The sequence below is a fragment of the Gossypium arboreum genome, chromosome 11, assembly GCF_025698485.1.
Source record: "Gossypium arboreum isolate Shixiya-1 chromosome 11, ASM2569848v2, whole genome shotgun sequence".
Taxonomy (NCBI): Eukaryota; Viridiplantae; Streptophyta; class Magnoliopsida; order Malvales; family Malvaceae; genus Gossypium; species Gossypium arboreum.
The window spans coordinates 2,577,318-2,628,192 of NC_069080.1; the positions used below are offsets into that span (position 1 = coordinate 2,577,318).

Sequence of the window (50,875 nt, forward strand, 5' to 3'; positions counted from 1 at the left end):
TAAAATATTTAACAAAATAATTAATTTATTTTTAATCTAATATATATAAATTAATTTACTCAACTTTTAATAAAATGGACAAAATACTATTATTAGAGAGGATTCTTTTATCATCCCGACGCTTAGTTTATTGGGTAAAATTATTTATTTTCATGTTCACCAGATGAATTCGAATCACAAAAATTATCGATTAGTATGCGTGCATAATAGTAATTTTTATGAAAACTAAGTCAAGTGAGTGGGGCCAAGCCCGTGAAATTTTCAGACAAGCAAATCTCTCTGCACTCAATGCCTTGTCTAACTAATTTAAGCACTATATTTCAGACACGAACACCCCCTCCTCTACTATTAGTCTACTCAAATTCTCTGCTGCCTAGCTTAGTTCATTCTCAAAAACTTTGCTTAATTTCATAGTAAGACATAAATTTGCTTTTTAGGGTACAATTAATTTTCCATCAATGGTTCTTCCATTAAGCTTTTCCTTTTGGGTTTTCCCAGATTTTCATCAGCTGATACAGCCATGGCATTTAGCAGCAAAGTCCATAACTTTCTGCTCTAATTGCTAGTTTTTTTTTTTTTTTTTGAATCAATTAAATAATTTCCTTTAAATTCTAAAACCTCTGGCAGCAGATAAAATGGAAGGAGCATTATTGCCACCAGGTTTTCGGTTCCATCCCACAGATGAAGAGTTGGTAGGGTATTACCTGAAAAGAAAAAATGAAGGGCTTGAAATTGAACTTGAAGTCATCCCCGTCCTCGATTTGTACAAGTTTGATCCTTGGGAGTTGCCAGGTACTTTTTCTTTATGTTTTTTTTTTTTGTTCTTTTTTAAACCTTCGTAATCGAAATTTGAAGAAATATAGCATTAAAAAAGTTGGTTCTCTTGAAGATTATTAAGTTTCATGTTCATGTTTGTGTTTGTATTGGGTAGTTTTGGCTTTTTTGGTTAATATAACTTTTAGTTGCTGAAATTAAAAATTATGTTCACTTTGGTATATAATCTTGGAAATAAGTTTATTTTGATCTTTAAACTTGGATTCCATTAAACTTTTACATTTCCCAAGTTTAGCGATCAAAATGGACTTAGTTACCAAATTCAGGTACCAAAGTGAATATAATTGTCAACTTCAGGGACTACAAGTTATATTAACCTCTTTTTTATCAGAACAGTTCTTTATTTTCCAATGAAACAAATTTTGCAAATAAAGAAAAATAGCACTGAGTCGACCAATTGAATCCTCTGATTTGTCTTCTCGTGTTTCACTTTCATTTTCACAAGTTTGATGGAAAATCTAAAAAAAAAAAATGAATTGCTTTTGCAGAGAAGTCTTTCCTTCCGAAACGAGATATGGAGTGGTTCTTTTTTTGTCCAAGGGATCGAAAGTACCCGAATGGCTCGAGAACGAATCGAGCCACCAAAGCTGGCTATTGGAAAGCAACAGGTAAAGACAGGAAAGTGGTGTGTCAACCTGCCGTGACCGGCTATCGTAAGACCCTGGTTTTCTACCGAGGGCGTGCACCTTTAGGTGATCGAACCGATTGGGCTATGCACGAGTACCGGCTGTCCGATGAGCCTTCTCTTGGATCAAGTGCTTTCGCCTTGTGCCGTGTTGTGAAAAGGAATGATGGAAAGCCAAAGGAAATGAGTATAGGAAGCAGTTCAACAAATGTGGAGCTTACTTCCATCACAAGGAACTGTAACGAGCCTTTAAGCACCATTTCGTGCCAAACAAGTTACCCTAACAACGAGACTCGTTATTCCGTCGATACCGATCCTGCCAGCTTTTGGGCCTCACCTGATGTAGTTTTTGATTCTTCAAAGGTGTACATATAACTTGTCCTGAAGAAAAATGGAACTTGAAGATTCAAGTTTCTTTATGTTTTGCCTAACCATTTGTACATGGACTTAATTGCAGGATTATCCACAAACACGTGAAACAGCAGCTCAGTACTTCCCACAGTATGGGTTCCCAAGCTTAAACCAAAGTCCGTACTCGAATTTCGGGGAAAGCGAGCATTTTGATGATCTCGGTCGTATAGGATGCATGTCGCCTTATTCGGGACATGCAAATGACATTCTATGGCAATGAAGGCTATATATTATGGACAGACTGGTTCATTCAACTCACTGGTATATACCATTAATGAATAAAAATACCTAGTTTGTTTAATTTTTATTAGGAGGGATCTCTAAGAAGATTCTTTTTCTTAATGGTGGTTTTCGGTTTGTGTTTGAACCAAATAAACTTGAAAATAAATATTTTATATTGATTTATCTTAACTGCTAAAATGACAGGGTCCATAGCTCAGTGGTAGAGCATTTGACTGCAGATCAAGTTGTCACCGGTTTGAATCCGGTTGGGCCCTTCTCTCATGGATCACGAAGCCCACTGGAATAAAACTATCTACCATTATTTCTATTTTATAAGACATGTAGTATAAAATTTCCAATCAGATTGGAGCTTCTTCTAAGCCAAAGCTCAATTGAGTCACATTTATACCAATAAAATCATTTCACAACAATTTTTGTCAAATTAAAATTGCAAAATAGCCACCAAATAAAACCTAACGCAGTTGGGTAATGAGTTTTGTGTGGGGGTGATATTTTTTATTAGGATAAATATTAAAATATATTTTATCATTTATAAATTTGATAATCTATCGTTCTTGTACACACATGATATTTATTTGTATCTTTTGAATTGGACCCTACTTGTAATGTTGTTTCTGTTTTATTGAAATTAATTGAGATTACTTATGAAATAATTGTTAGGTTATTCGCCCTGCAAGGAAACAATGAATAAAAGGGTGTTATGCTTAAATTAATTAGGATTCTTTAATGAAAGTACGATATTTCCAAGTAAAAAAGAATGCAAAAGAATAATTATGGAAATTTTAGGACTTTTTTTTTGAATTACATCATTTCCTCCTAGTTGTGATTACTGTAAAAATAACAGTGTCGATAAAATTAGATATTGTAGCGATATTACAGTGTGTAAGATAATAAAAAAACAAACTAATACACCGTACTAAAGATAAACGCCTATCCAAAAGAACCCTTAAAAGTCCAAAACCTGTTATAATTGACTAATGAATTTTTCTTTCTACCAATAACTACAAACCTAACATGACGATAGCTAATCAAATATTAACTACTATTTTGGTATAACAAGTTCCATGAAATAATTTTCAGTTTCACTTACTAAGTTATGCAAGACAAATAAAATGTTAAAATATGTTATAAGTCTTTATACTTTTTGAAAACTTAAAATTTAGTCTCTATATTTTTATTTTTAAAATTTAATCTCTCTATTTTTAAATTTTAAAATTTAGATCCAACTGTTAATATCATTAAATTTATTTTGTTAAATTTAAATTTATTACAACATCATATTTTTAATTATATGACTATAAAGTAAATTTTTTTATTTTAAAATGTGACATTAATAATTAAATTAAATTCTAAATTTATAAAGAATTGAGTGAATTATGCATATTTTAAACCAAAGTAAAATTCATCTTTTACCGGTGACTATTGCAAAATTACTCGTTCTAGCTACTTTTCTAAATGTTTGAAAAGACACAAATGTCCCTCTGACCTGACCCTTGTTTCCTTCCAAGTCCAACAGCGAACAATACTAAAGTTCTTTAAATTTTTTTTTTCCTTTTTGAAAATTATCTTCTTCACCGAGACTTTGATCACCAAACCAAAAATCGAACACGAAATTCCTCTTTTTCCCCAGATCTGGACCCGTCGCCGGTCTTAGCAACCTCCGATCCAATCATTTCACCTATTGATTTCAATTCATTAAACTTGTGACGCGACCCACTGGATCGAAGATGCCGGTGGCCGCTTCTGCCATCTACTTCTTGAATCTTCGCGGCGATGTCCTCATCAATCGTCTCTACCGAGATGATGTCGGGTAATGATCTACGTTCTTCTTTTCAGTTCAAGGCCAGCTACTATTAATTTTTATAAATGCAATTAGTTTCGCTGAGGGTGAATCCAGGTTTCTCCGAATAGCTAGGTTTTTTTTATTCCCCCTTCGTGAAATAATGAAGCTTCGCTGAAATTTGTTATTTGTATAATTTTTTTCATTTAGGGGAAATATGGTGGATGCCTTCCGGATGCACATTATGCAAACAAAAGAACTCGGAACTTGTCCCGTGAGACAGATTGGAGGTTGCTCTTTCTTTTACATGAGAATCAGCAACGTATACATCGTAATTGTTGTCAGCAGTAATGCTAATGTAGCTTGTGCTTTCAAGTTCGTCGTTGAGGTAGTCATTTCTAGTTCTTTATGTTTAATTTACTAAGGTTTGCCTCATATTCCACTAGAAAAAAAAATATGTGCAATTCTTTTTCTGTCCTAATTGATGCTTGCGTTTCTGCTCCTTTTCTGCAGGCTGTTGCCTTGTTTAAATCATATTTTGGTGGCGCTTTTGATGAAGATGCTATTCGTAATAATTTTGTTCTGATTTATGAATTGTTGGATGGTATGTATTCAGTGACAGTTGAATATTTATCCTTCAATGTGCATTTTCTTACTTGGTTTGTAGCATGTTTAGACACTGTTTCTTTTGGCTTGAATGATGATGTTCTATTGTAGTGCTTTATTTTGCATTTGCTGGTTAGCTATTATTCTTGACTCTTGGTGTCATGGATTGTTATAAGAATATTATTATTAGTTGTAGCTGCAGAAATTATGAATATTGCTTTTAGACTCTTGCCGGTTAAAAAAAAAAAACAACAGAAAATTAAAAAACAAGGCATTTGATTCCTCCATTATCATTGCAGAGATCATGGACTTTGGTTACCCACAAAATCTTTCTCCTGAAATTTTAAAGCTTTACATTACTCAGGAAGGAGTTCGGTCCCCATTTTCATCCAAGGCAAGTTGTATTTTGCGTATTACAAATTGTTTTATTTGAGGATTGATGTGTGTAGGCAATGCTCAAACAGCATATGTAGGTTTAATTTGTGCTTTTATTTTTATGTAAAGTTGCATTGTAATTAACCATTTTCAATTACCATTTGGAATAAATCATTAGCCTTCAGATAAGCCTGTTCCAAATGCAACTTTACAAGTCACTGGTGCTGTTGGCTGGCGAAGAGAGGGACTTGTTTATAAAAAGAATGAGGTTATCTTTCTTCTGGGTTCTGTCAAATACCTTTCTGTATTGAATGTTGCTGTTTGATGGTATTAAAATTTGTTTGTTTCAGGTGTTTCTGGACATTGTGGAAAGTGTAAACCTACTAATGTCTTCAAAAGGTTGGTGCTGGTTGTGGAAATTGTTTCTGTTGATGTATGCTTTGTATAACATAAACCATTTGGTGATTGCAGGCAGTGTTTTGCGTTGTGATGTTACGGGAAAGATTCTTATGAAGTGCTTCCTTTCCGGAATGCCTGATCTGAAATTGGGCTTGAATGATAAAATTGGGCTTGAGAAAGAATCACAACTTAAATCCCGTCCTTCTAAAAGGTGGCTTCTAATTTCCTGCACTCTATTATTCTCTGCCTTCTTCATATATCATCCTCTTGGTTACTTTCTTGTCATTGGTGCAGTTTTTATGATTGAATTTTGATTCTTCACGTAACTTTCTAAAGGGTTTCATATTAAACTGCCTGATTTGTAAACTTTTATACACTCTGGTTATATGTACTGCTCTCATTGCCATGAAGTCAACTTTTGACTCTAGCATGCAAGTTGAGCTCTATAATTCCTATCTCTTACAAGGCTACTTATTGCAGTGGCAAGACAATTGAGCTGGACGATGTTACTTTCCATCAGTGTGTAAATCTTACAAGATTCAACTCAGAAAAGACTGTTAGTTTTGTACCACCTGATGGTGAATTTGAACTAATGAAGTAAGCTTAGAAATCTTCTCCCTTATTTATCGAGTTTCAAGTTCATGGTAGATGCCTTGAACCTAGAAATCTGGATATATATTTTGAAAGTGAATTCCTAATGTTGATAATGGTCTCAGTTTTTTATGTTTCAACAGTACATAATTCTTTTATAAATGCTTGATTAATGTTCTTCTTGACTTGATGTTTGATGATTGCATAGGTACCGAATCACTGAGGGAGTTAATCTTCCTTTCCGGGTATTGCCAACAATCAAGGAGCTTGGTCGAACACGAATGGAAGTAAATGTTAAGGTTTGTAATCATATATACTGGAATTGGCCATATTTGAAAGCTGATGGATCTGAAATTGGCTTATTTATATTAATATCTCAGGTTAAAAGTGTCTTTGGAGCAAAGATGTTTGCTCTTGGAGTTGTCATAAAAATTCCTGTTCCAAAACAGACAGCGAAAACAAGTTTCCAAGTAACATCAGGTCGAGCAAAGTACCAAGCTGCTATTGATTGCTTGGTTTGGAAGTAAGTGTATTTATTTGTTAATATATATGTATCTTCTTTATTCCATTTTTATGTTGAAACTCTGGCTGCCAGCTTTTCTTCTCACATAAAGTGGACCAGCCAAAATGGTTCCTTTGTGGTGCAGCCTTAACTGCATCCATCTGGTTGTCGGTAGTTTTCACTCTACTTATGCTTTATCTCTAGGTTGACTTCTGCAATTGCTCAGTGTTATATTTATCTAATGTTTTAGGATAAGAAAATTCCCTGGACAAACAGAACCAACCTTGAGCGCAGAAGTGGAGTTAATTTCCACGATGGCAGAAAAGAAGTCATGGACAAGGCCTCCAATTCAGATGGAATTTCAGGTGCCCAAATTGATTACCATTTTACTGCTTAAATATGTTGAATTATTTTGCTCTGTTTATCTTTTCTAAGGTATAGAAAACGTATTGCTATTCTTGAATTGTTCTTCAAGTTTCATTATATTACTTTAGATTTCCGTACTTGCCCTCTTAAGGATTGTTGAACTGCCGTGTATGCTAGATGAACAGAAAATTTGAAATTTGATGGGGGTGGGGGGGACTTGGAATATTGGATGATCAATGGATATAAAAGGAATAGTCATGGTCCTATTTTGTTAATTACATTTCATGAAAATGAGAAACAACATCAGTTTTGGGTGACTAAAACAGGGGATATATTTGCATTTTCAGACAAGTGAAATACATATATGTAACTTATTTGCAATTTCCTCTCAGGTTCCAATGTTTACAGCCTCCGGTTTACGTGTCCGGTTTCTTAAGGTAAGCATATTTATATATTCTGACAAGTGATTCCTTCAGGTGAAAGTTGCTGTATTGACTTAATAATTATTTTGCAGGTCTGGGAAAAGAGTGGGTATAACACAGTTGAATGGGTTCGCTATATTACAAAGGCTGGTTCATATGAGATCAGGTGCTAGAAAACATGGGATCGCTACTCCGAGATTGTATGAGAGAATGCGAATATTAACAAGCACGAGTTTGGATTTCCTTCCTTAAGGATGCAGCTACCGTTATACTTTCATGAATTATTAGGCATTTTGTTTTCCCCTTCATAGTGGAGTTTTTGTTAATATGATTACGTGAGTATTTGGTGGGTTATTTTCTATTGTAAAGGCTAGCCCTTTTTTCACAAAGCTGTATTATTTGTTTGCAAATTGCATATTGTCGCACGTTTTGTTGTAACGGTTACATGGTCGGTTTTAAAACAAGTATGAATGGGACAGCTGAAATCTGGAAGTTTGCATTTTGGAATGAATTGGGTTGATCTGATTCTGATATGGAATTGGGTTGGGTGAACTGGTCAGGTTATCAATTTGTCGGTTTGATTAAATAAATCATTAAAAGGTTTATACAAATATCAGAAATCCAGTTTAACTATCTTGTTCAACCTCTTCATACTGATTATCGAGTCATCATTGAAGAGAACATTATTTCTTTGTCTTATTTAAGGTGATAGAGTAGCGAATTCTAGAACAAGGTTTAACCTTACCTTGGGTGCTGGTTTCTATCCTTTACAAGCTTGCAATCTGTTAAAAAATAGAACAGGCAGCCAAACAAACGCCGGCACAATCTATTAGAAATTAGGTGGAGGTTCCAAGTGCCTTATTATGGTCCACTAAACAAGAGAGTGCTTGCTTGCATGTCGAGAATGTAACTTGCAGAGTCATAAAATCAATGGAGTGTCCCCCCATTCAATCGCCACATGCAAAACAAAACATGGAAACCGCGTCTGAAGCACAATCTTATTCCACCAAAATATACTTGGCCGGCTCCTAACACATGTTTCAAGCTTATCTCAATATAATTTTGATTTGCAAGATTCAATATTATGTTTATTAAATATCACGTAATGAAGCAAAGCTGAATCGGATATGATGTAATTTTTAGTTTTCAATCTTAATAATTTATGTCATTTGTGTTTTTATACCAAGATAATCTAACAAATTAAGATTATAGTAAATAGAATTTCACCTAAATTTTTTGTTAATTTTACTTGTAGCCATGAACCTTATTGAGGCCTGGCTATATGATGGATGATGAACTACCACATTTAATTAATTAATAATTGACCATTCCATTACCTTAATTTCCCGACCAAACATTCTTGATACCTAAAAAAACACAAATAAAATAGATTTATCTACCTTTTCCTTTGCTTTGCTTATAAATATGCCTTCCATCTTTCCATCTCTCAATTCCATAATTTTCCTAGACATTCATCTTCAAAATTCTGACTTGTTATTTCATGGATTGCTTAGTGTTGCCTATCTCCTTATTGCGAAAATGCGGCACCGCATCACAGCTAGGTTACCAGCGTCTACCGGAGGACATACGTGACGAGTTGGACCAGAAAGTGACAGTGGTGGTAGGGAAAGAGAAGAACGAGTTCCTGATCGACCCTTTCATGTTAGAGGAGAATCCATTCCGGGTTTTGATAGACGTAATGAAGGAAGAATACGGTAGCGAAGTAATAATGGATGCAAAAGGAGAGAAGAAAAGGGTGAATTTGGTGGAACTGGATGTGATCTTGTTTGAACACATGCTTTGGTTGATGAACAATGATTGTTGTTGTTCATTGCTTCAGCTTAATAATGTCAAGGACATTATCGATTTCTATGTTGAAGATGATTAAGAGTGCAAAAGAGTTAGCTTTAAGGTACATTGTTTTCAATCACTAGTTTATGCTTAAATGATGAATCCCTTAGATGCTGTATGTATGTATGTAGTGAATTACACCATGTTTCTAACTTGATTTCAGATTCTCCAATTCACCAAAGAATTAATACATATTGATATCAATATGAACCATTTTTTGTGCACTATTACGAGTTTATATAGATTTTTTTTAAAGAAAATTCACATATATATTTATGGTTTAATTTTTAGTTTTTTATAAACAATTTTTATTTTGTTAATATATTTTAGGTTGTTGACTTGTTAAGTTGAATGGAGATGTGAATTCGACAAATTTTGTTGCGGGTTATATGGCCAAAGAAAGTCTATTGAATGAGGAAAAATTTGTATTTTCTTGAACAACATTTTCATCACATCATTCACTTGTTAAAAGACGAATATTGGAAGTGTTGTTTTTTCAATAATTTTAGTTTGATTTGGGTTTTTAACCCTCTTTTGTCAAATTTACTATTAATACATATGAATTCTTATCATAAATTTTTATTTTGATGCTCGAATGATCAATTCAGATATTAATCAAATCGAACAACCATTAATGAAGTTAATAAAAATTTAAAATACTTAATTGTTAACCAAATAGAAACATTGATCAAAGTTTTAAAATACTTAATTGTTAATTAAATAGAATTTAACTTTTGCAAAAATAATTGAGCTCATCAAACTAATTTTGGTTAATTTGGTAAGTTTTCTATTTACCCAAACTAAAATGACTTTCTTGGGGTTTCTAAGTTTGTTTTTGCTATTTTATGTTTTATTTAAACTTTTAATATTTTTCTTTGTACCACTTCCATATACAATTTGAATTTATGCTTCATTTGGCTTATGTATTATATATTTGATATTTACTTGCTAGTGGTTTCGGTAATTTAATTAATTAATCTCTTTCATAACCAAATTTCAAAAATCTCCGCATATTTATATTTTTTAGACTTATCAAAATGAAAATAAAAATGTCTTTAAAATAATATTTTTTATATAAAATAAAATAAAAAGTATTCGATTATTAGATGTTAAGCAGCACCTCTCTTTTTTCGCCGTGGCCGTCCTCATGTCGGTTGTCATTCGGCCTTCTTGTACTCTACCTTTTCCCATTTCGTTTTTTTTTTTTTTCGCAGAATAATGTCCAGCCTTTTTTCCCTCTCATTCTTCGTCCTTTTCCTAACAATCTGAGTCTTTTGTCTGTCATCTTGTAGAGGTCCTCTTCCCGCTCGCGACTCTTGGCCTTGTGTCCCTCGTTTCTCATCCGGTTGCCTCCACTCTCTGTCTTCTTGGCGCGGCCTTCACCATGGATCTCCGTTGAATGGAGCTCGTTGGAACCCGAATCTCTCTGGACTAGATCTTTGCGACTGGTGGTTGTAGCTATTTTTGGTAGCGAAATCCTCTTTTGCCGGGCTCCTTTTATGGGCTGCCACAGCATGTGATGCCTTTGGCCTCCCTTCAAAGGCATCACATGCTGTTGAAAGCTGCATCCGCTTTGCCGGTGACTTCCAACATTACCAAATATTATTCTCCTTCTATATTATATCGGATCAAATAACAATTTAATTATTTCTATTATAAATTTCAACTTTTTATACCATTAAAAATTAACATATTTAACAGGATTAATTTTTAATAATAATAAATTTATCTATCTTTTAAATAAATGACTTTTATTACAATAACCAGTACAGTACTTTTACACATGTTACGAAATATGGCGGGACAACAAGTCCTTAATTAGAACGATTGGATAGATATGCTTTGAATGGATACCTTTGGATTATTTTATGAAGATACAATACGTGAATGATAACTGCTACATGAATTTAATTAAGTCGATAAAGGAAAAGCTTCTGCAATAATAATATAATGAAATTTGCAATATAATATATATATACAACTTTGCAATGTTATATGTTGGGATGAAATTAGAAATTATTTTTAAGGGATGAAATTGAATTATAACTTTTACTATAATAAAATATAATTTTACTATTTTAATAGTCTATATTTTAATATTTTTAAAAGATTAAATCAAAGTTTTATATTTTAAGAGAAATTAAAGTGTAATTTTATTTTACTAATTTAAAATTTTAAAATTTTAAAAATTTAAATAAAAAATTTCTATTTTAAGAGATCGAAATCCTTGTACTTTTAATTGTACTTTTAATGAGAGAATAAAATTCAAATTTTGAAAACAACATTAAAAAAGTCAATCATAAACTTCAAATATAAACCGTGAAAAGCATAAAAAAAATTCAACTAATACAGCTCCCTGCTTTATAATTTATACAAATTGGTCCAAGTTCCATCAATACACGGCATTGGCAAACGTTAGACAATTCCAACTAAAAAAGGTTTAGAAAAGTTACCCTTAAATGGAAATAAATAATTAAAATAAAATCACAAAAAAAAAAAAGGAAATTGGTTTTCGTGTAGAACTGATGAATCGAAAGGCCACTTTCTTTGATTTACGGAATGTTATATTATTTTTTATAATAAAATTATTCAAACATTATATTATTTATTCAGTTATTTGATTAAAATGTAAAATTTTATTACCACAAAAAACACTATTCATGAAATTTTATATTTTACAATAAAATTAGAAAAAAACATATATCTCTTAAAATTTTATTTATTTTGTAAAAAACTAGCTGTACTTTCTTAATTTAAATATGAATAAAAGTTAAGATTGTTATATTATTTAAGAAAAATATGGTAATAAATTATCAAATCTTAGCGATATTAAAATTTTGTAATATTCTGAATTAAAGATAAAATTTTAGAAAATATAACATTTTGCAAACCAAACCTTCTATTATTACTATTCCACAGTCGAAGGCTTTAGTTCCGACCCAAAGATTCATTGCACGTGCTTCTTTGATCCCTATATTCTCTCATCAATCTCTCACCCACCCCCTAAAACACCCTTCAAAATTGTAGGCGGCTTTTTGTAGGCTGCTCTGCCACTTTCTGGTAAAATTTTGCTCTCTTCTTTTTTTGGTTCATAAGTTGAACTTTTGCAGAAACATCTTTTGAATCTTATTGATGCTTTTTTTTTTTTTCTTTTAAATCAGATTTGATCAGTCTTGGGTTGTGACTTTAGTCATTTCATCAACGTTTTCCAAGGTAAGATTCCTAGTTCTCGTCGAATATTACATCCATTTTAGTTTTTCTGAGATCATGTTCTAATATTTCATGTATGTATTTTGTCTGAACTCTAAACTGTCAAAAATTTCATTTTTTTTCAAGTTCCCATTTTGAGTAACCGTCTATTGCAAAAGGATTAAAACTTTGGGATTTCAGCAGAGTCCCTAAGATCTTGCTTCAACAGGTTGTCCTGTTTAAGAATGATTACAACCTTTGTCAAATCTAAACTCCAATGTGTGTGTGTGTTTGCAACAAATTTAAAGGGCTCACTTTAAAGTTTTTAAGAATTGAGATTTGATTATATGTGCTAGTTTGCTACCTTAATCTGTTCTTCAGCTGCTAATTTATTCATTTGCCTTTTGTCTTTCATTTCATTTAAATTTCGTCTATAAATAATACCAGTTCTGCTTTGTCTTTATATCTGCCAATGAGAACCAAAACATGTATTGTTCTATAAGTGACTGGTCACAATTACAGTGGAAAGGTTTGCAAGTAAGTGATTGGCTGTAGGTGCTTTCCACCTTAGATATGTTAGTGGATCTGTTCCTTTTATGTTGTACTTGTTCTTTAGTACAAAAAACCAATATGGAGATTAGTGGAAAGCATGGTTGGTAATTGAATATTATATCCATATATGACAAAACATGTTATCTTTTATGTTTCAAAAGCTTGCGTGTTGGTCCCTAAGATAAGTTTATTTTAGTTGCAGATGATGTCCCTAACATAACTAAGCATTCATCTCTAAAAATGAATTGATAACGAGAAACGGTTTTATCGAAAATTATTGCCTTTGATTCTTGTTATTGCAAACTATCTTAAGGTTATCGTGTTCCACTTAATGGCACTTTGGTGAATTAATTGTTTTACTCCGTGTGCAGATGGGAGATGTAGCTAAGGACCTAACATCAGGAACGATTGGAGGAGCGGCACAGTTGATAGTCGGACACCCTTTTGATACCATCAAGGTTAAGCTTCAAAGTCAGCCTGCTCCACTACCGGGGCAACCACCTAAGTATCCTGGTGCTATGGATGCTGTCAAACAAACTTTAGCTGCTGAAGGCCCAAGGGGTTTGTATAAAGGTATGGGGGCACCACTTGCTACTGTGGCGGCCTTCAATGCTGTTCTGTTTACGGTGAGAGGGCAAATGGAAGCGCTGTTGAGATCGGAACCTGGTGCCACTCTTACAGTCGGCCAGCAGGTGATTTGTGGGGCTGGAGCTGGAGTTGCTGTTTCATTCTTAGCTTGCCCCACTGAGTTGATCAAATGCAGGTCGGTATCATGGCTTTTCGTTTTCTATTTACCTATCGGTTTATAATAGTTATAGCATCCTACAAAGTGTTCTTATGATGCAAGCAGATTGCAAGCGCAGAGTGTATTGGCGGATTCTGCCTCGGCTGGTGTGTTGGTGAAGTATGGAGGGCCAATGGATGTAGCCAGGCATGTTCTGAAGTCAGAAGGTGGCATAAGGGGTCTGTTCAAGGGAATGGTTCCCACCTTAGCTCGTGAGGTTCCCGGGAATGCTGTCGTATTTGGCGTCTACGAAGCACTAAAGCAATACATGGCAGGTGGGCCAGACACTTCTAAACTAGGAAGAGGCTCTTTCATCGTCGCCGGAGGCTTGGCTGGTGCTGCATTCTGGCTCACTGTCTACCCAACCGATGTCATCAAGAGTGTGATCCAAGTGGATGATTACAAAAACCCCAAATACACCGGCTCCATAAATGCATTCAGGAGGATATTTGCTTCAGAGGGTTTGAAAGGCCTTTACAAAGGGTTCGGCCCTGCCATGGCACGAAGCGTTCCCGCAAATGCAGCATGCTTCTTGGCTTACGAAGTGACAAGGTCGAGTTTGGGCTAAATCCATGGCCAATACTAACAAGTCAATGAGAAAAATTACAGTTGAAATAAGGTTAGATCTCAAATATTGCAGCCAAATTTCTCACGAGGTATGCATACAAGTTTGCCATTTACAGTGAACTATGATGTTCGATTCAAATTTTCGGCAATACGATGACTCCAATTCTTGGAGATCGCTGTAAACTCCCATTGATTGACTGGAAGAAAACCACATTCTTTCATCAATTACCCATTTTTACATTTACTCCTCGCTGAATTATTTTACATTTTTCTTCAAAAGCATTTCATTTGCAGATGATTTCATTGCTGCAATTAAGGACCAACACAGCCTTGCCTAGATTGCAATTAAGGACCAACACAGCCTAGCCTAGATAAAAAAGCAATGGGTCTAATTCCAATTCATAAATGTTTGAAACTGGACCCAATCCAAAACGTTTGACCCAGTTTCATTTTGGGTCAGACATGTAGCATAAAATGGACTTAATCATCTTAAAAGTATTAGGAAAGCCCTCTACTGAAAAAATGATAAATTAATTATCATATATTTCGAAATTAGTCAATTAATTTTTTCCTTGTTAAATAGTGACCTGGAAGATGCTGAAAATTATTTTTATGGGTAAATAATAAAATGGTCACTTAATTATGGTTTTTGTTCTATTTTTATCACTCAATTATTAATTTTTTTATTTAGTCACTAAAGGTTTTAAAATTAAATATTTTAGTCCTTTGAATTGATATGGCCTTTTTTTTATTAGTTTGGTAATAAAATTAGCTCTCTAATGTTTACATATTTTATCAATTTGATCCTAAATATAAAAAGTCAACAAATTTAGCCATCAATGTTTACAAAATTTGTCATTTTAGTTCTAATTCTAGGAAATTAATAAATTTGGCCCTCAATATTTTCAAAACCTATCAATTCAGTCCTCACTCAAAAAATTAAAAAATATTTTTAAAAAAATTCATTTTTATCCCTTTATAACCCATTGGCAAACACATGTGAGATGTTAAAATAAGAAAAAGAGTACTTTCTTACAAATCACTTGCAATAATTTTTTTTACTATAATTTAGGCTTCACACGAGACCAAGCTAATTGATTTGGAACTTATTTGGAATAATTGGTTGCATTACTACCCGAACAGATAACGTTTTAAATGCCTTTATTTTCTATTGGATCTTGATTTTTGTGTGTGTGTGTGTGTTTTATCTCATTTTTTTAGAATTCTTTTGCAAGTGACTGGAAAGAATATATATTTATTCTTATTTTAATACCTCACATGGGTTAGCTGTAAAGATGGCAAAATAACCTGAAACTAATGAGTTTTGAGCCGATCCAACCCAATAGGGTCGAGTTTTTTTGTTGAAGTCGGGGGTTGAGGCGTGGCGAATTAAATTTTAGAAATAGTCGAGTTAAATCAGGTCAGATTTAGAATAAAACTACTCACTCTGTCCTAAGATATTTATGAAATTACCCTCTATACATACTTAATATTAATTAGATTTATAAAACTTAAATTTTATCACTAGTCTCGTTCTATTGCCTCTATACTAGTCCCCTTTCACCTGTAAGGTTATTTCCTCCATTTCCTATCTTCTTAATATAATAATTTATTAAAGGAATCTTTGCTCCTTTTTGTGTTATAATCAAAAAATGTGTGTAAATATACATTAGCACAGAACTTCAGAGACAAATCATCAAGCAAATCTAATAAGAAATAGTGCCAAAACCTTTCATTTGTTAAAAAAATTTAATTAATCACAATTTTATAAAAAAATTTAAAACTCAGGTCGAATTGGATTGAAATTGAGTATACTATTAATTTTCGATAACTATCGAGCCAAGTTCGAGCTATAGATTGAGCTAAATTCAAGCTTAGTAATACTTGATTCGAACAGCTTACGAGCCTTATCGAGCTTTTCATATTTTCATATTATTAAATTACATTATTTTCCATAATATATATAATTAACCCTAAGCTTAATTATCAAGTCGAGCTCAAGTTCAATTACAAAAATTAATAGACGAGGTTAATCGAGCTCGAACTTTAATAACACGATTATATCTTGAATTGAGCTAAGATTCAAAAATAAATGTTCGATAAAACTTGAATAAAATATCAAACTTCGAATTTGAAATCGAGATTAAATTTGAGCTTAATAGTATTATAGTTAAACTGGATTACCCCTGTCTATAGCCTAATTCTTAGTGTTTAGTGTGACATATTGTCGTGGAGGACATGGGCGTGACGAAGGGCACATGGCGATTACCCAAAATATGTGTTGCACACCCACTTTACATCTCCAAAAAGAACGCTTCTTTTTCGATATGGAATTACCCTTTTCTTGTCAATGTAAGATTAATACAGTTTGTTCATTTCAACAGAGCGCTTGACGTGACAATAGGCAATCAAGGGTCTATTTATTATAAATTCAATATCCTCTTCAGAGAAAAAACGTCTGATTCACACCCTGCCTACTTATAATGACACATGCATGTTGGATAGAAATTTTGGATTATTTGATTGGCCCTTTGATGCTAAGATGCATACAAAAGTTTCAACTTGATCTAAGCTTTAGACCCCACTTTTACCGATACTTTTAACCTCATCTGAAAGCAACTTTAGGTAAGTTGATATAACACAAAAAATAGATTCAAAGTCAACCTGGTCGGGGCCCTTTTCAATACTTACCCTACCTTTTTAACAGCTCTCTTCTGCAGTTAAAAGAAAATGGGCAATGCAATCAATCAAAAACACCAATGGCTGACTACATCTCATTCTCAAATACCTCGGCAAATTGCAGCAAAGTGATGATTTTGTGACAGTAAAAAAGATAAAAGACATTAATGTATTTCAAATGTTCCCCTTTGCACCGAAATCAAAACTATATATCAACATTAATCATTCTTAAGCAACCCCATTGAGAATCTTCACACAACCCCCACTAATTTAATTCATCATAATATATGCTTACTTGGGGTCCCAAAAATAAGTGTTCAAAACTTTGATATATACATATATATATATATATTGATGTTGTGTTTCATGAATGGGTGCAACATCATTACCCATTGTTGGTTGATAAATGATAAACCCTTTTTTTTTTTTACCCTTAATTAACTTTGAGTTAGGGTTGGGTCAATCGATCATGTTCACACCATTAGACCTGATTTATGAGATGATGAAGATTAGGTATTTCCCTACAAGGAATATTAGAGCAATATTCAAAGAGATATTATATGATTTGAAAAAACCCCTTTTTGTTTAGGTCAAGTGGACAGGCTGGACCTAATTATTGGACCACCAAATAATAATGTATTTAATTTATGCCTTTCTTTAATATATATAACCATTAATAAAATCAACTTGTATTTTGGCCCCATTTTTTCTCCTTTTATCTCATTTTTCCTTGTATATCACTGATATGTATGTATGCATGTATGGTAAGAATCTGAATGGATGCTGCAAAAAAAAGATTCAAATCCTCTTAAGCAGCAAATTGGGAACAAAAGGTGTAGCAAACAAAAACACATGCACACAAGTGAGAAGAATAATAAACAAGGTATATCTCCATGTTAGAGAAATGTTGAGCTGTAGTTAAACCTGCCTTTCTCTTTGAGTTAGGAGCATTGCGCACGTGGAATCTTAACATTTTCCATAATAATGTAAGCTTTTAGAAATGTAATTACCGTATTTAGATTTCAAACATTGCAATCACATGATAATTACACATTTTGAATCGTGTAATTAATATTCAGAATATAAGAATAATTTAAATACTATCTCTTCCTTAAATAATTTTACATTCTTATTGAAATTTTAAATTTTAAATAATTTACCCACTTCTTTTATTATCTTTAATCAATTTCATCTTTTTTTAATTTAAATAAAATACAAGTCTAATTAAAAACATTGTTTTACCGATATGTTTATTATTAATTATTGTATTGCTTAAATTGTTATTCTGAGTTTCAACAAATTTAATGAATTATATAATTATACTATTTATAAATTTATTTATATTCACTTATTAGTATATAAATTGTAATGAAAAAACAAAAGAAAGTTCATAAATTTATGAAAATTAAAACTAAAACTAAAATTTATTAAAGAAACTAAATTTATTAAAAAACAAATTTTATAAGGATAATAATATAACAAAATGTAATCTTTTGTGAATTACAAGAAGAAAGTAAAGTCCTAACAACAACACAAGTAGTGTAATTCAAACCCAAATTATACTTAGGACGATGAATAACTTAACTATAATCTTACATTCCAGACAAAGAAGAGGCCTGACTTAGGTAGTTTTTAATTGTAGTCTAAGGCATCTCTCATGGGAAATTGAAGCTGCCCTATGATTTAGAAGTCAAATTAGCAACTTAAATTGCAAGAGGACAACAAGTGTGTGTATATATATATATTGAATTCTAGATTCAAGTACCCTCTTTTTCATATAAACAATTAAAATCATTGAAGAATCATCACTTTTTCTATACCTTTTCCCACCATTTTAGATCTATTAATCCCAACCCTCAAAATGTAGTTAGCCACTCTTTTGTTTTTTCAATTGATTCTTAGACATTGCGAGAATAAAACCCAATATGCCAACCCTTAAATTATTTTTGTATCTAATTCTTTAAAAAAAGTTAGGTTAAAATATTTTTAACAATTCATCTACTATTTGTATCTTTAGAATTCAGTCCTTTTGTTTTCGGATTTAAAAATACAAATTCATCTATTAAATTTAAGTCTATTGCAAGTGACGTTTTATTTCAAAATATGACACCGTAAAATTTTAAAAATTTAATAATGTTAATAATTGGATTTGAATTTTTAATTCAAAAATAGATGAATTAAATTTCTTTAAATAAAAATAAGTATAGATTCCAAATATATGAATGGGTACATGAACTTGGAACAAATTTTAATAAAATAATAATAATACAACAAAGATAAAATAGTATTCGGAAATCAATAATAAGGCAACAGAATAGACATGGAAAATTCAATCATTATACCAAATTATGATAATAGTTAAAAAAAAGATATTTAAGTGATTATGCCACTAAATTCTATGGACTTTAAATTGATTGACATCAAGTTCAAGATTTTGATTTTTATTTGTAAAATTATTCTCCTTTTTTCATTATAATGTTATTACTTAATTATAAAAAAATTACACTAAGAAATAATATTTAATAGATTTGACTTTGAGAAAAATAATAAATCTTTTCAAAGAAAAAGCAAAGACTAAATTAAAAGAATATTGAAAAGGAATCAATAAGTGAATGGAAGAAAATAGTGGTTGCTGCCAACGGAAAAATTAATTATACTTTTGCTTCATAATATTGGAGTTGACAGGGAAAGGAATTTTTTGTTCGGAGGTATTTATCGAGTTCAGTTATTAATTTTTTGTATTCTGTAAATTTATTAAGGATAGATGCTGATTATGAATTATAAAATTGTTTTATATTTAAAATGAAAATTAAATTCTCAATTACTAATTAAGATAAAAGAGATACCTAACATCTTTCTTAACTCTTGTGATTTCAATAAAACAAATTTAATTATGAAAAATAAAATATTATAAAATTAACAAATATAATATATAGGGGTTGAGTATATTCATGGAGGTATATAATAATGCAAATAATGAAGGAATTGGTTTGCTTAGCTGGATTAGCGTGGAGTGATGTGGAGTGAACCCCTTATTTAATTTCTCTAATCTCTCTCTCTTCCCTCACTTTTGGCAATTAATTGTGACTTAAATCAATCAATCAATTTATTTTTATTTTTAATTGAAGGAATCAATCAAAATATTATTTTGGGTTCATATTGTGTGAAATCCAAGGCATAAATATTAAAGCAAATTTTAGTAAATATTATGCATAAATTTTAATAAAATTGTACTGTTATATATGAATTTTAATTTTATATAATTTTATATATGAAATTTTTATTTGAATAATTTTTATAAGCTATTAACACAATTTTTAATATAGAATAATTTTATGTTTAAATATTGTATACATAAATAATTATATTTATTTAATATATAAATAAATTGATGTATTTATTTTTTAAATTTATACTGACTTAATTAAAATTAAAGTTTTTATGTACATATCTGAACCACAATTAAACTTTCACATATATTATTACACTAAATCAAAATTCATGTATTGAATTATACATTAAATCAAAATGTATATCTAGTTTTGAATTTTATCTCTTTTTTCTATATAACTTATATTTGTATAAATATAAACATTGAATCATCAGCTATCGGAAACAAATATTATTGTTATATTAATATTAGAATAAATAATTTGATGTGGTTATTTAAGGATTAATATCAAAACTATGCATGAATTTTTACTCAACGTGTAATTTTACACATGAACATTGATTTTATATAATTATACATATAAAACTTTGATTTTGGTTCAATATGTCAATTTATTTTTATATTGATAAGTATAATTATTTCGTATGCAATATGTGAACAAAAATTGTTGCAATATCATCAATAGTGTTAGTGATTTTATAAAAATTGAATTAAATCAAAATATTATTTATAAAATTATAAAAATAAAACTTCATGTATAATATAGCACATTAAATAAAAAATCATATGCAATTTTAAAATTCATCTATTTTAAGTATACATACTATGATGCGACATATACATTTTAATATTTTGTAGAATTAAATTTTTTTCAATATGCAAAAATATTTTAAAAGTGTAAATAATATGTCACCGAATATTAAAAAAACAGCTTAAATAATTTGATAGGATTAAAAATTGATTTCAAAATTAAAATTATAAAATTTGTAAAAGAATTTATTACAGATTTTTTCTTTTTAAGTTAAAAGAATTTACTACAAATTTAATATTGGGGTTTAGAAAAGCAATATGGACTGTGATTTGAAGTGGACATAGATAGTTGAAAGAGATGAAGAAGCAGCCAACAAAGAGCATCATCGGCTGAGCCTATGAAAACAACATTTATCCTTTAATTATTGTATCTGGAAATTTCACCTCGAATTAGTTATTAATGAAAGTGTGTTGTTCCCTAATTTAGGGTCTAGAAAATTAATTATTATTTTCCGCTTAATTTATTAAATAAAATAAATCAATTTATCTAAATTAAAATTAAAAATTAGAAAAACATTGATTGGCTGAGTGAACTTGGAATAGATACTAATTTCGGCAATCATAAATCAAACACTCTGAATATAAAGCCAAGCTGTTGTCTTTGTCACGTGCCGAGATTTTAATTCACGCGCCGGCCGTGACACTTCACATGCTTTCCAATGAATTCACCTCGTCCGGTCATTTTTTTTAAACAAAATGGATATATTACTTTCAAATTCACTAAATTATTAATAAGTTTAACTTTAAAAGGTTTTCAAGTTATTAGACTATTAAAAATATTTATGTATAGTATTCTCTATTTGCACTATCTAAATCAATCGGAAGTTATTCTTCGACTTCTCTTCATTAAAAAACTTTGAATATCACTAATTTGTGAATCGAAATCTAAATAACTTTCTTCTTTAGTCCTTAGCACTGGTCATTAGATCGACTTGAATCTAAGATATATTTTTCTTCTCATTGATGGATATTGATCCACCATACTGATAATCGAATCATAAATTAGAGCTTTCTAGCCGAACTTTAAAAAAAATTAACCTACGAGTTAAATAAAATTTTTTGAATAGTTCAATGATCAGTTTATAACTTTTTAAAGTTGAGTGGCCAAAATATAAATTTACTAATATTTTAACTACCTTTCCGTCGTTTGCCCACATAAAATTGTCTTAAAAATATCCTTTTCTGATTTTCTATTTTACCCTCCACCATTCCCCGTAATACCTGTCCATTATAAGCTTCTGCTAAAGTTGTATTGTAAAGTCCCTCTCCTTGTCTTCCACTCCCCTTTACCGTTTCCCCTTCCCCAGTTCAATGGCAGACCTGAAACCCGAACCTTCCTCTTCAATGCCCGACCCACCACCTTGCTTCGAACCCAGTTCACACCACGTAACCGTCCCTACCGGGTTAACCGACGACGAGTTCTCTGAGTTGATCCCTTCCATAACCGAGTTCCACACCTACTCAGTGGGTCCAGGTCAGTGTTCTTCCTTATTAGCCCAGCGTATCAACGCCCCTCACACCGCCGTCTGGTCCGTTGTACGGCGTTTCGACAAACCCCACACTTACAAACACTTCATCAAGAGCTGTTCCGTGAAGGAAGGTTTCCAAATGGTCGTGGGCTCCACGCGTGACGTCAGCGTGATATCCGGGTTGCCGGCTGCTACCAGCACCGAGAGACTCGATATTCTGGACGATGAGCGAGAGGTCACCGGGTTTACCGTTCTTGGAGGTGAGCATCGGTTGCGTAATTACAGGTCGGTGACTACGGTGCATGGTTTCGAGCGTGACGGGAAGATCTGGACCGTCGTTTTGGAATCTTACGTTGTTGATATCCCTGAAGGGAACTCGGAGGACGACACGCGGCTGTTCGCCGATACCGTCGTCAAGTTGAACTTGCAACAGCTGGCGTCCATCACCGAAGGTTTAGCGCGTGATGCTACCGCTGCTGACGGTAATAAACCACAGGTGATGTGAAGGAGAAAAAAAAAAAAAGACAAAAGAGACAAATACTCAAATTAGGTTAGGATTAACACTCTTCAAGAATATTTAAAAATAAAAATATATATGAGAATTTAAAATTTTAACATTAGATTTTTTTTTAAATTTCCTATTCTGTGATTATCATTTTTATGTTAATGTTTATTTCCTTTTCAGTTTTAATCTCAATGCAGTTGTGCATAAATGTGTTGATCATTTGAACCAATATTATCATTTTGTTAGGATTAAATTTTAGTAAGCATTAAATGTTTGTAATAAAGAGGGGATTAAGGAAGCAAGTAATAGTTGGATTTGAGAACATTTGTTTTTCTATAATTACCATTAACTTACATGTATATAACCTCAAGAATCTTGTTGATCATCATATCTTTCGAAAACTATATTCATAATATTTGATCCCATGTTTATAGATATATATAATTTGTAGAAAACGTATGATAATATTATAACGCATGTCGACAATGCTCTTTCATGGTGTAAAATGCCATACATGTTGGTGTTTAACCCTAAAACTGGTGGGGAGATGGCTAAAAAGTGATGTTCTTTAATAGTAGGGTTAGGTTCATGTATGGTGGAATTTCTTGGAAAGCTAAAATTGACAGATAAAGAGAGTCAGTTCCTGGTAAGTTTGTCCAGTACTCCCATATTCTATTTTAAGCTGTAAAAGTTTTTAAAGGTCTAGACTTTCCCATTTCAAATTTTGTAAGGGTTTCTTGGTGCCTGCATTGACCCTACAATATTTATTTTCTACAAATGAGATTGGACCGTTTGATTCAAAATCATGCGCAGTTCGTTGCCAACATAGAGCTACCATCAATGTCATTATGTTGTTGTTGTCTAAGTGCCGTAATAGGTAGGGTTCCTATTGCATCAGATATACTTAACCTTCCATGTTGTTATAGACTTTTCAGTTACTGAGATTGGATATTCATGGGATTTATCTGTAAGAAAAACATGTTAGAGGTGCAATGTCAGAATATCAATAATAATAACAATGTAAACATGTTAGGGTTGACATGTAGGTCTGGTTGTTTTCTTTTTTTTTTTCCCCAATGGCGGCACCGAAATTTCACCTAATCTTGTACGAGAACCAAGTAATTTATGCCTCATCAGGTTTCCTATGCTATTTTCTTAGGGTTTAGCCATTCTTTCATGTTCCTGCATTTCCTTTAAAGCTATTTTTTTTTATGAAGTAAAGGTTCGTTAATGCTAGTTTCTTTAGTTTCAAATATACTTTGAGCATTGCTTGCAGAGATGATCAATGATTTGCTGCTTTAATGCCCTTTGTTTCTTTCTTTTCTTTTCTTTTTTTTTTCTGATAGATCCCTTGAAATGAATGTTTGTAACCATTATCACTTACACCTGGAAACTATATGGTAAATTCAGGTATGGGTTTTGGTTGTATATGCAAGGAGGAATAGAATTTATGTTTTTGGGAGATAAATTGATGCTTGAGAGAAAAACCCTAGACCATTTTTAGATGCATTTTTCATAGCATTAATTGTGAATATTTGCTCCATCAAGATAGAGGTAATGTAACGGCGGTATTGTGGAAGTCGATAAAAGTATCTTGAACGTCTCTATATTATATTAAGAGACAAATTACATTTTCCCTCTTTTACTAAAAAATGTATAAATTAGTCCTTATATGTTAGATTAAAAAGCAAATTGGTCCTTTTTGTAAAAATTTCATCCATTTTTGTTGTTAAAAATTAAATTAACAGAATAACCAAATAGTTACATATAATGTGCCACGTGTACCTCACTTTGATGTATAAGGCTCAGTTTTTAACAGTACAAATGGACAAAATTTTTAATAAAATGATCAATTTGTTCTTTAATTTAATGTTTATATAGGGATTAATTTGCCCATTTTTTTAGTAGAGGGAGCAAAATGCAATTAGACTCCTAATACAAAGGCCTCCATAATACTTTTACCCGTCGAAGTCAACCTTTTGACTTGTGAATATACACCTTACCCTGAACAATCCTTGTAATCTATCAACATCAATTATCATCACATTCAACGGGCTTTATTCACCGATCACCTTATCTAATTCAAGAAGTACATGTACACATAAAGCCACCTTACTTAGACCTATTAGGACAAACCATTTGACTACCAATCCCTTAATCATAGAGCAACATGTGGCATCTCGAAACAAGAGGAGACCCTCGTATATAAATTAGTACCTTGATGAGAGAAGGCAAGTAACCCACCTAACTTAGCCTCCATCATTACTCCTCCACTTATCTATGACCACAATATGGTTCTTCATTCAATCATATGAATTGTCTTAAGACATCACAACCTTTTGTATGCATTAACAAAGCATATATTATACACGTATGTATGATAAGTATAACGATTGTTTTTGTTCTTTAAATTATAAAGACAAAGAGAAGTGATAGCATACCCTTGAAGTTGAATAGCGATACGCAAATGGAATATGTATATTATGAAGTTTAAAACATGTGTGTTTGTTGATGGTCATCTAACTTTAGTTAACAATCACAATTTAATTGTTGACCCTTTTTAATAAAAAAAATGCCATGTGAAGGAGCACTCACTATACCCTAAATCGACAAACAAAGGGTATATGGAAAACGACTTGGCTCCTTTTGATTAGGCGAAAGGCCAATTTAGTATGGGAAGCAAGCAAGTGGCCAAGTTGGCAGTAACACTATCCAAATTCCAATGCAAGAGATTTTGTGCTTGTTGTAGTAATAGATTAGAAGCTACATACAAAGAGCAGCTTTATAGAGAGAGAGGAGTGAAAATAATACATGTTTGGTGAATTGTCATCTGTCAAAGAATCTTTGCCCTAGTTTTGAGGCGTTTTCTTAGCTTACTAATTGGTTGTCTTCGTGCGGAAAATCAAAGTGATGGGGGGTGGCTCCCCAATTTCAACCAAAAGGGGGCCTTGAAAGTTAAAAGTCCAATCACATTTGTAGGGCGTGTGCACATTTATCTTCAATCTTATAGGCCCATATGATTTCCTTTTTTGCACAGTATACCCCTCAAATCATTTTTCTCAATATCGTATTGATTTTAGTTCTGAATTTAAAAACAGACTTCTCAAAGTATTTTCTTGTAATGGATTTCAGACCAAGGCTCTGGATTAATAATGGCACATTTTTTCCCAAAAGGTTCCGCTTATTATTGTATTAATTTGTAATTTTATTATTGTTGAAGGTATTAAACTTTTTTTTTTTGAGAGTACCAAGGCTTTTAGCTTCTCCTGAGGCTGCCCTTACTCATGGTCGGATTTGATAAGAGAGAGCGTGTTAACTATAATACTGAAGAAAAGGAATTTATTTTTGCTTGCAAGTAATTTACTCTCATAGTAGTTAATTTTGTACCGATACCAATCATATTAATATAATTTGTTCCGATAATAAATCAAAATTTCAAAATTATACTTTTTGTTAGGGAGAAAATTTCGATTTGCACTGATTGTATTGATGCGTATTGTCTCCTTCTATTCAAGGGTGAAGCTAAAAATTTTAGATTGTGGGGTTAATTTTTTTAAAAATTAAAACATTTATAAATGTCATATAATTAATACATATTTTTTTTTATAAAATATTTTTCATTATTGTTAAACATTCAGAACAAATATATCTAAGCTTTAAAAACATAAAGATTTTCATGAAGCCAACATGCCTCTAGTAATTTTCTTTCACAAAAATAATCATCATTGAAGTGTTTTTTTGGTGTCATGAGAATGCAATACATCAAATTTTAAAACACAACCTTCACAATAATCACAGTAGCAACAACAATGTTTGAATAAAAATGTTAAATTTCTAATAAATCATAATTTCTTCAAGGGTTTGTATTAATCAATTCTAATTTCTTTAATGATTTGTATTAATCAACCTCTAAAATTATATTTACTCAATCACGATGTGAGGATTTCATAAAAAATCAACAATCTCAATAACATTCAACAAATAAAAAAACTAAATCATGCATAAAAATTCTAATCTATCATAAGAAAAGCCACAATCTTAATTTTCTAGAGATTAATTAATAAATGATGAAAAAAAAAAGAGTAGTTACTAATTTGGGAGGCTAACATGAAAGTATCAAAAGATTCACTGTTCACACTATCTTGTAAAATTTCAAGCAAGTAAAAAATAAAAGAAATTTGAGAAAAAATGAATTGAAATAAATAGTATAAAAAAAATATAAGAGCAAAAAAATCATGAGAGACTATTTTTAAATTCATCAATTGAGCTTAAATATTTAAATTAAAATTAAAAATTCAGAGACTAAATTCTAAATATATAAATAATACAATAATTTTGTGCAAGTTTTAACAAAAAAAAATGTAGCAAAGTATTTAAAATTGGGCCTTGAATAATCTCAATACGGACTCCGGAACCCAAAAACCTTCGGCCATCGTGGGATCATCCTTCCCTTTCAGTTGGGCTACGGAACAATTAATAAAATGGTAAAATGTGAGGAATTAAGTCCAATTAATCACAAAATTAAATCTTTTTTCAATTTAGATATAGAGTAAATTGGATAATTAATGACCACATTGATGTTTTTCATCTATTCTATATAATTATTAGTATAATAATAAATTTAACTTTCAATATTTATATATTGTGTAAATATTGTATTGTAGGCTTAATTTTTAAATCATTACCAAATTGATAGAATATGTAAATGTTATGAGCTAAATTTGTTAAATCAAGATTAAACTTTGACAAGACGTGTAAAATTTAAGGGTTAATTTGTTATTATACTAATAAAGTTGATAAAAAATATTAATATTATGATTACTTTTCCTAGTTATTAACTTTCAAAATTAACAGGATTAAATAGACAAAATATATTTTACCCAAAAAAAATAAATTTGAAGTGTAATATTTGATTGATTTCTGTTTTTTTTTTTTTGTTTGGTATTTAACAAAGCTTCATTTTGTTTCCAACAATAAAATAGGTTTAATTTGATTGGTTAGGAACTTTTGATTCGTATAAGTCCTAATTTCAATTGTATTAAATTTGTTGATACAATGTAAGGATTATGAAGAGAGATAGTGGTTCTTTTTCATTTGAATTAATATTTGATTAATTTATGACATTAATAAATATATATATATATATTTTTATAAATAATACATATATTAATTTTATTAGAATACAATACAACAGCTCATAAATTGGTGAGTTCATGGTAAATTTATTTATTTATATTTTGTAAATTCAGAGTTGGTGTCATCTTTTCAAGACTACTAGATTTCTTCTTTTCATAATCTCAAAGCCGGAGGAGGTGTTCGATCCCACACCTCTTCGGAAAAAAAAAATCATCTTCAAAAACGAAAAATATTATAAAATTTTCTTTCTAAAATTCTAAAAAAAAAGAAAGAAAAAGGAATCAATGGCGTCGTCCGATAGCCTGAGCGACAAGAACGCGGTTTTCAGAAAGCTGAAAGCAAAATCAGAAAACAAGGTTTGTTTCTATTTTGTGTTTCGAATTTTGATTTTTTTTTCTTTTTTGTAATTATGTTTTTAGATCTGGTTCAGATCTGGAAATTCTGTTGCTGCATCTTGAATTCGGCTAATTTGCATTGTAAAAAAAATATTGTAGATGTGTTTCGATTGTAATGCGAAAAATCCAACATGGGCGTCGGTCACGTATGGGATCTTTCTCTGCATCGATTGCTCAGCCGTTCACCGGAGTCTCGGTGTGCACATCAGCTTTGTTAGGTTTTAATTCGAATCCTTTTTACTTTTTCGTGTTTAACATTGATTGATGCGTTTTATTTATTATGCATCCAAAATTTTCAAATTATGCTTGAAAATGGTTGAAATTTTTGTTTGATCTTCAATATATAGGGGAAGAAAAGGCTCTTTTGTGCTTTCAATTTTTATTTTCCTGAGGAAATTTATGGATAAAATTGAAATGTCAAATCTGTTCTCAAATTTTATAAACTTATATATGGAAAGGTTCTATTGAGCAGATTATGTTCTTTCGTTTTGGATCTGCTGAAATGCAACTGTAGGAATTAAAGTGAGAAAAATAGCTAGTCTTTTAGATTTTGGTGTTTACATTGACATGCACATTAGGGTGGATTTTGTAATGCCTATACCGTCATATTTTGATGCAGCTGCTGCTGCTTATGTTCTCGAGATTTTGTATATTTTATGCAGGTCTACAAATTTAGACTCTTGGTCTCCTGAACAATTGAAAATGATGATCTATGGTGGAAACAACCGTGCACAAGTTTTCTTTAAGCAACATGGTTGGACTGATGGAGGCAAAATTGAAGCCAAATATACTTCAAGAGCTGCTGATTTATATAGGCAAATGCTATCGAAAGAGGTGGCTAAAAGTATGGCTGAAGATGCTGGTTTGCCTTCATCCCCCGTTGCTCCTCAATTGTCAGCAGCAACTAATGGATTTTCTGGCAGCAAGATTGATGAAGTTCTTAAAGAAAGTTCTTTAGGCAGTCAAGAAAAACCCAAAGTTTCTGCTGCCCCAAAAGCTTCCCATACCGTTGTTACCAGCGCTGTCAAGAAGCCTCTTGGTGCCCGAAAGGTTACAGGGAAGACCGGGGGGCTTGGTGCCAGAAAGCTTACTAATAAGGTATTTATTGTTTAATTTTGTGAGCCAGGCAATAACAGCAGAATGCTCATAAGGGGGGAGGGGGGACTGCTTTATATGCCTTTACATGCAATGACATGGTCTTTTTTAATTGTAGCCAAGTGAAAATCTCTACGAACAGAAGCCTGAAGAACCAGTTGTCCCAGTTGCTTCCTCAACTAATGACATTGCACCCACTGGCTCATCTTTTCCATCTCGTTCTCGTTTTGAGTACGTGGAAAATGTTCAATCTACTGAGTTGAATCATGGTGGCCCACAAGTGCTTAATCATGTTGCTCCACCAAAGTCATCAAGCTTCTTTGCGGAATTTGGAATGGACAGTGGTTTTCAGAAGAAATCAAGCTCAAATTCCTCAAAAGTGCAGGTAATATGACATCTGTAGATGACCACCTTAATATTTTATTTATAAATGGTTGATGGAATTCTCTCCTTTTGCTTTTAGAACATCCTGCTCTTTATGATTCTTTATGTCACTCAAGGGTCATTCCAAAACCTCTACTGCTGGAGAGGATTTCAACTTCTTAAAGTGGATGTCTGGCATCAAGATTGAACACAATATTTTATTTCGGTTATCCTTTGACCTTTGAGCTTACGTGAAGTTGCATTATTCCTTGAAAATCAAAATTCAAGACATAGCAACTTTACTTTCTTCTAACATGACATTATGAGCACCTTGAATCTACTAGGATGTATTGCTTGTACATCCGAAATCGATTGACTCTTTGAGAAGACCATATTGCCTTATTGTAAATTTCCATGTAATTTAATTTACGAGAATTTGATGGGAGAGAACTGTTGTATGGTTATCTTCAACATTTATAATTACCCCCTTTGAAGTGTTCTATCTTAGTTCTTATTTCAGCTTGCATCTTTTTCTTTTTTTTCTTTTTGATTTTTGAACTTTCTTTTTCTCTATCGTTTCATTTTAATTTCAGATTCAGGAAACTGATGAAGCTAGGAAAAAATTCTCAAATGCTAAATCTATTTCATCAGCCCAATTTTTTGGTGACCAAACCAGAGCAGCTGACAATGAAGCTCAAGTTACTTTGCAGAAATTCTCAGTATGTCCAATTGCTATTTCTTTTTTAAGGCTTGAAAGAGTTCAGCAAAATTAGATTCCTAGAAGAACATAATTTTAAACTGTTTTGTATTTGCGATTAGGCATCATTTACTTATGATGAGGTAGCCATAGAAAACACCAAACGTTTGGAATCCGCACTCAATATTTCATCCTTAACAGAAAATATATAGGCATTATTGGAAATAGTTTGTCTTTTCTAAGTTCAAGGGATGTGAGAACAGTAAAGTTTATGTATGAAATGTGGCTTTTCCGAGATTAATAGCCAAATTGTTTTTGTAGAGCTCAACAGCCATCTCCAGCTCTGATCTATTTGGTCAAGGTGCAGATAATGCTCTTGACCTAACTGCTAGTGACCTCATCAACCGACTCTCTTTCCAGGTTTGCTTCATGAATCGCTTGAACTTTGATTCGTGCGTGCGATATCAAGGAAGCTCATCTTATCCGTATTTTTGTTCTGGGTTTCATTATCTTGTTAAGTTGATCTATTTCTTCTTTATATGAAATTCGACTTTCAGGCACAGCAGGATATCTCAAGCCTTAAGAACATAGCAGGAGAGACTGGAAAGAAGCTGAGCTCCTTTGCGTCCACTTTTATGAGCGATTTCCAGGACAGAATCCTGTAATGGAGTGTTCTGGCCTTGAAAAACTATATATATGATATATATCTGAGTTTGTTATGTTAGATCACCGGCCAATATCTTTTGGTAGTGAAATGTAGTAGACCCATTTTATAATAACAATTCTTTCACGGGACAAATAAATATTTTAAAAACCTCCAAGCTTTCTTTATGGTTTTCTTAATTTTGTGCTACAAGTGGTGTTTTGTGGTTTTTTTATTTTTTAAATTTTTAGCGCATTTTGTTCACTCAGTCCAGTTTATTAGGCCAGTTTACTATTAAAGTTGAAAAATGCTGGAAAAGAAAGTGCTTGCTTTGTTTTGAAAAAAGTTTTTTTTGTTTATCATTGCTTTGCTTGAAATCATTGTTACGAAAGATTAGATGTCTAGATGCTACTTTGCTGCAATACATTATATATATCATATAAACATAAAAGAAAAACTGAATTGTATTTGGGCCTAAGATATTTTTGGGATTGGATTTTGGGGCTTTTTGAAAACCAACAAAAGGAATTTGAAGCATAACTTTTTCTTTTTCCTTCTAGTCTCCAAGCTTTAGATAGGGTGATATTGGTTAATTCGGGTTTTTTCTGTATTTTTAAAACGTTCACTATAATTGGATTCGATTTTGTTTAACTTTTTGTTAATATTAGATTTTAAACTTATATTTAATAAGTCATTTAAATACTTCGATCCAGGTCGGTTTCGATTTTTCTTGCTTAATCCAAAGAAGGAAAATTCAAAATATTTTCATTTTTTTTAAGAATGGAAATATAATTGAAAACGTATTGGGTCTTTAAATTTAATTATTATGAATTAATTGTGAATCAAATTCGTATAAACATAAAAATCGTTTTTCTCCTCAAAGAAAATAGTTTTTATTAATTTTAATATTAAATCTATAACTTTTGTTTTGACTCCATATTAGTCCATATATTATTTAATTAAATAGGAAAAATATGGGTAATATTAGAGAAAAAACAACAATTTTCACCCAAAAAAATTTAAAGAAAAGAAAGGAGAAATTGATTAACAATTTATATAAAAATTAAACGATAAACTGCCCCCAAGGTCACTAAATTTTTAGTAAATTTACATTTTGGTCACTCAACTTCAACAAATGTTTTCATTTAAGCCAATAGACTATTAAGTCCTTTTTCTAAAGTCTAGTTGACAATATTTGAGCGACGATTCGATGATTGGTAAAATGGAATAGTATCCATCAACGAGTAGAATATCATATCTCAAATATAAGTTGATCTAATGGTCAATGTCAAATATCATAGAAAAAAGTTTGAAATTTAATTTACAATTTCACAATATTCAATGTTGTTTCATTAAAAAGAGTAAATTATAGAAGAGGAGGGAAAGTTTACCCTCTTGATTGGTGTGGAAGGTGAGAACAGAGAAGGCCATACAACAATAATTTTAGCAAGTCAGTGACTTAAATAAATTTTTTTAAATAATTTTTTGATAATTTTGTAACCTTTTAAAGTTATATGATCGAAACATAAACTTATTAATCATTCAATGATCTTAGATGCAGTTTACCCAAATTTAAAAGAAAAAAAAAACGTACAAAAGAGTAAGGTTGGACCGGATCTTGTAGCCTAAGCCGAACAGTTCTAATTACTTTTACTTTTCTCCTTAGGTAAAAGAAAACAAACTTCTCTCATAGCATTAGCAGTCAACTCAATGTGTGAAAAAAACCTCTGAAAATAATCCAAATTAATGGCGGCTTAGTTTTCCCTCCCATTTCAAAACCCCCTTTAGAAAATGGTTTTATGAAAAATCCCTTTTTCCCTTTTTCCCTCCTCCCAGTTTTCCCTCTTCAATTTTAAAATTTTTTTCCTCTCAGAACAAATAAGATTTTGAGTCTTCCTGTGTTCCAGAATATAAATTTATTGCCCTCCAATCCTTCTTTTGCTTCTAACTTTTTTTTTTCCCAATCTTCCAAAATATGGAAGTCCAAACATCTTTTCCTCAAACCCTAATGACAGCCGATCTACCTCCTTCAGAATCTATCGTTTCTCAGGAGCATGTTGATGGATTCCGTCGAGTTTTGCCATTGGTTCCCGATTCTTTGTCTGGGTCTTCATCTGTTTCTCCAATGGCCGTTGATTCTATTGGTACTGAAGCCATGGAAAATCCCATCGAAGAAGAAACCGCCGCCGGTCCTTCGCAGCCACTGGCTTCTTCTACTGAATCTGAGCCGTCTAAGGAACCTGAAAACTGTCCGCAAGAGGAAGAAGAAGACGAGAGATGGACTCACGGTGGCCATAATTCTCCTTACAACTATTCTCGCAGAGACAACGAATTCAAATCCCCTGGATCTGGGTATTCGTCATGGACCCATTCATGGTCAAAGCACTGGTCTCCTAAAGAGACTTCTAGAAACGAAGATAAACCGACCGGTGTGGTATGTTTTTACTTTTAACATTTTGGAGTTTATTTTTACTTTTAATTGGAATAATAATTCTAAGTGATTCAATTTTTCGGTAATGGTTATGTAGGGTGCAGGGCTGGAAAATTTGGGTAATACATGTTTTATCAATGCCGTGTTGCAATGTTTTACCCACACTGTTCCTTTTGTTTTGGGTCTTCGATCATTGAATCATCATGAGAAGCCTTGTGATCGTAAGAATCTTTGCTTTCAGCCTCTGTTTTTTTTATTGATTTCCTTTTCGGGGTTTCTCACTATTTTTGTTTTTTGCCGGGATATTAGGTGATATGGAGAGTTTTTGTTTGCTTTGTGTTGTTCGAGATCACATTGAGCTTTCACTACATTCATCTGGAGGGGTCGTTTCGCCTACCAAAATTTTTGACAATTTGAACTGTATCCTTTATTTGGTTATTATTAGCTTGATTAATTTATAATTGAATTTGTATTGATGGGTTCTGGTCCATAATTGAAATTTTAGTAAATTTTGGTTGTATTTTTCTTTAGTTTAATTTGTTGAGATTGCCATATTTGCTATTGATGTGCTTGGAAAGTTGTATAATTAAGAAAAAAAATTAATGTTTTTGTAATTGTGATTCTTGACTCACATGGAACCAGATTTTTCATCATTTTTCCAAAGATATCAGCAGGAAGATGCTCATGAGTTCCTGCAATGCTTGTTAGACAGACTTGAAAGCTGTTGCTCAAAGCTCAAGAATGATTTGTCCTCTATTGATGATTGCCTAGTTAAGAAGGTTTTTGGTGGTCGTCTTGTTAGCAGAGTATGAATGATACAATTTGGTCTTGTTTATTATTCGTTTACATATAAACATTTGTTTTTACTCTCTTATTGAACATCTTAGACTTTTATTGTTTCAGCTATGTTGTTGCAATTGTGGTCATGTTTCAAGCACTTATGAGCCTTTGAATGATTTGAGTTTGGAAATTGAAGATGCGGACTCTTTGTTGACTGCCTTGGAATCTTTCACCAAAGTGGAAAAGATAGAAGATTTGCAATTGAATTATAGGTGTGAGAATTGTAAAGAACAGGTGTCGGTAGAGAAACAGCTCATGCTGGATCAAGCTCCTTCAGTTGCAACATTCCATTTGAAAAGATTTAAGACTGAAGGGACCTATATTGAGAAGATTGACAAGCATGTTGACTTCCCATTGGAGCTGGATTTGCAGCCTTATGCTGTTGGCAATGAGAGAAATAATGTGAGTATCACCTTCGTTGCTACCATCTACAAAATCACTTGACTAATGCAAAAATGATTTTTTGATGTTATACTTAGTAGTGGGTTTATATGGTCTTATATTGTTTTTGTGAGCATATTAGACAAGACAAAATTTATGTTTAATGCATGATTATTGAACTTATTTCATTTGTTATCCTTTTTGCAATAGGAGGAACTGAGGTATCAACTATTTGCAGTTGTAAAACATTCTGGATTCAGACCTACTTCTGGACACTATGTTTGCTACATTCGATCCTCTCCTAATATGTGGCATAAGATGAATGATTCAAGGGTAAGCGTTGATGAATTTGTTCACATTTTAATGTGCATTCTGGTTTTTACCAGGGATAGTTACTAACATATCACGTTTCTGAACTGGATACAATGTGTTTCTTGTTGAAAGTTTCTTGCTTATGAAGGATACCTGACAAAGGGTTCTGTTTCCCCACTGCTTTAAATATTTTGCTTGTTCTTCAAGCATTTGGATCTGATAATTTCACTGATATTGCAATCGTAAGTTTGAAATTTAGGTGTCAACTTGTGATACGCTTGGTAACATTTTGATGGTACTTAGAATAATGGTGCATAATGGTCATGTTCTGTCTTTTGTAGGTTACTTGTGTTGAAGAAGAAGCTGTGCTGTCCCAGGAAGCCTACATTTTGCTCTATGCTAAACAGGGTATACCTTGGTTTTCAACTGCAATAGAAGTGCAAAAGCCTTCTGCAGACCCTGGAATTTCTGATTCTTCACCAAAGTCTGTTTTAGATGACATAGACTTTGCCTCCAATCTTGAGGTGGAAAAGAGTGCCAATTGCAGCGCCAATGAAACTAAAGATGTTGCTGATAGAGCTTCAACTCAATTCTCTTGCGATTCACAGTTTGAAGTTAGGGTTGATGAACCCTGTGTTGTTGCTGATGGAATTTCTGGGGTGCCTGCAAATGAATCAGAATTTCATGTATCAAAGTCCATTAACCCTATAGATGATGACCCTATGACAGATGCTTCTATTCCACCATTGAGGTCAATTAATTGTTCTGATGAAGCTACAAATGACTGTGGTTCCCCTATAATGCCATCCAGATCGCTATCCCCAGACAATTGTGATAGGAACATTTCAGGTAAAAGAATGCCTTAAATATTAAGTTCCATAACGTGCTCATTTCTAGGATAACATGACACAATTATATGCTTTACATTTCAGGATGCGGTCCACAAACTCATTTGAAAGAGGAGAAACGAGGTGGTGTTTGTAGAAGAGCAGTAAACAAGACACCTGAGATGGATCAAGGAAGAATTGAAGCAATGCGATATGCCAAAAAGATGCCTAGTGCACGAGGCGCGAAACTTATGGCTCTACTGTCTCCACAAACAGGTAAAATGAAGAAAAGAATGGGATCGTCTCCTTGCAAACGGGTGAGCCCTAGGACCAAGCATAACCAGAACCTTATGCACCCGGTTCCTGTCTCGCGTTGATCAGTTTGTGTGCCTTTTTTTGCTTAAAATCTAATGGGTTGGTTTTGGCCACGACAAACGGCTGAGCTCGTATCTATTGTGCTGAACAGGGTTGATATACTCATTCCTGGTTTACTTTTTTAACTTGAGGGAAATTGTAAATCTAGGATATTGTTTGGGGAAGTAAATATTAGATATGGGTTTTTCTTTTTTATATGTTAGGTTTTGTTAGTTAAGAAACTAAAATATTTTTTAGTATTTTTAGTTTAAATCTCTTTCATTTTATTGGCTTTTTTAATTAATTAAATGGGCTTATATTTACCTTAATTTTGATATTAATATTTTTCATTATATATTCATAACCAAAAAAAAGAAAAAAAGAAAGTTAAATTATTAGAATATCTCATATAATTACATGTGACTTTACTTATGATATTTAAACTAATTTTATTCTTTTGAGATATTGATAACAAATATTAATTATTTTTGTACTTAAAATTCTTTATTGTCTAATCAAGCCAACTTTAGATAGTAAAAGATTTAGCCAAACTTGGATAATGAAAAGTATAATCTAACTTTCTCTTCAAGTTAATTTCTCTAGACATCTCAATTTAGAGCGGTGGATGGTGCACAGTTTGAGGATTGAGGTAGTACTTAAAATGATTTAAGAGTAAGAGTTATAATTTGGAAATGTTTGTGAAATTAACTTTTATATTTTGTAATTAAGATTAAACAAAATATTTTAAAATATTTATTTTTGGTTTTCCATTTTATTGGTACACTATCCAAAAAACAGATGATATTATATTAATGGGTTACGAAATTTGTGTTATTGATTTTATGATGTTGCTTCCTAATATCATTCACATGTTTAAATTTTAAATATGTGTATATCAAATAAAATTTAAGCTTTGCTAAAACCATATGAACTTTATATATATATATATTTATATGGTATAGAATATGAATTTCATTTCATACAATTCCTAAAGCCATTCATTTGACTTCCATAATCTCTAGCAATGCTTTTGAGCATTTTGATTTTCTTACCTAAATTAACCTTATTTTTGTTATTACTTGCGATAAGAAAATTCATAATCTTAGTGTAGAGTACTAGTGATAGTAAGGTGCTTTCAAGGGGCATAGCTAGTATGGCCATCATCTTTGCTACTTCCACCACCACTTTTATATCTTCATTCATGTGCACCTCTTGCACTGGAGCCGCCACCACCAGAACCTTCCCCGACTCCTTCCCCACTACCATATCCACCTCCATGTGCCCCTCCACCACCACCACCGCCACCACTACCACCACCACCTCCAGAACCACCATTGCCAGAACCATACCCAGAGCCACTTCCTCCTCCACTTCCACCTCCATATCCTCCAGCTCCACCTCCACCACCACCACCACTACCACCACCTCCACCACCTCCATGTCCACCACCCTTACCAGCTCCACCACCTTCACCACTTCCACTTCCACTTCCACTTCCATATCCTCCAGCTCCGCCTCCACCACCACCACCGCTACCACCACCTCCACCACCTCCATGTCCACCACCACCATTACCAGCTCCACCACCTTCTCCACTTCCACTTCCGCTTCCACTTCCATATCCTCCAGCTCCACCGGCACTACCGCCACCTCCGCCACCACCCTTACCTCCACCTCCACCACCTCCTCCATTTCCAGCTCCACTACCAGCTCCACCTCCTTCACCACCTCCACTTCCATACCCAGAAGCTCCACCTGCACTACCTCCGCCACCACCATTACCACCACTTCCATATCCTCCAGCTCCGCCTCCACCACCACCACCGCTACCACCACCTCCACCACCTCCATGTCCACCACCACCATTACCAGCTCCACCACCTTCTCCACTTCCACTTCCGCTTCCACTTCCATATCCTCCAGCTCCACCGGCACTACCGCCACCTCCGCCACCACCCTTACCTCCACCTCCACCACCTCCTCCATTTCCAGCTCCACTACCAGCTCCACCTCCTTCACCACCTCCACTTCCATACCCAGAAGCTCCACCTGCACTACCTCCGCCACCACCATTACCACCACCTCCTCCTCCTCCATGTCCACCTGCTCCTCCATATCCGGCACCACTACCAGCTCCACCTCCTTCACCAACTCCACTTCCATATCCACCTGCACTACCTCCGCCTCCACCACTACCACTACCACCTCCATGTCCACCAGCACCTCCATTTCCAACACCACCACCTTCTCCACTACCACCACCACCTCCATATCCAGCACTAGCACCTCCTCCTACAACCGCAGAACCACCACCACCTCCTGAACCGCCTCCACCTCCTCCACCGAGCCCAACACCACCATATACACCAATGGTGGCACCACCATGACCAATACCTGGTAGGTGAGAACCTACCTCATTTAGAGTGAGTAGAGCTCTAGTTGCAGAACAGATGCCTACACCTAATAACACAAATAAAACCGCACCAAACACCTTATGCATAGCCATTTGAGCACTTCAAAGCTCACAACCTTGGTTTACAAACCAAGTGAAGGTGGGTATATATAGGGATTGGATTGAAGCCTTGAAAACCAAATACTCATATGCTGCATCCAAAAAAAGGGATAAGAACTAGCACATGCAAAAGAAAAGTTGTGGGATGCCACCACAACTTGGTTCAGTCGTAAGTAAGACACAAGTTTAAACTCACACTAGAATCCCTAGTGTGCTTTTGCTGGCGCCCACATTTGCTTAAACTTAAACCTAACAACATGCATTTCCACACTTTATTTAAGTAAATGAAGCCTCCAAACATAATCTTTTTATCCTTCAGAATGATGGATCTATGAGTCAGACCAATGGATAATGTATATACATATATACAATTATGAGCCTGTTAGAAATTACTTTTATATTAGTCCCCGTTTTGGAAATATAAGTAATATAAATATCTACAAATAATGCAGATGTGATTTATCATTGAATAGGCTCTAAAACTATTTCATGTTGGTGGCATAACCATGATAGGCCGATTCCAATGACTTCAGCTTGAGGAAATGTTTGCATTTACTGTTGTAATCTTACTAAAGTTGATTAATAATTGCATATTATATGATAATCGACCACCTTCTCTAAATTGGCCTATCCTAGTTAGAGAGGCACCCACCACTTTTGAAAATCCACCAAATTATCTCAATTGGGGAAAAAAAAGTGTTAGAAAAATAACTACAATTACGACCTTTCAAAAGGAAGAGAGGCATGTATGGTTTAAAGTATAATGATTAATTTAGTTCTTAATAGTTATGTTTTGTTAATTTATTCTTTTATTTTTATTGTAGTCAAATTTGATTTTTGATCTTTTAAAATAAAAAGAATCAAACTATTTTTTAATGAAAATCTTGACTAAAACATTAATTTTTAACAATATTGGTACAGTAAGCCATATGATAGTTTAGATGTACTTTAAACAAACATAACACTATTTATCTTATATGTCACATTAACAAGTAATTTTAAAATTAAAATATTTAAAATAAAATAACTAAAAAAGTGTAAAGTACACGTAGATTGCCATGTAAACTATCGCTCATCAAGATTTTTGTTAAAACAACAATAATTAAACTCTTTTTGAAAAGTTAATAATCAAATTTATCTTCTTCTTTTTTAAAATAATGAGAGTCAAATTAACAAAAAAAAATATCATCGTGCTAATTTCATCGTACCATAGTTTAATTAGTAGGGGTAGAAAGAAAGTGCCTTAAATTAGCATGGTGGAGAGTGATGTTATATCGTCCACCATATTCTAAGCAAATCTTAATAAGGGAATAGATTTTGTATAGTATTGACATTTGATCCCACTTCAAAACATAGATTTCAAAGATTAGCATTCATTGATTTTCCATTACCAAAACGAAGAATCAATGTTAAGTGAACCCATCGTTAACTCATTAATTTTCAGGTCTGAAACCTTTTGCTTGATTTCAAAGATAGAGGCTCTTCTTACTTTTTAACATTGCAATAGCGCATGCATGAACGAAAGAGAGAGAGTAGTGGAAGAACCACATGCAATGCAAAGAGCACACCCACCGTCCCTTCCCTTTGGCATTCCCTCAATAAGTGAGGGTCCACTGTCCATCTCCATTTGCTTGCCTTAGTGGATATCAATGCATTCTCTAAAACTACATCATCTCTGACGTCTGTAACACATACAGGATGTTTTTCTATGTTTTTTTCTTTCTTTCTTTTCTATGTTCTTTAGTTTCATTAAATTGGCCCTCTCTTTGGCCTTTTCCCGATCCAATTCAAACCCAATATTGTAGATAAAATCCTTTGGAAAATGTCTCGATAAGGGTAATTTTTTTTTAGCGTCAACTATTTAACATAAAATTTTTTACTTCACCCTTCGTAATCAATGTGAAACATATGATCGAATTTTTAATTTAAATACTTCTTTGAAGTACTTGTCTTGCCGTATATGATATTATAACAGCACAAACGAGTAAAAAGAACATATATATCTCTTTCATTTCTCAATTTTTATTTTTATTTTTTGCATTAGCAGGAACATAAAGATAAACATAATTTTGAGAATTAACTATCAAAGCCCAAGGTTTCAAATTAACAAAAAGAAAAAAAAATCAGACATAAATCCAATTAAAGCTTTAGAAAAAGAAAACCCATTGGGTCCATAACCATAAGCAAAGTGCGCCCAATTTTTGTGTTTTCGGATATCTAATTTTAAATCTTATTATGTAAGTATGTTATATATGAGTTTTATTCGGTTCTTTATCCAAAAATCATGTAAGGCTTCGTTCCCGAGGAACACTTGCTGCCATCAAAGGTACGTTATAAACTAAAATACCTTGGAAAGATTGGACAACTAGGGGTGGGGGTCCCTATTGGATATGTGTAAGATAGATAACATTCCTAGTAATAATTTACTTCACTTTTTATCGTGTTGAGAAATCAAGCAAGAGTGTGTATTCATCCTATATATATATCCTACATGAAACACGTATACTCGAAATCAGCTTTAAGCAGCAATGCATTTGTGGTGGGACTCCACGGTGAAACCCACATAGTTTCGTTGGTTCACTGCCAAAAGATTCGCCTTATTATTATTAGTTTTGCGTATGAAGCAATAGGGCATGAGGGGAATGCTTGTTATGTTCGCTGTTTGATTTGATAGCTCAACAGCTGCATTATATCATCTGCTGCTACCACAATTTATTCATTCAAGCTCAGTTTGTAATGGATTATGGTTTCATAGGTTTTAAGAATAAAATATCTGTTGAATTTAATAAAAACTGTTTGAATAGATAAATAAGTAACTTAATCAATTTAATCATCACTTTATTCTTTTACTTGGGAACAAGTAGTGACTGAGCTTGAGGATGGTTATAAGTAACTTTGGCTTCCAAAATTGGTAAAAATACTTTAATTAACTTTTAAAAATTATAAAAATATAAATTAATATAAAAATTTTATTTTAATAGCACACATTTATAATTTATTTTTGCCTCAGAAGGGAACATCAAATGGCAAATAAATCTTAAAAAACCAAACTCTACGATGGCCATATACCCATATAGGCAAGTGACATATTCACCTTAAATACATGCATTTTGAGGGAATGGTTGGTCAAGTTGCCATTTCGTCCTCAAATCATAACCAAAATCTTCAGTTCTTGTTTGCACTCGAAAATCAACAATGAAAACACAATACTAAAATTATAAAGTAGCTAGAAGAAGTAAAAGTGGAATTTTTTTTTCTCGAGTATTTAGTTTAAGTTTAAATTTAAAAGTCGACATTATTGAAAGGGTTTTATTTAAACACTATGACCGATCCAAATAAAATTATACTCAAACTATAAAAACAAATAATCTTTACTTTAAATTTAATATGTTTAAATCTTCTCCATGGACAATTTTTTTTGGTTTATATCACTTGAAATGAGAGCTTAGCATTTGCCACATTTTTCATAAATTATTAAATAATTACTTTGGCTTCACCTAATAGCTATCCTCCGCCTCTTCCAACTCTTGGTTGTTTTAAAATGGCGTTCGTGTGCGTATATCCATCGCTAAAATTTGTTAAAAAAAAAAAAAAAGAGAACAAAAATGGGAGAAAGCGATTTAGATGTCTGAATTGAAACATCCAATGAAAAAGGAAGCAACCAAAGGCAAATTGCAATGCACCAAATACCAAAACGACACATCCATGTTCAACGTGGGACATCTCCCCCCACATGACTTGCTCCATGTTCTGTTTCTCACAAAACAGAAGAAGAAGAAGATGATATTATATAGCTAGGGTTCTTTCTCTTTCTCTCAATTTGCCTGGATTCCAACAATACCATATAGTACATGCAAGGAATATAAATAATGAGAAACACTTGTACTTTAAGGTTTTATGTAAGTGATATAAAAATGTGTAAATCATTCTGATTTTCAGTACAGCATCTATACCCTATAAGGAGAAATGAATGGAAAGTACGCTGTTCAAATCCCATGCAGGAAAAGATGGCTCGAGTCCAGCTCCCCAAACAGCCGACTGACTTAGTAACTCCTCCACCATGCCAATTTGGATATATGAGACTGTCAAACTCCCTTTTAATTTCTAGTTGAATTTGAATAATCATTTATTATTAATAATATCCATGAATGAAGGACTTAGTCCCTACGTGTCAAACATACAAGAACCAAGATTCTCTGTCCCAGCCTTAGCAAAATATTTCAAAGAGAAAAGACAAGGATAATTTATTTCTGGCCACCGTGGAAAAATACTGTAACTCAACAAATGGCTTAGCTCTTGTCTTGTAAGAAAGGATTCTATGCTGTGCCTGTCAAATAATTAAAACACCCCGGCCCGAGAAAAAAAAGAACTGTATCTAAAAGTTATTAATTCTTTCATAATATGTTTTCAAAGAGATAAATAATTAATTATAAAATATATTTCATTCTTATAAATAAAGATGAAAACCCTAATAATATAATTAAAGAATAAGATGAATATCACCCATAATACATCTCATGATTTCAAATTGACATTAAATCATAGACAAAAGCTAATTTAATAAAAGAATAACATATTTTACACAATGCGAAGTTGTATTTATAATACTCATGGGATCGAATGAGAAAGAGATCAAGATTGTGTACTGTCTAAATTTAAGTTTTCTAGACGAAAAAATAACATTGAAATTTTTTTTATATCAAAACAAAATCTGATTCAACTAAACCTGAAAATAGTGGAAGCGGTTGTGACAGGCGAACACTAGGGATCACAGACCACAAAATTTATTACTATAAAGAAAAAAAGAATAAGGGGGAGTTTTAAAAATAGGTAGGGAGAAGATTTTAAACAGTTGGTTTCAGAATCTTTACTGTCAAAATAATTAACAACAAAGGGATACACTCATTCAAGTCTTTGATCCACCTGCACAACTAAAAAGTGGTCAAAAAGGGATCTATTCTTCACAAGTTGGGGTTCAGATATTATTCCATTGAGATTCAGATCATGGCATGTGAATTGTGATAAGGTTCTATGTATTTGTATATAATATTGCTGTCTTTGGAATTGAGATCATGGTTTCAGATTCTGAATCCAAACACACTCACCGGTTTCTCAACTTTTTATACCCTCTTTATTCACAGATGTTCAAATGAACGATTGTTTAAAATTTAGTTAATGATTAAAAATATTTCTAAAATCGCAATGTTTATTTATTTTTTAAATATAGATATCAATCATTTATGCATGTGTTATTACAAATGAGATTACCATTTATTCGAATTTTCTCAATAATTTTTATTAAAATCTCCTTAAAGATTTTAAGACGATAAAAGATATTTCTTATTATTCTAGTTAAAATATGTACTGTAAACTTTTTTGTATGACCACCCGTTAATCTCTTGAAACCTATTCAACTGTTCACGAATCCAAAGTTCAGCCTACTCAATATTACATCTGCCAATATTTCTCCCAACTCCCTCAAACTATCTACCAACATCATCTCTTGCCACTATTGCAACCAAAGCTAATCCGGGATCTCGCCCCCATCTGTAAGGTGAAGAGTTTCATTCTCGATATTATCTCTCTTGTGATATTACTAGCAGAAGATACATAATTATGTTTAATAAATGACTCGAATTTTATATCCAAACACAATTATTGTACTTTAATAAGTTCAAAAACCAACAATCGAACTTAATGATTGTAACAAGTTGATAAAAGGTAGTTGTAGGGAATTTTGCAATAATATTATTGCTTTTAAAAAGTTCCAATGAAAGATTTAATTAATCAAACATTATAAGTTTGACTATAGAATTCAGTACTTTGGACCTACAATTAAACATAAAAATATAGATAGCTTTTAAAAAAAAATCATATTGCACTGATTGGAAAATCCAACTCATCATTGCTTTTTGTTTATCAAAGTCTGGAAATATCAAATTTAACAGATATTATTTTATTCAGAGTTGATAACTGGAAATATAGATAAAAGTCCATAAAAATTAAGCTAAATAAATTTTTTTTATATATAATAATTTTAAAAAAATTTGTTATATAAATTTTTACATACATAAATAAAAGAGAAATTACTTTATTCTTTATTTACAACAAATTAGTTATATACATATAACTCAAATTCATATCTTCTTTGGTTAGATAAGAGCTCAAATAATTTTTGAGTTTAATTCCAGAAAATTTGCCCAAATTCATAGATTAAAACACAAAAAGAAAATAGAAATTCTTACTCATATCAAACATCCTATTCAATCAATAACAAGAACCTCAAATTCCAAAATGTTTAATATCTAAAAAAAAAAATCATATTTTTGTTCATTCTGTAGTTAATCTTAAAAAATATATTTAGTTATTATTATACAAATGATTTAAGAATAAAAATAACTAATAGAAACAATCACCCTCGATACAAAGGAGAGCGTTCTTGGAAAACCAATCCCCTTGTTTGCCTGAAGACCTTCATCGGACTCGGGAAATACCAGCTCTTTGCTTTCGTAGACGGCGATAATTTCGATATTCCGATACCGGAATGTGACGTCACCAAAACAGACCTCGACTTCCTCATCATCCTCATCCGTTCTTCCTCTGCTATTCTCGCTTTCTCTTCTTCTCTTCGACAATCTTCACTCTCGTATCGCTTGCTCTTATTGCTGGCTTTAAACATCGACCAAAATGACGGCGTCTTGCACTTACCACTCGCCGACTCGTTCTTTTCGCTTAAACGCTCAGGTTTCGATAAGAGGAAACGAACCGCTAGGGATCTCGATCGTGGGAACGTAGGTTCTCTTCCGGTAAGATTAGAACAGCGTCCGAAACTTCCGGTACCGGAGTTATCATCGGCAGCAGGAATCGAGAAACGATAGAAAGAAGAAGATGAGGAAGAAGAGGAAGAGGTGGCACTACACGCGCAAGGACGGGAGTGGGCGCAGTCGGGACAGAGAGAAGCGAGCTTGTCTCGGAGGCAAAACGGACAGATTCCACTACGGCGACGTTTCGATGGATGCTTTGGACATTTCCAGACCTCTTCTTCGTCCACGTAAAACGCCATTTTTTTTTTTCAGTTAAAGTACTGAAGGTATCACCCGCAGTTTTCTTTGTGGTTTTTTGGGAGGGTGAGCTTTTTAAAAAGGTGGAGGTGTATTTGAGGCGGATGAATTAACTATGGTTACTTCCATGGCGGTTAAAATTTTAACCGTGGTACTTGGGAGGGGAACTGAACGGTGCGTTTTGGTACTAGAATTTGAAGTTATTTTCTAAGAATTTGAGATGGTACATTTATAATTATTTCTGTTGATAATGTCATTCATATTATATCAGAATAACTGTTAAGCAGGGTTAAACTTTGTAAATTACAGTTAATTAAATTTTAACTCAATTAGTATGGACATTATTATTGATATAAAAGGATGTAGGTTCGAGTGTATTAAAGCGCATTATCCTCCTATTTATGAGTTAGAGAGGTTATAAATAGTTCTAGACATTATGTTAAAAGAGCATATATAATCAAAACTTATAATTAGATTATTAAAAAAAATTTGTAAATAGTCTGATTTCAATCATTTTTAATTTGTTTTATATATGAAAATTTTGTAATTTTGATCTTTTAAAAGTTAAGTTCTTAATTTGGATCCTCTAATTTTTTTAATTTTATTTTGACTTCTTATTACATTATCAAAATAATTCTAGGTGATATCCATACAAAGTTTACATAAAATGAACCCGACCTCAAATGTTATTATATATAAAAGAGATAACTAGGGGTTGGCAGGGTCCAGCCTCCTTAAAATAATTTTTTTTTCATTTAAACCTTTTAAAATTTTTAAAATTTTAAACTAATAAATACAAAATTATATTTTGATCCTTAAAATAATAAATTTTAATTTAATCTTTTAAAATTATAAATATATTAATTATTAAAATGATAAAATTATATTTTTACTATAATAAAAATTATAATTTAACTTCTATCCTTAAAAAAAATTCTAATTTCGTGGGTGGAATTTGTCGTAGGTGGGGTGTAGGGGAAAAACATGTGTACTTTGCTTGGATTAGGGTTACAAGTAACTAAAAAAAGTGATTTAATGAGTGTTGAGACGCGTTTCACATCTCTGGAATGGAGTGGGACTGAACGTGGTTGGCCATCTAATCTAATGTTCTTAGCCCCACTTAATGGGGTGTTGAGTTTGATTATCCTTTTCATCTAATCTGTTGACTGAACAGCAATCAATTTCCTTACGGACCCCTTCTTCATCATTTCAATGTTTCACCCATTTTTCTTATGGTCTTTTTTAATTTTAAAAAAGTTTCATACTTCTAATTAAAGTGTTCATAGGCTCTTCTTTTAAAAGGGCAAGTCTAACAGACATCCATCGAAATTGGAAGTTGGTATCAAAATATCGGGATTGCCAACAAGTGGAGAACTGACCTCATTAGACGAGGCAACAATAGTTCGAGACAAGATACATTTTCATCCTCAACTTTTTAAAAAATTTAAATTTAATAAAATATTAATTAAAACGTTAAATTTTTAAACATGATAATTCTCATGAGATACGAGTTGTCATGTTAATATTGTTAAACAATTAATATTTTAGTTAGCTTTTATGTTATGAAAAAATAAATCGACTCTTTTTAAAAGATTAATAATTAAAAATATAAATGCTGAGAGTTAAATTTAGCATTATGCTTAAAAAAACTACCAACATTTGTATTTCATAAAAAGGGATAAAACAACTTTTAACTCCTGAATTTAGTTGTTCTTTCACATTGGTTTTTATTTTTATTTTTATTTTTTTAAGTTGATACTTGATACCATGAAATCAAGTTGCAAATTCTTATAGACATATTACAGTCCATTCTGTTAAAAATTTTATCTATTTCTATTGTTAAAAACTAGCGCAGCTAACAAAATAACCATACAATTATACATTGACATACCATGTGTATCTCGTGCTAACGTGTAGAGATCAAGTTTTTATTTAATTTTTAATAGAATAACTAATTTACTCTTTCTTCTAACATATATAAATTAATTTATTATTTTTAAGTAAAAATAATAAAAAAATAATTCAACTCTTAATATATAAGCCTGCATATATTTTCATGGTAATGACTTAAAAAAGAGATTGAAGCATAAGAAAATAGCACTTATAGAAGCTTCTTGTTGGGTCATCTTTCACTCAAGTAATAGTATCTTTAAATGATAATTTCCCAACAGTTTATGCTTTTAAACACCCAATCATGGGTCATCTTAGCTCTTGATAACATATGATTTCATCATTCTAATTCAATGCTACTTTTTTATATTAAAAAAAAAGAAGAAGAGCTAAACAATCCAATACAACTTTCGTTTCCCAATTTAAGTATTTGTCTACTTGCGGTTGAATAGTAATATTTGGTTCACGTTGGATTTTGTTTTTATTTAATTTATAATTATTTTTATATATAAAATAAATATGCTACGTATAAAATTTGAAAATAACTTTAAAAAGCATATAAAAAATTTAATTCAAAAAATCACTAACCGCATTAATCCAAATCAAATTCAATTTGATTTTTAAAACCAAAATATTATAAAGTAATTACTCTTTTGTTTTTAAAAAACACCATTTTTAGTTGTGTAATAAAAGAGTAAGTGAATCCTCTTTTATATTTTAATATTTAAGATATCTGTAAACTTAAAATTTATAAAAAATTATAAAAAGTTAATTTAATTAATTTATAGATCATTGGAGTGTTTAGTAAATAGAGTTTTAGCTTCTTTTTTTATTTAATTTTGGCACAAATGGAGGATTGGATAATCAAGCCCTCTAATTGTAGTGTTTGGTGAATGGAGGTTTGTAATAGGTTGTTGAGCTAAAACCTTCAAAACAAAAAACGTTGGAATGGGTAAATTTTTTCACAGCTGATTGAAAATGATATATCTGACTACACTTGCTTAAAAATTACTCCCTTTACCACATGCTTGCTAAAATATTACTCAATTTGCCACATGTATCTATTTCTTGAATATTTATGTACTTTTAAATTATTTTCAATTTACTTGTGTAGAATGATTTCTTATGCAACTTTATATTAATTGAAATATGCTACTTGACAAATTTATTAAAAATGTGACTAAGTATCACTAATTTACATACTAAAAACATGACATAATTATCACTAAGAGTGTAATTTACAATTATATTGATACACTATTAATACCTATCAATTTTCACAAGGTTAATATTTACAAATACAGAACTTAAGAAATTAGTTTATTTAAAATTTCAAAATATTCACTACTTAATTTCCATAATAGATATTTTAATTCCTTGTTAGTAGTGTTTCATTTCAATAATCTCACAAAATAAAGACTAAATTATTGTAAACAAATAAATAATTAATAATAAAATATGTCATGCTCTTTTTGTCATTATACACATATCAACTTTCAATTATCACTAAATTTTACCAAACACTCTTAAATAAACAGTTCATAAAATTAATTGCTCAAATCAACCACTACAAAAACAATTAATTATCAACCATTGGTCAATTACTAAACAAGACTATTGTTAACTCATACATTACGAACAAAGCCGACCCTATTATTAGAATCTACAACATAGAATTTTTTTATATAAAATTGTGCACCATACTTGAGTACATTTGATGATCCACCAAATCAATAAATAATTTCAATAAATCAACAATTAAATAAAAATATGAAAAATAATTTTTTGAAAGGAGAGAGAAATTTTTAGTAAAAATAAATATATTTTTATATCTTTTTTACCATAAATAAAAATCAATTCAATCAAAAGTAATAATTTGGTATACCTTCAACGTGCAGCTTGCGGCTACCTATAAAAAGCATATGGTTGGAACCACCAAGTCCTCTCAAGACACCTCAGCTTCTCTCCTAACGTCATTCGACCGAACCACCTTTGACGATAGCTCAAGTTCACCCACCGCTAGCAGCAACCCACCTTGCTTTATCGTCCCATGAAAAAAAGATGGTGTGAAATAATAAAGTCACATCATTTATATTATTTTTTAATATTTAATATTATATCAATATTTTTATTTTAAAAAATTAAAATTAAATAAAAATATTAAAATTTAATATGAAATTACTGATTTAATATTAAATTATTGATAAGAAATAATATCACTGTCTCATATAATCTCTTCTCTCTTCCCCATTACTCACATCTGAATCCAGCTGCTAACTGTTTCTACACCACCAACCTTTGGCCTAAGGGGGTCCTTCAAACATTTGACCCAATACCTTCCACAATTTGAGTATGAATGACAATGTTGGACCTTGCATATTACTACTCACTTAATATACTGACCCGGAAAATAGGAGTTTAAGTAGGGATGAAATCCGAAAATTATTTTAAGAGTCAAAAATAATTCATAATTTTTAAAAAATTTAAAGGTCCTTCCCCCAGGGTTTAAGTCCAAAAACAAATAATTGTACAAGTACAATAATATTTTACATAAGTCAAGAAATAGGACCTATAAAAAGATGTCAGGGGACAGCTTAGTCCCATGCACTTTCATGCAGAAGGTGATCTCGTGACATGCTTTCTAATGAAGGCACCACGATAAATATTATGGGCTAAGTCATGGGCCTTTACATAATAGTGCAAATTTTTTAAGAAAATAAGTGAGCTCATTTCATTTGTCACAAAGGCTCCTTTCTGATATCTAAACCCATTTTATTTTTATTTTTGTTCTTGATTTCTTGCAGTCATTTTATGAGAATATATCTTCGAAGGCACATTATTTCCAATAATAATTCCTAGCTTATTTTCTGTATGCTAGTAAATAAATAAACAAACCCGTTTTCATAATTAACCCTAAATCCATTCAGGGCTAATTAGCAACTTCTATGAAATTAACGGGAATAAGATAAAAGAGAAATTAAGTAAAATTTATTCATAGTAATAATGAAGTATACATAAAATAACACATGAGCTATCACGTCAGTATCATTAAAATTTTAGTAGTTTAAATGTAAGTATTTTGATTAAATTTTAAATGTCGAAGGTTAAAATGACCTCCAAAATAGAGTCATAGTCAAAATGATAAAATGAATCAACATTAAATTTATTTTTATGCCAAAATCAAATATAATGGTGGATGAATTTAA

The 50,875-nt window shown here is 32.0% G+C and overlaps 9 protein-coding genes and 1 non-coding gene across 10 annotated transcripts; 8 read left to right on the plus strand and 2 right to left on the minus strand.

Annotated features, from left to right (window-relative positions):
• The first annotated feature begins 338 nt into the window (after positions 1-338).
• LOC108464418 (NAC domain-containing protein 71-like) lies at positions 339-2,712 on the plus strand. The gene is made up of 4 exons (XM_017764710.2): positions 339-792; positions 1,323-1,822; positions 1,917-2,131; positions 2,297-2,712. The coding sequence occupies exons 1-3, from the start codon at positions 636-638 to the stop codon at positions 2,088-2,090; spliced, it is 831 nt and encodes a 276-aa protein (XP_017620199.1). The 5' UTR covers positions 339-635; the 3' UTR covers positions 2,091-2,131; positions 2,297-2,712.
• Positions 2,296-2,367, plus strand: TRNAC-GCA (transfer RNA cysteine (anticodon GCA)). Its single transcript has one exon. It is a non-coding gene; the product is annotated as a tRNA-Cys (tRNA).
• Positions 2,713-3,595: 883 nt separating the features above from the next.
• LOC108464417 (AP-2 complex subunit mu) lies at positions 3,596-7,665 on the plus strand. The gene is made up of 13 exons (XM_017764708.2): positions 3,596-3,923; positions 4,104-4,281; positions 4,407-4,497; positions 4,799-4,893; positions 5,053-5,142; positions 5,225-5,273; positions 5,346-5,484; positions 5,754-5,870; positions 6,073-6,163; positions 6,245-6,387; positions 6,617-6,731; positions 7,125-7,169; positions 7,247-7,665. Exons 1-13 carry the CDS (start codon positions 3,841-3,843, stop codon positions 7,325-7,327), a joined length of 1,317 nt encoding a protein of 438 aa, XP_017620197.1. The 5' UTR covers positions 3,596-3,840; the 3' UTR covers positions 7,328-7,665.
• A 126-nt stretch (positions 7,666-7,791) lies between these two features.
• LOC108462162 (uncharacterized) lies at positions 7,792-9,232 on the plus strand. Its single transcript, XM_017762145.2, has one exon. The coding sequence runs from the start codon at positions 8,656-8,658 to the stop codon at positions 9,040-9,042; it is 387 nt and encodes a 128-aa protein (XP_017617634.2). The 5' UTR covers positions 7,792-8,655; the 3' UTR covers positions 9,043-9,232.
• Positions 9,233-11,909: 2,677 nt separating this feature from the next.
• On the plus strand, positions 11,910-14,322 carry LOC108462879 (mitochondrial carnitine/acylcarnitine carrier-like protein). Its single transcript, XM_017762788.2, has 4 exons — positions 11,910-12,065; positions 12,167-12,218; positions 13,118-13,509; positions 13,597-14,322. Exons 3-4 carry the CDS (start codon positions 13,118-13,120, stop codon positions 14,096-14,098), a joined length of 894 nt encoding a protein of 297 aa, XP_017618277.1. The 5' UTR covers positions 11,910-12,065; positions 12,167-12,218; the 3' UTR covers positions 14,099-14,322.
• A 7,617-nt stretch (positions 14,323-21,939) lies between these two features.
• On the plus strand, positions 21,940-23,054 carry LOC108464154 (abscisic acid receptor PYR1-like). Its single transcript, XM_017764278.2, has one exon. It carries the CDS (start codon positions 22,070-22,072, stop codon positions 22,730-22,732), a length of 663 nt encoding a protein of 220 aa, XP_017619767.1. The 5' UTR covers positions 21,940-22,069; the 3' UTR covers positions 22,733-23,054.
• A 4,732-nt stretch (positions 23,055-27,786) lies between these two features.
• Positions 27,787-31,232, plus strand: LOC108464153 (probable ADP-ribosylation factor GTPase-activating protein AGD8). The gene is made up of 7 exons (XM_017764277.2): positions 27,787-28,224; positions 28,363-28,481; positions 28,926-29,361; positions 29,477-29,743; positions 30,315-30,440; positions 30,740-30,838; positions 30,976-31,232. The coding sequence occupies exons 1-7, from the start codon at positions 28,153-28,155 to the stop codon at positions 31,081-31,083; spliced, it is 1,227 nt and encodes a 408-aa protein (XP_017619766.1). The 5' UTR covers positions 27,787-28,152; the 3' UTR covers positions 31,084-31,232.
• A 1,457-nt stretch (positions 31,233-32,689) lies between these two features.
• Positions 32,690-36,515, plus strand: LOC108461289 (ubiquitin carboxyl-terminal hydrolase 20-like). Its single transcript, XM_017761088.2, has 8 exons — positions 32,690-33,495; positions 33,590-33,713; positions 33,802-33,912; positions 34,135-34,298; positions 34,396-34,734; positions 34,924-35,046; positions 35,367-35,874; positions 35,958-36,515. The coding sequence occupies exons 1-8, from the start codon at positions 33,037-33,039 to the stop codon at positions 36,227-36,229; spliced, it is 2,100 nt and encodes a 699-aa protein (XP_017616577.1). The 5' UTR covers positions 32,690-33,036; the 3' UTR covers positions 36,230-36,515.
• Positions 36,516-37,138: 623 nt separating this feature from the next.
• Positions 37,139-38,768, minus strand: LOC108463202 (glycine-rich cell wall structural protein 1.8-like). The gene has a single exon (XM_017763141.2). It carries the CDS (start codon positions 38,710-38,712, stop codon positions 37,402-37,404), a length of 1,311 nt encoding a protein of 436 aa, XP_017618630.2. The 5' UTR covers positions 38,713-38,768; the 3' UTR covers positions 37,139-37,401.
• Positions 38,769-44,931: 6,163 nt separating this feature from the next.
• Positions 44,932-45,850, minus strand: LOC108463303 (uncharacterized). Its single transcript, XM_017763253.2, has one exon. The coding sequence runs from the start codon at positions 45,779-45,781 to the stop codon at positions 45,131-45,133; it is 651 nt and encodes a 216-aa protein (XP_017618742.1). The 5' UTR covers positions 45,782-45,850; the 3' UTR covers positions 44,932-45,130.
• Positions 45,851-50,875: the final 5,025 nt, after the last annotated feature.

Bases quoted from the DNA above. Each gene is read 5' to 3' on its own strand.
- LOC108463202 (XM_017763141.2), bottom strand. From the start codon at position 38,712: ATGGCTATGCATAAGGTGTTTGGTGCGGTTTTATTTGTGTTATTAGGT.
- LOC108462162 (XM_017762145.2), top strand. From the start codon at position 8,656: ATGGATTGCTTAGTGTTGCCTATCTCCTTATTGCGAAAATGCGGCACC.
- LOC108461289 (XM_017761088.2), top strand. From the start codon at position 33,037: ATGGAAGTCCAAACATCTTTTCCTCAAACCCTAATGACAGCCGATCTA. The intron at 34,735-34,923 runs GTGAGTATCACC...TTTTTGCAATAG, and splicing joins TTGGCAATGAGAGAAATAAT to GAGGAACTGAGGTATCAACT. The intron at 35,875-35,957 runs GTAAAAGAATGC...TTTACATTTCAG, and splicing joins TTGTGATAGGAACATTTCAG to GATGCGGTCCACAAACTCAT.
- LOC108464417 (XM_017764708.2), top strand. From the start codon at position 3,841: ATGCCGGTGGCCGCTTCTGCCATCTACTTCTTGAATCTTCGCGGCGAT. The intron at 5,143-5,224 runs GTTATCTTTCTT...TGTTTGTTTCAG, and splicing joins TTGTTTATAAAAAGAATGAG to GTGTTTCTGGACATTGTGGA. The intron at 5,871-6,072 runs GTAAGCTTAGAA...ATGATTGCATAG, and splicing joins GGTGAATTTGAACTAATGAA to GTACCGAATCACTGAGGGAG.
- LOC108463303 (XM_017763253.2), bottom strand. From the start codon at position 45,781: ATGGCGTTTTACGTGGACGAAGAAGAGGTCTGGAAATGTCCAAAGCAT.
- LOC108464153 (XM_017764277.2), top strand. From the start codon at position 28,153: ATGGCGTCGTCCGATAGCCTGAGCGACAAGAACGCGGTTTTCAGAAAG. The intron at 28,225-28,362 runs GTTTGTTTCTAT...AAAATATTGTAG, and splicing joins AAGCAAAATCAGAAAACAAG to ATGTGTTTCGATTGTAATGC. The intron at 29,362-29,476 runs GTATTTATTGTT...TTTTAATTGTAG, and splicing joins CCAGAAAGCTTACTAATAAG to CCAAGTGAAAATCTCTACGA.
- LOC108462879 (XM_017762788.2), top strand. From the start codon at position 13,118: ATGGGAGATGTAGCTAAGGACCTAACATCAGGAACGATTGGAGGAGCG. The intron at 13,510-13,596 runs GTCGGTATCATG...TGATGCAAGCAG, and splicing joins ACTGAGTTGATCAAATGCAG to ATTGCAAGCGCAGAGTGTAT.
- LOC108464154 (XM_017764278.2), top strand. From the start codon at position 22,070: ATGGCAGACCTGAAACCCGAACCTTCCTCTTCAATGCCCGACCCACCA.
- LOC108464418 (XM_017764710.2), top strand. From the start codon at position 636: ATGGAAGGAGCATTATTGCCACCAGGTTTTCGGTTCCATCCCACAGAT. The intron at 793-1,322 runs GTACTTTTTCTT...TTGCTTTTGCAG, and splicing joins TGATCCTTGGGAGTTGCCAG to AGAAGTCTTTCCTTCCGAAA. The intron at 1,823-1,916 runs GTGTACATATAA...ACTTAATTGCAG, and splicing joins TAGTTTTTGATTCTTCAAAG to GATTATCCACAAACACGTGA.